We start from the raw sequence: 72,089 nt of genomic DNA on the forward strand, positions 1-72,089 counted from the left end.
AAAATTGGTTATAGTAATCTCATAATTAGATTATAGTTTCTATTATGGTGTTTTTCATTACTTGTTTCAATTTTTCAGAAAGATATCAGATACAATAGATGCCCTCATGATATTTTGGGTTTTCAAACTGAAGAAGTGAAGGTAGACCTTGAACAACCCAAAATCCATGATGAAGTGTGTAAAATATGCCATGGACTGCCACAAAAAATGTTTTGCATTGTATTTTTATATATTTGTTTCCTTGATGCATCATAGAAAATTCATAGTATTAAATTAATCATTTTCATGTTTTCATGAACATATCTGCAAAATTTCAACATCCATCTATGCTAATCTTTATTATCATTAAAATAATCATACATATAAGTTATTTATTCTTAAGATAATATTCTTAGAATGATATTCTGATTTTCTCTATTTTTGGATTTGATATCAAATTTTGAAAGAAATTAATTTTAAAAGTCAGAATATATTTTTACGGATTTATTTTAATATTTTATGGCTTTAAATGTATTGAATTATGTTTAAATCTTCTCCATCATTTGTCACTATCCAAATGCTTCATATTGTGGCCAATCAATGGGTATGGCCAAATATTAGTTTCACCAATCAAAGCATCAGTTTATTAATACTTTTGACTTTGAAAATATGCAGCCAATGAAAAATGTGGGATATAAATTTAAATGGGTGTAATCTAATGCACCCATTAGATGGCAGATAAATAGACATTGTCAATTTAATATGTAATAAATTAACCTAATGTTTTTAAATGTGTGTGCTTATATGGTGATAAGACAAATGATAACATGAATTTAATTCCAAATAATATATTTTAGTTTATTCCATTTTCAATTAAAAGAGGCAACATATGATTGGAAGCAATGTTTGTAGACATATTTTTTCCCAACCAATGGGCTTATTTGGAAACACCAAGCACACTCATCATCAGAAGAATTTATTTCACATTTTCAGATGGATTTTGATGTCGATCTTTGTCAAATCCCAGTTTTTGGTATCAAGTTAAGTTTCCATAAAGTGATTCTCTCTTTCAAAATCTCATTTGGTCCTTTATTGACCTTTAAGAATGAATAATTGGGTGAACGGTAAATCTGATTCAGATTCTTGAAGAAAAACATCAGTCAGACCATTAGGCAACTAACAATAAGCTTAGTATGATATTATATGTTTTCTATAATATTCTTTATTCTTTTATTTATGTTATATTCAGGGAGGATTACATATTATCACATTTCGGCAGGCCACCACCACCTCCGCCACTTTCTATTTTCTTCCACCATTTTGGCCATAATGAATACCACATGTCTACATCTCTCACTCCACTTTGCCACTTGCCTACACCTATCTGCTGCCTTTTATGCCACAATCAGCATTAATGCTCCACTCCTTTTATTCCTAGTACTATCAGATGTCCCCCAGCACTAACGCAGCGTCGCCTAAAGTTTTTCAATTTGAATTATTTAGTATTTCATACTACAAAATTACATACAACTATCAAAAATATTCCAGAAAATGTAGAAAATTAGGTTAAATCCTTTTATCCCCTTTTAGATTTGTTTTTATTTTTTGGAATAATTTTGTTGCATTAAAAAAAATTAGTTCCTAACAAATACCAAACTAAACAAAATTTCACTTTCTAAATACCTACTCTTAGTGGACTCGATCTTTACTATGTGCTTGTGAGAAAATTTAATAATTATTACTGGATGAATCAGAAACCTTCACTACATATTTAGCCCAAACTGTGGTTTTATCTATGAACCACCAATAACCTTAATAGGAGGGATATTAGAGTACGATCATTGATGATGCCTTCTTAGTTGAAGTTGTCGGATGATGACATATATAATGGAGGTATATTTGACTTAACACCCCTTTTAAAAATGAAAGTATATGATGTTTCAGCACCTTTTTATATGTCTAATCCTTAGTTATCCATTTGAAATACAATACTTATTAGTTGAAAACAAATGACATTGATCCTTCAATCTTATGTATCAAACATGTATTAACTCACATAAAATTTTATAAGGAAGAGGGTTAAGGAATAAATATACATATTTAGAGTCAACGAGTGAAAGTGTTAATGTGGAAAAACAAGAAGGTCAAAATTCATATGTATTCCCCCCCCCTTCCCTTCATCTTCAAATTTTTATGTTCACATATGGGCCAAAGAAATTTAATCTTATCCACGCTCCTTAATCATTTGTCTATTACCAAGGCATGAGTAATTTTATTCTTATCAGCTCAATATTTTTTGTTATAAAGGAGGATTTAATGATGTCATATATCGTTGAGTGTGATAAGGAGAAGAGTGCAAGATTTGGCAAGGATTATGTATGAATTGTTAAGGGATAAATTTCTGAATCACATTGACACTTTGAACTCATTTTCTTTTAAATGATGTTGGATATTTCAATATTTTCATTTAATTTCATTGAAATAAATAAATATATTTTCATTATTATAATGAAGTCCTTGAATAAATGCAATGACAAATTCACTTGGACATCAGCCTTTAAACATGTGTTCTAAACATTTTTATTCGAAGGATACTCTAGAATGACATAAAATATCGTGAAAGAATAACAATGTCCAATCTCACTGATATGATGAGTATGGTCAATCCGTAGCCATAGTGCGGAGACCCTAAGGGTTTTTATCAACTTGAATCCCCAAATGTGAAATAGTTTGCTGAATTTATCGACTTTAATCCCCAAATGCTGTTATACCTAACTTCAATAAGGTTGATTCATGTTACTGTTGTTTGAGTTTTCTTTAGACCTGGGACACCAAAGACATCTTGTGCATGGATGGAGATATGCTTTGACTATGAATTATGATTTTTTAATCACTTGATTCAAATTATTCTTAGCTCGTACATACAAAGAAGCACATGAAGGTGGTTGACAGTTGAAGATGGGATCATACACCCTTGATATAAGAAGTGATTGGATAGAAGAAGAAGGTGCACTGAAATCCTTTTCTAAGGTATTGTAGTTATGGGGAAGATATCATTGAATGATCTCTTTACACATTAGAGCGAAGTAGAATGACTGATTGGGGTTTGATAGTCGACCATGCCCCAAGTCATTCAAGTGTCTCACACACATGGACGATTTTTTCCTACATCAGTACTGATAAAAGCAAGTGTTTTTAAAGAGAGTAGACATACTCATATCTTTTTGAGCTCAAGGTGTACCTTGGAACCCACGGTTGGCAACTCAACCAATCAATTGGGTCAAATCAATATTCGATTACTTAATATGTATGATGATATCATGGATCAATAAGGTTAGCCAATAAAGGTAAGTGGCCCATTTGAGTTGTAGAAAATTTTACTGATTATTTCTTAATGATATTATTTCTGTTTATTATATGTGCTATATTGTGTATTTTGTGAAAAACTCTCTCTTGCACTGTGCAATAGTGATCTCAGTTCAGTTCTTGTTCCCTAAAACAACATCCTGTGAGAACACTCTCACACTTTATTTCCTTTTAAGATTCTTGCCTCTATAATCATGCTATCTATTGGTATATGGTGTTCATTCCTTGTGATCGTTCTCTGCATTACTACATGTTGATCATTCTGTATGGTCTTTCTCTGCATTATTACCTAGTGATCATTCTGTCTGATCTTTCTTTACATTACAATACATGTGTTTTTGCTTTGCACATTGTCCTCTGGTTATCTCTCTCTGATATTCTTTCTTTCACTATCTTTACAGAAAATGCATATGTGTGGTTTGAGGGTGATTTCATTTTTTATTTTTTAAATATGTGTATTTGGATATCCTGGAAGACTCCATTGATCCAATGTTTATGTTCTGCGACGGAGCGCATCCAAACGACACCAAAGATACATCATCAAAGCTGTCCTCGCCGTCGTCAGCATTATTTCCGGTCCGTGTCGAGCCCGACCGGCATGCCAAAGCGCCTGTGAAGACACCCGAGTTTAAATACCCGGGGTAAATCACGTCCACGCACGTGCTCATGTTTCAATTTTCATTTGTCCAATTTGTGCTTCGTGTTCGTCACTATGAGTTCACCGTACTTGTTGTAACACGTCCGTATCGTCGTGTTTTAACCGTCATTTTCACTTTTGAATCGTTTTAAAATTTTCCCTTTTGTTTCATTTTAAAGGGTTCCCTTGTTGGGCCCCTTGTGTGCATTGTTGTAATGGGCCCATCATGGTCTATATAAGGCCATGATGGGCACGTACTAGAGTGAGATCTGGATTTGCATTTGTGGCAGTTACAATCGTCATTCAGATCTCACCCAAAAGAGAAGAGAAGGATAAAGAAGAAGAAAGGGAAAGGAGGATCAGCAAGGAGGGAAGAAGGGTAGACGGTGATCTTCTTTGGGCCTCGTAACTGAATCCAAACGCCGCCATTGATCGTCATCGCCAGCCAAGCGCTGCTGAACGCTATCGGTCGCCGAACGATCCCCTCCAGTCAACACCTGGTGGAACAGCGTGCGACGGCGTCACTAGTCGCGTCTGTGCATGCACGTGACGCGCGACATTTTAGTCACAACCGTGACTGTTATCCAAGCCATCATCACGCCCCTTCCCTACTTGGTCGCATTTTCACTAGTCCACGCCGCAAAACAACGACGTGTTGTCCGCTACTAGACGTGATACGTTCCAGTCCTACCAGTTGTTTGGTGGACCCGCTCGATCATCTCACGATCGAACGCTGACTCCTTGTGGTTGTTGTGAGCAAACCAGTCCGCCCAGCAACCGGGATCTTCTCAGGGGCACTTTCACGCATGTGAGATGACTACCTCCGTGTCGAAGTACATTCTTGCCTCCTGCTGTCGAGCTCTCGTCCTCGACACGAAGACGATTCACCACTGCCGGCCTGCAACGCAACGTCATCCCACACCGACCCTCGCCGCGCCTGGCAGATCTTTTTGGGTGTCTGGTCATGGGATGCCCTCCATTATCGTTGCATTACGCACAGAGTTGTGCCACTCCTGCATGCTGCTGGTGCACCTACATGGTCAGATAGATGCGGCAAACCTCCTTATAGCCTATATACTGTAGGGGGCTATAAATGTGCCTACGTTGCTGTTGTACTAGCCTACCACACACTACCTGCTCAATTCGGGACCCGCTTTCATGTCGTCGACCACCGCACGCCACCGTTGTTGGTCCCACGCGCGTCGTCTATCACAACATCGCAGGCGTCGAGCACAGCCGTTCGCTTGACCCGCCTCGCTGTAGCACTTCCCCTCTCTTCAATTCCAACCTCTGACATTGCGCTCCAGAGCCGCGTCCTCGCCGTCTGGTGAGCCTTGTCGTGCCTCTCTGGCAAAACTTCTCCATCATATCTGCCCATGACGGTTACTGCACTGACAAAGATATTGACAACGAGTGTCACCACCGCCGAGGTACGTCATTTTCCCTCGTTCGCCTGTTACATTACTTTCTTCAGTATATTTTTGACTACACTCCACCGCGCTCGCGTTAGTTTAGGAGAGAGAATTTATCGAGAAAATTTTGAGTTAACTGATTTCTTAGGTATGGGTCGAGCCCGTCCGTTACATGCGAGCGTCAACGAAATTACACCGTTCGACGTCCTATTCGACATTGTCGCTCCGACAAGGGTCAGAAGGTGACCGTCACTTTCATCGGTCGTCCACCATGGAGCTTGGAACTCGGCAAACCGCACAAGTCTGACCTGCACGTACACTCCACCTACGATTCACGTCATCACATAGTTAATTCCCCCTAGTGAATTACACGTCAGACGAGGACACCGTCGACATCCGGCATCATCTTCGTATCGGAGCATCGTCTCAATACCTGTCCGGATGATGACACCATTGACGTCTTGCACCATTCTGATTATCCATACATTCAAAAAATGTTAATTCGGAAAAATATGTTTGCAAGATTAATACTTCATCAATACCATAAAAGTTTCTTCCTGAAACTTTCCTAAAGCAATAAAATATTGATAAGCAAAATCCCCTGAACTTTAACTAACACATTAAAAAATTTGACCATCGTGAACATTGAATCTCACTATGAAACTTTCCATTGTAGGAAACCTCAAACCTTTTTCTGCGAATGTATACATTAGTGAAAATTTGCTCTTATTCTGAAATATTCTACAGTCGTGAACATTAGATGCCACTTTGTGACTTTATACAGCAGTGACCATTTACTGTCAATAGGTTTAATTTAATTGAAAATTTCTTGTATTGAAAAAAATAAGCTCTACGAAAATGTCCACAATATTATCTACATATTCAGAAAACTGCAATATATTGAACTCTTCTCTTCAAAACTGTTTACAATATCAAATAACATTTTATCTCTAGATTTATACGACATAAATAAATTGAATATATTTCTCTAAAAAACTGCCTACAATATAAAATAAAATTTTATTTTCAAGTTTATATAGCTTTAATAATTAGAATATCTCTCTGTGAAGTTTCACACATTACTGAACTAGAAATTTTATTTTTAAACATTCATTAGCAATATAAACTCTTATTTAGGGTTGGTCCTTTTGTGCGACCGGTGCGAAAAGGGTCCCATGTGCGGTCCGGTTCAATTTTATGGACCGCACATCGGAAAGTTCTACAGTCTTTCGCACATCGACCATGGGCCTTTGCGGTGCAAATGTTCGATTTATTGCAATTTTTTAAGGCTTTCAAATGGACTCTCTTCCTCCCTCTCGCGCTCTTCTCTATCTCTCTCTCTCTCTCTCTCTCTCTCTCTCTCGTTCCTCTCTTTGTCATTCCTCGTTCTCTCGTCTCTCTCTCGTTCCTCTCTCTCCCTCACGGTCTTTCTCTCGTTCCTTGCTCTCCTCTCTCTCGCTCTCGTTCCCCTCTCTCCCTCTATCTCTCGCGCGCTCTTCTCTCTCTGTCGTTCCTGTTTCTTTCTCTGTCGTTCCTCTCCCTCCCTCTTTCTCTCTCATGCTCTTCTCTCTCTCTCGTTACTCATTCTATCGCTCTTCTCTTTCTCTCTGGTGCTCTTCTCTCTCTCTCTCTCGTTCCTCTCTCTATCACTCTTCTCTTTCTCTCTGGCGCTCTTCTCTCACTCTCTCGTTCCTGCCCATCAGGTCGTGGATGCACCACCGATGACTCACGTCTGGCCTTGTGTTCGTGTCCTCACCCATGCTTAAGCGCCCCCTCCATCTTCTCAAGCACCACCATTTGTGTCAGCCTCGCCAACTCGCCTTCAGACAGAACTCACGGACGTTGAAAGCTTCTTGGCCCCGGCCCGTAGGTCACACATCCATTCTTCTTATTTTCAGTATTATTATCTTCATCAATGCTGTTCTCCTCAAGGACCTAAACTCTTTGGTAATGAACATTTAGTTGACTCTATCAAGGTCCTTCTCCATATCGAGTTTGATGATGACATTTGGTTCAAGAATGTAGCAATCTAGTGACTTTGCTACTTCATGAGCTAGTGTAATATTATCATGGATATGTTGTCCCTGGATAAAACTCCACTCCTTAAGAGAAATGATTCTCTCACAAAACGTCCCAAGTTAGTTTGTAATGATTTTAGATGCAACTTTGTAGCATACAATACAAAGGTTGAAGGGTCAAAAATCTCCAAAAGAAATTAGATTCTACACTTTGGGGATAAGTGCAATGAAATTGATTTTTAGATTCATAAAAGACCTTGAATATGAATATTTCCATCATAGACTAAACTAAATCAGTGTCAATGATATTCCGAAAAACTTTAAAGAAGTACGTTGAGAACCCATTAGGCCTTATGGACTTATTCCTATCGAGCATAAGACCTCATCCTTAACCTCCAATTGCATATGAATGGTCGTCGGGGTGGTGTTTTCCTAGTATGTCACCAGGTGTGGGATCATTTATGCTTGGTTATCACTCTCATTTATGAGTTAAGAATGTTAAGGAAGTAATAAATTCCAGCCTTTGCCAACTGACTAGATCCTAATTATATGTCCATAATAAGGATGTGTAATAAGTTCTACATCCTAATTTTATGTCTATGTTAGATTGATGCTTGAAAGAAGTAGGTATTTATATTACCCTCTCTGAACCATTAGATTCATGGTTTCTAAATACAATATGACTCAGATCATTGCATGGCCTCATTGAACTGCTCTTTGATCATAGTTTTCCACTTCCGAGTTATCTTGAAGTTGGTCCAAGTGTCCTAAAGTTGGTGCTTGACTATAGTAAGCTATGTCTTTAAGGCCTCAAATTGTGTGTGCACATCCCAAATACATCCCTATTCTATTGTTTCATTTGGACTATGAGATTCCTTAAGTGATAACTGAAGTTCTCTATATGTGAACTGGAAATATGTCCATGCAAGCGACGATACTCAAAAAGCTGGTGCCTGAAATGCGAAGGACCAAAGAGTGATCAAACTACTAACAACTTATAAGCATAAATATAAGAAAGAATTACATCACGGCAATGATATAATGAAAAAAATGATCCAGATGCTCATACATACAATCATTAACTTGGTGCTGATTACCCCACGTCCAAATATTTTTAGCATTAGTCAACTCAGCTATTGTTTAAAGTCATTGCACACTTACACATTTGCACTTGAAATAGCCTATGATAAACTAGGGGAGATGGATGAGCCAAGGGTAATGGATGAGAGACATAGATGACTATGAGCATGTAAGACTATCATTTAGGGTGTCACTAATGATATCCGTATGCATTCGCCATAAGCGGATGACGCGTTATCCATACGAAGAAAAATGTCAGACGCGTATGACATTGGAATCAAATTTTGATAATGGATATTACTTTGTACTATTCAATGGATAATGGTTAGTTTGATAATGATATCAGATGTCAATATCGTTAAGGGGAAAATGATAACGATATGAAATACGATGTCGGAATGGATAACGGATGACGTGCATGGAATAGTACTTGTAATGGATAATGGATTACAGAACAGATAATGGCCGACGTGCATAAAAATATGTGTGTTGATGGACAGTGTATGTACATTGATGAAACAATGTTATGAAGTTAATGCTAAATGAATGTTCCACGTTGATGTCAAGTTGGGGAACTTAACGAAACATACACTATAAAAGTAAAGATGGTACATAAACATAACGAAAATCGTAGGCTTTCATTCCACAACAATGTGTTTCCCCCGTTGGAGCTTTTGGGTGATGCATGTTGCCTTTATAGAGGTTGGTGGAAACTTGAAACTCAACAAGGTTAATCATTGCTGGGGTGAAGTTGTAGCGGGTCCAGTAGGTATGGTCAGCCCATTGATTAGAATACGGATCACGGCTCACTAGGATGTGTGGCTAGGTGTTAGGCCCCTAACTAGGTGGCATTCCCTGCCTAGAGGCCTGCGTGCTTATTGGGAGGGCGTGTCCGTTGTATTTCGGCTCACGACATTTTAAGGACTGAGTCATAATGGGTAGCGATGCCCAATACCTGATCTTTCAGGCCCTTGCCACTGTCGATGGTGATTCATGGCAGACGATGCACGTGCTCGTCCGCGCCCAAGGCAGGACGGATCAGGTACGGTCCATGCATGCTGGGCGCGCAGGCTGAATGGTGTGTGTGCGCGCGCGCCAATGCCAAGCGCCACGCGCGGGCGCCAACGCTACCCGCCAACGTCGAGCGCTGCACGCGGGAGCGGGAAGCGCTGCGCGTGGGTGCGGGACGCGCAGGCCGGGCGGCGTGCCGCGGGTGCAGCGCGCGGAGTTGTGCGGGGTGCCGCGCAGGCAGCGCGCGCATTGCGTGTGCAGGGCGCGGGGCTGGGAGACATCCCGCCAGGAGACTAAGGCATGTGGCACACTGAGAGCGCCGAGACAGCACAGCGGGCGCGTAGTGCTCCTGCGGGTAGTGCAGGGCATACAACGCCCAGCTCGGGGGTGTCAAATGCGGCGGTGTCGTGGAGACTGCGCGCTAGAGTGTCGACACGGGTGTCGGTGGCATGTGTGATCGTCAAGGCAGGGGTGGCGTGTGTAATCGCCAAGCTCGTGGGCGCACGACGCCCGGCCCGATGCACTTGTGTAGCGGCAGAGCGGGCGCGCACGCGCGGAGCGGCGGCCCTGAGGTAGTGTGGCGACATTACCTCGGCGTAAGGTGCCTCATCTCATTTGTTGTATCACCCCTCGTCTTCCCCCATGTAACCATCCCCATTGATGATGTACTCTTTGTGATATAAATGCAATGACCCTATTCACTGACGGTGCCTAGTACCACCATCTCCTCTAACCCCTTATATGCGATCTTAAGCAATTGCAAAATCTTCCGCTGCAAGAGATCAAGGCTGCTCAGTGTTTTGCTCCAAGCACTGAGGCCGGCACACGCCAATTCCGAGTAAGAAACCTAGCTCGAGGTTTGACCGTGTGACACTAGGGTATAGGCTCGATTGGAGTGAAGTGAAGGGTTGCAAGGATTCGTATCGAACTAGTATAGATCAATTCAATTTTATCTAGTGAGAATCGAGGGGCATTGATAGTGTTGCCTCTGTAATTTATGCCAGGCCTGCCACTGTTGTCGTCATCATCTTCAGAACCAGAGCTGATGACATGCACAATTGATTCTTGTGTTTTCTTCGCCAGGTGTTGAAGGAGTAGTCGCATACTCTGACGTGGTATGTGTTGATGTTGTGTTTCTGGTTCATCAGCTAACAATATGGCATTTGTAATGATCTATATGGCTTACGTAATATTGGGTGTAATACTCAAATATAAAGTGAAAAGTATTACATGTCCAACCAGTTGCAACAATGTACTTGTATTAACAAAATAATAATAAAAGAAAATTAATTTTCGTGTTTGGAAGAAAAAGTTAGATTCGATAGCACAACGCTGCACAGACTTCATCCTAAACTCATCGTCTAGTCGTCCTATCGCTCCGAAGCTACCGCAAAATTTGAAATAAATGCCTTGTCACTTTACCATCCATATGTGTAACATAAATAAAGATAAATTAGAATCATACCTGATGGATCTAGGTCAACATCAATATCAATGTCAAGAAAAATGTCATACCATTTAGTTTTTTCTCCTCGACACCAACACTTTGCACAAACTAGTGCCTCAATACTCATCCCCTCCAAATGCAATCTCTCGTAAGTGACAACTACTCGGCTAGTAGGGAACAATCGTTCTGAGGGAGCACTTGTAACATACACTAATAGAAATTCACATGCAATTTTTGATAATGCTGGATAGACAAGAACACCCTTAGTACCCCACCAGGCATATGCAGAATCTCCCTCTCCTTGGTGTGTTATACGTAGGAATGTCTCAAATTCCTCCACAGGGAAAGTTGATGAGGTTGTTCTTGAAGACGGTTTGCTGTTAAGGGCCTAACTGACCCAAGATGGTTGTTGTTGTCGAGTCATGGTTGTGTCACGTCGGTCATGGGAAGATGTCGGCGTAGTAGGGAGAATTCCTCGAACAAAGGATACAGCCTTCGAATAGGATGTCTCGTCAAACAATGACCCTTTGCAAAATGGGCCAAGTAATGCGGCAACGAGGACGACATCGTTGTTCTACAACAACTTCTCATAGTCAGCTAGTTTTGTCTGCATGGCAACAACTACATGCATCAATGATGTTCGTTCATCTTGAAGCAATCTCTTGCCGGTGAACAACGTGAACTCACCAATCATGACGTCCTCCATGTGTCATGTTAATGCTCTCACAAGTAGGACTTCCCCAACAACAGATTCCTTTGATCTGCTAACATGATCTGTTGTGTATGCAAAAGGTTCCAATAGGAAGGCAAACTAATTAAGCAACTCCCATTCTTCACGCAAGATCTTCATCTGGCTATCCCTTGTAGTGAAGAATGCAACCCATACATCAAGCACATCTCTCTTGGCAATAGCTTCTTCTAGCATCTCATGCGTGCTACTCCATCATGTTGGGCAGTCAAGTGAGGGCAATCTCGATTTTAATTTATGTGTCCTACATAGATCAGTATAATACATTTGTCACTTTGTTGTTCGACGAATAGCTCAAACTATTGTAATCAGTTTACTCACTACGTCCTAAGCAAACCAATGTGTTGCTGCAATGAGTCATCCTCTTGGCCCTCCTCCACATCTGATTCACTGTCATATATGTCGACAATCATGCTGGCATTACTCTCCTCCTCAAATATGATTGTCGTAGTGGGTATAGAAAAACTCTTCAATGCAGCATGAACGACGATGTTCACTATGTGAGTGACACATGGAACATGTCACTTGGCACTAAACCCTACGCTCCGGTCACATAATCTTCTTCCTAATATGCCATCATTCTTTTGTTTCTTGATGCGTTATTAGTGGTAACGGCACATAAATGTAACGAAAAGTACATTAAACATTATAACCTACATTCAACAAATCCATCACGGAGCAATAGTTTTAACATTACTCAACTTTGAGAGGAGTCTAAATTCATCAAGCACCTCATCAAGAATTTCTGCCATACATTCCCCATCGTGTTTCTCACAGAGCTCGCGAATGGCGAGGACATATTCACAATACGTCTAACAATTGTCGATCCAATGAACTGTTATGCCCTGAAGTCCACAACCATTTTCAGGTGTCTAACCATCGATTGTCACCAACACAAAGTCAACATCTGACAATGTGCGCATGATCTCCACCTTCATCCTCTCAAACAACTTCATCGTCCATGCCTTGATGACTCGTGCACTAGGCAAGGGTACCTCACTCTATGTCATGAATCGCCATGTCTCCTTCGAAGCATCCATATCAATCTAATGCCATGGCAAGTCTGTGCGACAGACTAGTCGACTAATGACATCCTTGGTCTCTTCTAGTGTTTGACCCCTCAATGGTCACCTTTCGCCGAAGAGATCCGATGTCCCGTCGTCTAGTAAGTCATCTATACATCGCGTACTAGTGCTGCCCTTCAGCCCATCATGTTCTTTCGGATGAACGAAGTTGAAATGATGCCAAAAGACACTTGTACTGTCGTCTATTGGGTGCTTCAAATGGAGATGATGATGGAGAATCCATAGGAAATGTGATTTATGATGTGTTGGCCGTAGAGGATAGTACCCTTGAAGAGGAAGAGGATGAAGGAGACAGAAAGGAGTGTGCTAACATGTGTGATCACATATCTATGCCCATAGAGAAATTAGAGCTGAAACCCCTTCCTTCCAATCTTAAATATGCCTTTTTAGGTCCAAGGAAAATACCCAGTCATCATCTCATCTACACTTACGATTGAGCAAGAGACTATCTTTTAGAGGTATTTTTTGAAGCATAAAAGTTCCATTGGATGGGAAATTGAAGATATAAAGGGAATTAGTCCTGATATTTGTCAACATAGATTTTTTTATAGAAGAAGTTGCAAAGCCATCGGTACAACATCAGCGACGCCTCAACCCCTATTTGCATGATGTGTTTTCCAAAGAGATTACCAAGTGGCTCAAGCTGGCTTCAGTTACCCTATTTCAGATAGTAAGTGGGTTAGTATAGTTCATGTAGTCCCTAAAAATACAAGGATCAATGCCCAAAAAGATGGGGAGAGATCCAAACTAGGGTAGCTTCAAGTTGGAGGGTATGCATTGACTATAGAAATTAGTAAGTTGACTTAGATACCCAAGTCCCTTAAAATAGGGTAAATTAATTAGTAAGTCAATTAGTAAGTTAAATTATTAAGTGAAATTAGTAAGTTAACTTAGATACCCAAGTCCCTTAAAAGAACAAATTAACATTAAATCTCCTGCTTAACCCCTCTACTTGACTCCTTTGATTCTTTTTATTGGATCAAAGAAGTCAATTTAGAGATCCCTAATTCTTCTATTCTTCCCATATCTTCTACCCTCCTTTATAGATTCTTCATCTAATTAGGGTGATTTGATTTTTATTGAAGATGAAATCAACCCTAACCAGGGTTAAATTATTCAAGTAGATCACTAATTGGATTCCTTACTAGCTTCCCTTGGACAATACATATACTTATCACTATACATCTTAAGTTAGGGTTTTATTGTATAAGCTAAAATCAACAACGATAAGGGATTTCAAAATTATATAATTCACCCCTATTTATGGCTTATCAAAGAGCAAGTAGTGAGATGTCTCGTGGAGATTGAATATTTCTTAGTTTGACCCTCCTCGACCTTGATGCACATGTCAATGTTAATTTCATCTGATGCATCCTGGAGTGAGAATGCATTCTCTATTGAGGTAGGAAGCAAAGCCTTTTGCCCTTGCGTGATGGTGGATCAAGACGTGAAGCATCTTTACATTGAGTAGATGTTTTGGGGTGCTTTTGATTGCGCTTTTTGTCTCACTAATGATCTGTGAATGAGGGAAAGGTAGATGTTGAATCTACCCAGAGCCTAGCTAGGCTCTTGTGGGTAGGTGATGAGGTTGTGGGCTGCATTGTCAACATAAGTATCTATTGAGAAATAGTTAAAGGATGCTGAGTAGGGCAGCGACCATATGCTATTTTTTTTCCTCTACAATGTACTTATTGTAGGGAGAGATGGGAGAAAGAGAGAGAGGGAGAGGCATGGTTGCCTATGGAGTCTAGATGACCATTTGGGAACAAGTGCAAATAGTATGGCCTAGGAGTGTGTAATGTGTGGATTACTAGTATGGGTAACTTGGATGAATTCCTCCTATCCCCTAATCCGCACAAAATTAAATAATTTCAATAAAGCCTTTTCACATGCTAGTAAAGTGCCTTTTGGGTAGCCAGCCTAACCATCCCATCTGGTTTCACATGGATTCATGGAAGGTTCCTATATTGGTGCTTTTGTTATCATTCCCATACAATATTTAAATACTTTCCACAATGGGCTTTTAGCTCTTTTTAATAAATTCCAGCCATTGGATGTGTTGTGGTTCGCGCATTCGACAACCATGGAACAGCCTATTGATGAGCATAACACTACACATCCATTTGATTCGTCTGACGCATCAAATGGGTCTTGTGACATCCGCTGAAAGTGGCAGACCCCATTGGCTGCACTAGTGACATGTTTGACACTTTAAGCCCATGGCCTTGGGTTCTATTCAATGCAGGACCACATTTGATTGCAGATCAGAGAAAAAATATATTTTAAGACAAAATAACACATTAGAATCAGTATGAAATGCTAAAAATTATGAGATGAAATACATACCAAAATATATGCTTCTTGGTGATTAATAAATCAAGCTAGATAACTCAATTATGTATCATAATCTATAGAAAATTGAAAATTAAAAATCATAAATAAATTACACAGTGATAATTATTTGGGAAAAATAGATATGTGTCCTACATTTATCAATTATATCTGGAAGTATCAACATAAACTCATAGAGTCATTTGGTCTTAACAATAGATGAAGAACATGAAAAACTTGCCTTAGAACAGGACTTGTACTGGTATGTTGCGATCTTGGGTTGTTTTGAAAGAATTTGGCCTTTTGAATCCAATGAAACTGGTTTCAGCTTAATCTGAGATGAAATGGAGAAGTTACAAGCAAAAACCCCAAATCGTACAAGAGAAAGGCTCTTCTCATGGATGAAGTCCCAAGAATTTTGAAATATAAAGAGCAGGAATGAGAGATAAGGCCATCCGAGTTTGTTTTTTCAAAAGAGACTAACTGCCCACTGATAACTTGTTTAGATTGAATTTAACCTCATTTCAGTGAAGAAATATTTTTTGCAGAGCTTTAAATACTTGGCTTAAGGTTGGGTGACGTGGCATCTTTTTGACCAGTTAATTGGGAGAATATTCCCAATCATTGCGGGCGCTGACGACACGGACAATCACGTGTCAGGACGTGATCCGAGGATGGGGACAACGAGAAAAAGACATTCTGACCAATAGGAAAGCGCCATTTCCTAACTTATCGGAGGAGAGATAATTTAATCTAACGGCCTAGATTTACCCTCACAAAAACCTTGATATCTTGAGATCTAGGAGTCCGATTGGGCTGAAATTTTGAGGGTAGGTTCGTCTTTTCTCTCTCTACAATCCAGAAGGTTGGATCTTTAAATGGAGGTCTGGAAATGGGTGAAAATCACTTTTGGATGATCTCCCCCAAGCAATTGGCCAGGAAGGACACAGGAGGGATTCTTGAAGTCGACAGATCTTGCCTCTGAACTCAAATTTGTAAGTCTCTGATTTGTATTTCAATCATCTTCTTGAACGATTCTAAAACGCCAAGGCATGGGCGAAATGTACATGCCCTAGAAGTTTGTTTTGAATGAAATTAACACTTCGTTTTGATTCCGATTCAAGATCTGGTTTTTGATCCTTAAATTCTACATCAATTTAAAACATTTCTGCTTCATTAGATTTTTGATTTAGGGTTGGATTTTATTTTTTCCCTAGTTTCTTCACTTTCTCTCTCTAGGTTAATTTGTTAAATTTCTCTCGCTAGATTTTGATTTTTATTGTTTAGGAATTTAATTTAATATATAAAAAACCTAAAAATAAAATTTGAATCGAAAATTCATCTATCTTGAACTCCAATTTAAAGATCTCTTTCTTGATTATTCAATTCCCAATTTTAATTCATAAAATTGTTTTAAAATTTATAATAATGGGGAAATTAATAATCTGAATTAATCTGAGCTTAAAATTATAATATTCCTATCTGGAAATCTCTGACCGAAATATTAAAAATCAAAATTAAGTTTTACTTAATTTTGATTAATTAAAGAATATTATTAAGGATAATTAAGATTTATTAATTGCAAAATTAATTCATTCTTGAATTAATTTATTAAAATTGGATAAAAATTCTCATTTGTTGCCTCCCTGTGGTTCGACCCCTTACTTGCTCTATATTCATATTTAGCGATTAAGGGAAATTATAAATTTTATTGCATAAGTCTAAAAGCCCAAACAACGACATATTTTAAGTACATTTTTAGGCTTATCACCCACGAGTTAGACATGTCCCGTCTCTATCAAATAACAGTTATATGCAGTGAAAATTATAGGGTTAATATCACAGTGCAGCCCAAACCAGGTCGAAAGTCTGCGAGCTAACCTTAGCTTTTTTTTGGTACAGTATATCCCAAACTCACTAAGTTGTCTGCGATATAAAAAATCGCAGACGTCCTGGCAATGACGTGGAGTCCATCGTGGCTGCCAGGAGGATCTCCGGCCAGATTTTGTCCTGGCGGAACCCACCTGGCAGCCATGCTGGATTCCACATCATCACCGGGATATGTCGACCTGGCAAGGGTTTTTTGATAAGAGAGACAGGGGCATTCTAGAGAGAGAGAGAAGCGACCTAGAGAGAGAGAAGGAGATAGAGAGGTTCTAGAGAGAGAAAGAGAGGTGTTCTAGAGAGAGAGAGGCAATTTGCAGAAAGAGTAAGGGAGAGATAGGCGACCCGACCTCTCTCTCTCTAGAAAGAGAGGTGTTCTAGAGAGAGAGGCGTTCTGTCGGACTTCGGTCGGGTCTCTGTAGAGAGAGGCGCTCTAGAGAGACCCGACCTCTCTCTCTCTCTAGAAAGAGAGGTGTTCTAGAGAGAGAGGCATTTTGTAGAGAGAGAAAGGGAGAGAGAGGCGCTCTAGAGAGACCCGACCTCTCTCTCTCTCTAGAAAGAGAGGTGTTCCAGAGAGAGAGGCATTTTGTAGAGAGAGAAAGGGAGAGAGAGGCGCTCTAAAGGGACCCGACCTCTCTCTCTCTCTCTAGAAAGAGAGGTGTTCTAGAGAGAGAGGCTTTCTGCCGAACTTTGGTCGGGTCTCTGTAGAGAGAGGCGCTCTAGAGAGACCCGACCTCTCTCTCTAGAAAGAGAGGTGTTCTAGAGAGAGAGGCACTCTGCCGGACTTCAGTCGGGTCTCTCTCCCTTTCTCTCTACAAAATGCCTCTCTCTCTAGAATACCTCTCTTTCTCTCTCTAGAACCTCTCTCTCCTTCTCTCTCTCTCTAGGCCGCCTCTCTCTCTCTCTAGAATGCCCCCCTCTCTCTTATCAAAAAACCCTTGGCAGGTCGACATATCCCGGTGATGACGTGGAATCCAGCGTGGCTGCCAGGTGGGTTCCGCCAGGTCAAAATCTGGCCGGAGATCCACCTGGCAGCCACGATGGCTCCACGTCATCACCAGGATATATCGCAGACGACTTAGTGAGTTTGGGATATACCGTACCAAAAAAAAAAGCTAAGGTTAGCTCGCAGACTTTTGACCTGGTTTGGGCTGTACCGTGATATTAACCCAAAATTATAATTAGGAAGAAATAAAAGCTCAATTAAAATAGGAAAAGAATACACAAAATTTAATTTACAGATAATAAATAATACCTTTACACATTTGTGGTGAAATAGTATAATAATTAATCTTAATTTATTCCGTAATCTGAATTCATGTTAAATTACTAAGTTATATATAGCGTCGCGCATTAACTTCAAGACGATACCAGTGGCTGTCTTGAAGCAACGCTGGAGAGATACAGGGAGTAGGTTGCGACAGAGAACAGGGTTGAGAAAGAGAGAGTAATGTGGGGGCTTTGAAGGTAACAATTATTTTTATACAGCCGAACATTATTTAAAGTTTTACAGGGTCGAGCCAAACCCTAAGATTGATTCTACAGAAGAAGATATGGTTAATAAGCTAAAAAAGAGAAGATCTTTGCCCTGTCTTCAGGGCGGCAAGGGGCAACTTAACCGAGGGGAAGTTCCACGTCGTGGTGCCACTCCACAGAGCGCGTCTCTACGTAGGAAGATTTGAGCTCGTTAGGCCAGTAAGTGACCCAGACCTTGAGGCCCACGCGCCAAGTCAAAGGTCCGCTCTCCGCGTCCTTGGCCACGCGCCAGCTGACCCACTGGCCGAGCTCGTCCCCGGCGACCACGAGCCCCCCGGCCTTGGAGAAGGCGCGGTTGGGCCCGGCGTAGCGCCGCCGCATGGCGCCCCTCGGGTCCGGGCCAGCGCCGGGCCGCCACGCCGCCGCCTCGAGCCCCGTGGCCGAGTCGCAGAGCACGCCGTCGAACACGGCGAGGTTGCCCTCCGCCTCCTGCTCCCAACGCCAGCTCTTAGCCCGCCACCGCCCCGAGCTCCGCGTCACCGCCTTCATCCTCGGGAACTTAGACGACCCGTCGAACCCGCCTTCCGCCGCCTGCTCTCTCTCCACCTCCCGCTCCGGGTTCATCGTCGACCGACCGAGGCTCAGGCACGACACGCCGGCGCGGCCCAGCTCCGGCCCGACCCAGAACCGGACCCGCGACGGGAAGTGGCGCTCGTCCGGCGCCGCCGTCTCCTGCCCCCCGCCGCCGCCGAACCCCAACTTGGCGACCGCGAGCCGGAGATTGTCGAGCCGGACCGCGACGCGGCGGAACGTGCCTGGCGCCGGCGACTCGACCGTGTACTCGAGCTGGAGCACCGACTCGAGCTGCTGGTGGGCCAACGCGTACCGCAGGAGGGACTCCTTGGCCTCGGGCAGACGGCCCTCCTCGTGGTCGGTCCGGGACATGGACAGGACCGGCGCATAGGCCCGCACCACCCAGAGCCCGTTCGACTCGGCCGCGTAGGAGAAGGCGCCGAGCCCCGGGCGGCGCTTACTCTTCTCCTCCGGCTCCTCCGGCGAGGACGAGGAGAGCTCCTTCAAGATGGACCTCTTGGCGAGGAGATAGCCGAGCGACCGCATGAAGTACATCTCCCAGTCGACGCCGGCGGCGAGGAGGAAGCCCCTCATGGCGTCGCCGCAGTGGAGGCTGCTCTCCAGGCGGGCGCTCATGGCCTGGAAGAAGAGGTACCCCACCTCGGCGGGAGAGTCGCAGGCGCAGAGCCAGAAGAGCCTGCAGAGGAAGACCAGGTCGAAGAAGCTCGCGAACTGCGAACAACCGCCGGAGGACTCGAAGAACCGCCGGAGGTCCAGCTTCGGCGGGCCGACGCCGCCGCCGAGGGCGGCGGAGCACGGCGGCGCTCTGGCGATGACCTCTTGCACGAGCTGGAGTAGCAGCGGGTAGAGACCCAGCCGGCCTTCGGCGGAGAGCGGACAAGGGTCGGATACCCAGAGAGTCTTCGAGGGGGAGAATCCTTGCAGGGCGACGGAGAAGCTGGCCAAGGCTGCGGTTCTCTCCGCCTTGAGAACGATGGACTTGGTCGGCGAGCCGGCTAGCTCGAGCGTGAACCGCGGCTCGGCCTTCTCCGGCCAATCCGCCGGGTCGGGCAGCTCGGTCATCCACGCCCACACCCCCATCATTTCTGCCTCTTTCTCTCCTTCTGCCGCGGTCCTTAATATAAACTCCACGTACATGAGAGAGCCAGTGGTGTTAGAGGGACCTACTTGGAGGATACAGCGGCCGCGAGAGCTGGAAGAATCCCCGCCAGAAAGTTCAACTCGTGATCGTGTCCGCTCCAAGCCCACCAAACCTCCGCCTTAAAAAAATACAGAGAAGATTCCTTAGAAAACGACTGCGCTATCGCGAGAAGAGAAACTTGTGGTGAGGGGGAACGAGCCCAGCAAACGGAGTCTTCCGTCGAAAGTGAACACGTGGCCGCGGGTGAGCTCAACCGCCACGGCGGCGCCGCCGTGGCGGAGAATTCGCCGCCGTGTCTCCGCCGTGGACAGGAGGCGGGCCTCGCGGAGCCGGCCTTCTTTCCAGGCGACGTTGACCGTTACGCCGCCGCGGGCTTTGAGGCCGCGGGCGCTTCCGTAGGGCCACTTGTCCCGCGGCAGCGCCGGCAGGAGGCGGAGCTCGGTCTGGGTGCTCTGGACCAGCATCTCCGCGATCGCGGCGGTGAATCTGCACCGTTGATTTTTCAGCGGACGACGAGCAAGGGGAGATGATGAGAAGAAGGTTTACCCGAAGTTGCCGTCGATCTGGAATGGCGGGTGGGCGGCGAACAGATTGCTGTAGAGGCCGCCTTCGTAGCGCGACTCCTGCTCCGGGTCAACGAGGTTGACCAGCTGAAAGATCATCTTGTAAGCGTGCGCGCTGTTCTGGAGATTTGCCCACAGCGCCATCTTCCAGGCCGTTGACCAGCCGGGGCCCTCGTCCCCTGTAGATTTTCAAATTCGTCAACAACATCCGAAGGAATTTTCTGACGACTGAACTAATACAGACGACGATCGTCACGCTCCACATTAAATAATTTAAGTGAATACTGTTTTTGTCCAACGAGTTGATAGATGTCGGACCTCTTTTGAACAAGGAGTTCTCTACGGCTCGGCAACAGACCGGATTCTTCTCCAAAGAGATCGAATGTCCCGGATAAAGACCGAACAAATGCGATACATGCCGATGATGCACCTCGGGGTCCTGAAAATCCAATGCCTGCGGAAGAGGACAAAATGGAAAGAACAAGAGATTTAATCATTTAGTAATCTAGCCGTGGTTGGAGAATTTTACCAGAAAATAATATTTTATACCCATTCCATGATGGAGCCGTCCCTTGCGATCCTGATCGGAGGAAGCGCTGGAATCGCCTTCTTTACTCTCTGTACAGTGTCGTCTTCGGTTCTCCCTAGAACCTGGATTATACAGAGGAACGTGAGAAAATCAGGCCGGTGATGAGATTGCGCCATCTGTATGAGAGAGGGAGAAAGAAAATCTAGAATAACACATACCAGAGAAGCAGAAAGAAAAGCGGAAAAAAGCTCCATTGTAATGGCAATATCCATGGTTGAGGAATAGCTGACGCTCGCGGTCTTGCCATCAGGGGCAATGAAAGTATGCTCTGGGGATGTCGAAGGATTGCTTTGAAGAAAGCCTCCCCGCCCTTGGATCCACCAATCTAGGAGAAAAGATGCACAGCTTTGCAGCAGTGGGTATGCTTTCGCCTGAAGAAAACCCTGCGAATACATGAATGGAGTAGTTAGAGAGCTTTGACCGTCGTACCTTGTCCGTAGTTTTTTAAATTATTAATCTTGTTACCATTTTTTTTTCATTTTTTATATACCTTGTCCATTGTATATGCATAGTGTTCCCATAGGTGAGTGCAAAGCCATGCTCCTCCCATCGGCCACATCGCCCATACCGGATTACCACTATCTGGCGATGTTTTTGCCCACAAGTCCGACACTTGATGTGCAACCCAGCCACTACAATCATAGTTCACCTGCATGTTAATGGTCAAAATTGCCAAATTTGAATAATAAGATACAATTCTTACTTCAACGTTGGACTTTAAAGTTATCTGCCATTTTAGGTTCCGCCATCTTCAATAATGATGAATAGAGGATGATCTTAAAGGAGTGCTTGAACTGATTCTCAAGGATGAAAGAATTAACAAGAATGTAAACTTTACCCACATAGAAAACAAAACATTCTTGAGGGTAGGTCTTTTTGATAAGCATGGGGCTTTCAAGTAATTACCAGACCCAAGGATCTGGCACATACTTATCTAGCAAGGAGAAACTTAATCCTCTTTAGTCTATCTTAATGAATCCCATAATTATAATTCAGATATGACATAGCCACTACACATCAAATTTTAAGTCACCAAAATTTCTAGTAAATGACTCAATCCCATGATTTGTATAAGTAAATGAAATTAATCGATCTGTACATGATCGATTAGTCACATGCAATTATATACATATATAATTGTCCATATTTAAGAAATTAATCTAACAGATGATGCCTAATTGTCACTGTCCTTGCCCTTTGCCCGTCAGGATGCCAATGACAATGGCAAAATCGTCGTAATCATCCTCACTTGTAAGGGAATTAGACATGGATGATGACAACGGAAGGACAGATACCACGAGCTGACAGTGGACGATGATTTTTCCAGGGACGGCAATCCTCATTTTCTGAAAAGAAGAAAAAAATCTTACTTTAGCAGTTTTGGCTCCATTAACTGCCAGGGATGAGATGTAGTCAAACAGCGGTGCCTGGCATTCACTTAGATTGCAAGAAAGTGACGGCCAGTAGTTCATCTGGAGGTTGATGTTTAGGTGAGGAGCCGCACTGTACAATTATAAAATACTATTAGTCTTTGGTTAAAAGACGCTCACACATAGGATAAATAATAAAACGGCAACAGGGAACTCATACTCCCAGGGTGGTTCTAGGTCTTTGCTCCATATTCCTTGAAGGTTCGCAGGCTGAGTCCCAGGGCGGGAAGAAGATATAAGCAAGTAACGGCCGTATTGAAACAACAATTCAACAAAAGAAGGATCTTCATCAGATTTGAAGGATGTCACTCTGTCCGCAGTAGATTTTGAAGCATCATGAAGAGTAGCTCGCAAAGAATTAGATGTTTTAGACAATCTCAATGAAACTCTATGATAGAGTTCCTGATAATCGTTCAAATGACTCCCAAGTAATTCTTCAAAGGTATTTTGTTTCACAGACGTCATAGAATTGATGGAGTCGGTCGTCAGATCCTTGAAGGTTCTTGACGGGGCAGAAAAAGGTCCAGCAAAAGAAGTAGTCACCACAAAAAGCAGAACAGCCCAATTTGAGTTTTCAACTCTCAACTTTCCACCATCCTCAACTTTCACAAGGCCAGAGTCGTCGCTTATCTGTACATCAAGAAGTGCTGAGAACTTAATCCCAGTAGAATCCTTCGAATGATTAACCTTCAGCTCGACTCTCTTCCCTGGGCAACTACCTTCAAGGATGATTTGACTTCCACCGTTCACCATTGAATGATGATGGAGTTTACTATCCATAGATATTGTGAAGGACAAAGAACCCACTTTGCTTGCAGAGATCTTGGTAACCAAGGCTTTGTGTGGATTTGAGGAGAAGTATTCTCTTGTGTATTCTACGTCTCCGATATTATAGCGAACCTTGACCACTGCAGTATCAAGATCAAGCTCTCTTTGATAACTAGAATGCAAACCATGAGATTGATCAAATTCCAACTGTATATCCCCAAGCAGCTGATAGACCTTCACAGGGAAATAAATATATTGAAATCAATAAAAATCGAAAAAGGCAACATTGAGGTTTCACGATAGCGCTCTTTCAGAAGTTTCTCACAGGAGTGTTTGCAAAGCCGTTACTCAAAAAAGTTAGAAACTGTAACCAGAAGTTCAGGAGGATTGAAAAAGGAATGCCAAAGGTAAGAAACTTCCAGAATTCATCATGAATAAGCAATAGGAAACATTCAAATTGACGCATTGAGTCTTAAAGAGAGTGTCGCATATCATTTAGCACCACATGAGTATCGATACAGGACAGAAAAAAAGAACCTTCATTAATGAAAAATATATACGCATTATTTTTGGATCAAACAATGGCAAATCAAACTTCCATCAGAATCTTGAACACCACAGGGACATACATCAGAAGGATGGCCAGACAAGCCAAACGCTGCCGCTGTGGCTTCTGCGTATTTTCCATTATCAACAAGCTGCCTGACCTTCGAGAGGACAGCAGGTGCTCCTGGATTTGTATAGTCGCCAGGTTCTCCTGTCCAAAGAGTATCATCTGCACAATTCATCGAATTTCACAATCAATATGCAAGAAAACCCACCAAAAGATTTACCATGCCTTAAAATCCAAAATTGTTCATGGTTTTCGGATCAATTGATAAACCGAATCAATCAATTAAAAGAGTCCAAAAAACATATCATCAGAGAGCAGACGAGACCAATACAACGTAGAAATTCACCACGAGAAAAACTGTTTTGATCAGTCCAAATCCTAATCGGACTAAGCTGTGTTGATCGCAGGCGATGGAGACAACAAAGAAGCAGTTCGATTTTTTCAAAATTGAGAGACCAGGGAAGAAAAAATGGTGAAAACGCTCAGCAAGGGTTTCCCTTACGGTTAATCTGAATGATCTCTACGGGGACGCTCCCCCAAATCATGGCTCCTAGGCTACCATTGCCGATGGGAGTTGCGTCGGTCCAATAATTTGCAGGCGCTGCGAAAACAACCTTGAGAGGAGATCGCTCATCCATTGACCCGCCGAATTCATCCTCACCACCGGAGCTTGCCATCATCTCCGCCTCGCTCGGGCGGCGGACAATCACCCACTCATCCCTCTCCATTGCATCCATCGTCTTCGCTACTCGGCCTGCACTCTTCATAAGCGCGAGCGTCGAGTCCACGAGGTAAGATTTTCAACCCTTAACGGTAGTCTTGGGGGATTCGATCGATCGACTCTTTTTTTTTTATTGTTGGATCGTTCGATACGACGGTCGGATATCAGAACACTATTATTATATTTGAAAAATCTCAAGTATTTTATGTCCGAGTTTTTGTATAAAGCATTACGGATTTTTCAAATTTAGATCGAACGCCCTACTTACTAGTTACTACCATGCGGAAGGGAGGTACCGCGGCAGCTTCAGCAAGCATCGCAGTGGCAAGAACAGTGTGGGACGAAATCGCGTCCTCTCGCTCTGGTGTTGCATCTCTCTTCTAATCTTCCTCCGTTGCTGAAATTCCTATCTTCACGTTTTTTTCTGACTTCATCTTGGTTTGGTACGTCCGGCGGAAAGTATCCGACGATCAACTGTCTTTGTGAGTGTCTGCGCTGTTGATTGATTCATTTTTTCGTTGATTTGTTTCTCATTTTTCATTTCTCTGTAGAATTTCAGCTTAATTTTTCTGAGAGCATTGTCGAGAGGGAGGAGAAAAGGCGAAATTAGGAGTCATAATCGGTGCCTGTTGATGCAGATTGCATTTTCTTTTCGGGAAGAACTTTGAGCGCGCGACAAGAATCGTCGATCAAGGCGGTGTAAGGAGGATTCGCAGCGTGCCTAGCGGTCGATCAGTTTTCCTGGTTCGTACCTTCGGCTATGGAGCTTTGACATCGGATCCGTTTGATAATCTTTTTACGCGCGGAAAACAGGTCGTCGGAGAATCTAGGAGAAAAGAGGAGTATATCTGCGATACTGAGAATTATTGTACGTGTTATTCGTTCTTTTATGACATTGTGAACAGAGGCGAAGAGCTTTGTGTAAGTTCGCTACGCGTGTTCTTCTTTGACCGATTTTGAAGCTCCTACAAATTTACTTTCTTTGGCCCTTCTCAGTGCAAGCACCAATTAGCTGCAAGGCTTGCTGAGGCAGCTGGAGTGCATTCTGAAGTTACAGTGTCTGATGAGCAGCTAGCTTTACTTCTGTCTGGTATTTGACAAATCTTATACAGTAAAGTGCAAGATATTATTGAAGAGGTGAGCAATCATCGACTAATCTTCTCCACTGGCTTTGGAAATTCTGAAATCCATTAACGCCTTAGACCTGCCAGGTTGCTTAAAATGGATTTTAAAATCTTAAATCGTTTCATGTTGACAAAGTTGAGGTGTTAGGATTTTTATGTGGCTCCTTCAGCTGCATATGTTGCCGTGCATCTGATTAACGCATAATGTGCAAATAGATTCTCTTCCATTTCTTGGTTCTCAGTATTTTCTGTAATCCAAAGTTTCATCAGGATAAGCTGCATATCAATTTCCGCCATCTTTTTAGACTCTTGATCTCTGAAACATTTACTTCTCATAGTATGTGTCTTCGAAGTTCCTTACATTCATTCTCAGTTTTCTCGCTTAAAACATATTCAAGTGGACGTGCGCAATGGATTTGCAGTTGGAATATTTTTAAATTTGTAACTACATGAGAAAAGGTTTATCATGTTTTCTTTAGAAAACAACTACTAACATAAAGACGCATTTCTTTTTGTCATAGACAGTTCAGTAATTTAGTGGGAAGGTTTTTGCGCGTTACTGTCTCTTCCGTGCCATATTTCTCCCTGTTTTAAACTAAATGTTTGCCGTTCTTATTTCTTTTGTACCTGTTGCAGATGAAGCTGGTCAAACCAATTGATTTGTTCATGAATGTTACGAAAGTTACATCAAAGCACCAACGGCTGCTTGGGCTAGACGTCGGTAATAAATATATCGGTCTTGCAGTTTCAGATACTTTCAAAAGAATCGCATCGCCCTTAAGGTAGGAGCATAAAGGGTAAATAAATCCTATATTTTTTCCTCTTATCCCAGATCATCAGCTTGGACAGAAGTGAAATTTATTTCTGTATGGATTGTCATGGAAAATCATCATCCATACAAGAAAAAACCATAGGAAAATCTGGGAACATGTGACCTTCTTTCTCTTATGGCAATCGGTAGTTGGCCATTGATGAACAAGTCCATATCCCCACCTCCTCAATATTCCGCTGCTATTTTTTTTCCTGGTCTGGGCCCACAAATGGCTGACTCATATGAGAGAGCTTTCTAACCCATCGTCGGTCCATCATCGCCTGGAGAACCGCTGCTGGTGCAATGCTCCTCACAATTGGTGCGATTCTCCTTACAATGCTCCTCACTATGGATATTCATCTTCCCTACCATCTGGAGACACACAGTCATGCTCTTTTTAACTTGAACAAACCTGGAAGAGCGATTTAAGCTTTCAATTAATGTCACTTAATAATCACGTGGATGTTAGAGTTTTGCGTTGCAATTTGTTGCTCGTGAAGATTATTGTTCGTCATCTTCTTGAGTTATTTTCATTTCGGGGAGGCTTAATGTTAATCTGAATCCTTTTTATTGTCGCAGTGTCTTGGTTCGTAAGAAGACTAATATTGAGTTGATTGCGAGTGATTTTCAAAGATTGGTAATTACTTTCTATTACCCCCCACATTATCACGACGTTTGCATTGGAGGGCAGTTGCCATCCCTTATCCTTGTTTTGATAGCTTGATTAACAACTTTGTGCGACCTGTGTTAGACCTTAAATCATAGCCTTAACTTAGGGTTGCTGAGAATGATGACTAATTATGCCTACGTCTTAACTTCTCAGATGCCTCTCTATTCTCGCTTTTTTGAATGACTTAAACTTTACTTCTCTTGCTTGTATTTTTATCTTCTTCTTTTGTGGGCCTATCTTGAGGCCAGAAGACTGTGTTATTCATCCCACAACCTCGTTTGAACTAGCTCATTCTTTTTGCTTCCTGCTGATGATTCTGTGCAAATAACTAAAAACCTTCTGTACAGGTATCGGAACTTTCGTTGGCTGGGCTTATTGTTGGGTATCCCTTCCGAAAGCACAGCAAACTAAATCTTGAGGTTGATATCAACCGTTTTCACTTTGAATTCCGTTTTCGCCTGCTAGCTTCATCAAGCTCTGATTTTCAGAATTGCCAATTGCACGTTGAGTACTTTGTGAAGGAGCTTGGCGAAACAGGGAAGTTGAACGGTCTATTCTACACTTACTGGGATGAGCACTACACATCAAAGGTAACTTTTTATGATGAGGATAGTGACGAGCTTTGTACTAATTTCCATTTCCCTTCTTGATTTTCTGTATTTATAGTGTGTCGAGTCTCTGATACACCCATTGGACCTGCACCCGGTAGAAGCCAAAACAATTATCGACAAATTTGCAGCCGTAGGGATTTTACAGGTAAACAGCCAGCTACTTCTTCATTTTTTTGTTTTTTTGTTTCTATGGTCGATACCTCATTTTTTTCTGGTAAATTACATCGCAAAACTACGTATTTATTTTTCATTTATGTATCCCAGTGGTCATAACCATGTCCCTTGCAGGGGTACCTGGATGCAATGCAAAGAAATCAAAACTCAAGCAGTGGGAAGGAGTGTGGCTAGCACTATTTTAGTCCGGAAGATGTGATAATCTGTCATAATTATCTTCATCCATTCCGTCAACATTCTCATTCTTAGTGAACAGACCAAATAATGACCAGAAAATAGCAGTCATAAACCTTTCATTTGGCCTCGCTATCAAAAGCTGTTCACTTCTTAGAATTTAGTAAGCGGATCACCGGAAACTCATCTTTGCAAATATTGTTTTTTCTCATTCTTGTTTGTGAATATAGTACGTCCAAATACACGTGTGACTGTAATATTTGTTTTGCTTTGTTCGTTATACAGTATAATTTTAGTACAAATAACAAAAATTATATTTGACTTTCTCACTGTGCAGTTTGATCTCTATCCTCACCACCTTGTCAGTTAAATAGGTCTTATACTCATTAAATAAATTCTACATGGCAGTAGGTGAGGATATCTCGATCATGTTGGTCATAAATTTCGGAAGAGTTTGAAATTATGTAATCTTTGCTCCCTAATAAGGGCATTATCAGCCTACAGTTAATGAGCTCTTGACTAGGTCCTCAGCTCAAAAGTATCATGCTTAAATCTGAAGTGGCCATGTACTTGATAACTCTGAGAAAGTATATGTCATCGTTAATTCTTGGATTAAACAACAAATTTATAATGTTTTCTTACTATGTTTAGATTTGAGGGTCAAACTACAGAGAGCCGGAAATCAATTAGAATATTTTTCCATGTGATTATATATTTATAGTTTTTTAGATAAAAACAGAAGCTAACTATCAGAGAACCAATAGTTTTTTTAAGCCAATGCGATGAAGGAAAACATAAATAATGTTTATAATAAATTCAAAGATAAACTTTATTTTAATATTTTAATATTAAGACATCAAAGAATGGCTACTCAGCTTGACACTCAAAAAAAGTGATTCCAAGAAACACAGCTGCACTCTAGGCTGCAAAAACAGAGTTTGGGACAGAAATTTAGGGATAGTTACAATGCGTGCGAAAAAGGGTATGCTCCATGGTGGGCTTCATCGTGCTTTAGGTCCCTCTATTCTCCACCATTAATATTCCAATTACTCAAGTCTTATTCTAAATGAGCTCTAAGAAAATCATGAGAAAAACAAACCACTTGATTTTAGGGAATCAAATGGGGTTAGTTCATCAATTTAAACCCCATTAGTTCGGACCAATTATAAAATTGAGTGTTAATTTCATTTTACACATGAATAAGTGATAAGTTTTGTGAGTATTCTTGATAAAAATAGAAATATAAATTATATATACACATATTTAGATGTCATCAATAGTACACAAAACCAATAAACACTATGTGGAGATTCCTTGGTGTCAAAGATTATGATGGCTTCTCAGACTATTTTTACATTGTTTCATGGTCAATTATATTAGAATTACATTGGGTTCATCACCGGTCGGTGTCATGTCAACAGTTAGTGTCGACCACATACGTTGATGTATAGAATTTTTTCGGTGGTTGAAGATGATGTTTATATTGGCGAGGGTAACCTTAATGGCTGAAGTGATTGCATATTGAGGTTGAAATTAACCATTAATGTCTAGTGTTAGGGGAATGTCACTTAGTAAAGAGTCTTTTAGGTTCTGATTTTTCAAAATGAATTTACTCCATTTTTTATCCAAAGATAACTTCAGAACCTTAGCTGTCCATTTATTATTCTTAAATTAAACTAAAGTTGTCATTCAGAAGTCAACATCACCCTCTTGTGATGGTTGACCTATCAACATCGAATCATCAACATTCATCCATATCATGAACATGACATGCAAAGCCCTATAATTGTAGCATTGAACAATAGAGTATCATTCTGATAATGTCGAGTTGTGTCAATAATATCCTTGACAAAGTATCTGACGAGGATCAAGGATTATTCAATGTAGATCAAGAATTCGATCTGAGTAGCTCAATGCAATTCACCAAACAAAATAGGAAATCAAATTTGAAGGAGAGAGACTGCAGTAGGGGTTCTTGATTGAGTGCTCCTCCTCCTTGATTAGCAGGCTTGTCCAGTGTCCCCGGCATTGACGGTCCAGCCACTGTCAATCTTGGAGTCTTTCTGAAAGATATACTGTCCTTTCTTTCCCGTTCCCGTTATTTATTGCGATTACTCCCTCTAGTCAAAACATGTGACAGAGTGTCACTGAGCCCTCTTTCTTTTGTTCTGCCTTTGGAAGCCTTTTGAATAATATATATCATATTTCTAGTAGGTGGGCTTCTTTTTTCTCTGATTATTTGTGAGCAGTCTCTGTCAAAATATTATCTTCCCTTAGTCCACCACATGATTGTGTTCCCGATCTTTCAAATATCCTTCCTTTGTTTTTAAGAATGATTAGATAGCTTAAAGGTATTGTGGTGATCCTTGCTCATAGTTTACGTAGACAAATCTGGTTAAAATTTTCTCAGTGGCTCAACAGTTTCAGTAAGACATTATTTTTATTTCAGTTTCAAGATCCAAATTTTGCTCTTTTTCAAAGGGTTTGTCATTTCACACCAGAAATTTTACAAAAACATACTCTAAGGAAATGGTAAGGCCTAGAACTCCAACATACCTTTATTCCCCAAAACTATGGCTTGGCCTAACTTTATCAGATAACTGCTCCCAAGGCCCACAATTAGTTATTCCCCCAAACCTGAGTGTTTTATGGGTGAGTCACCAAGATCTCTCCTGCCCTCATGGTTCTGACCTCCAAGAGGTCCCATCAGGCCTCTAGGTAATATTATTATATGAATGATTAAATATCCCAAAATTAATAATGAGTAGAAAATATAGAGAACATAAAATATAACTCAGCAAATTTTGATTAGTTAAAATGATTAGTGTTTCATGATTAAATTTTAAATTTAAATACATTGATTACAATCTTCATGCCTTCAATCTCATTTCAGGTTCAAATGTTTGACAACACAGCTAGGATTTCACTTCCACTATCCTATAATATTAAATGCAACCATTTGAATACGGAGAAGAAATCCTTACCTGAGGGACGACGCGACCGGAGCGGAGTCTGGAGCCGTTGGCGACTCCGAGTCGGCGCAAAAATCTGGTAAGTATTTTGATTGTTCTAAGCATAGGAGTTTAATCGATTTATATTTTAGTATAATCAAGAAAACATCTCCTTTATCCATTTTTCTCGAAATCGAAGTGAATCGATTTCGAGCAAAAACCCAAACTATCTCAAATCGCCTTCTGAGGCAATTCTTCAAACACCTTGTGTGCAGTCTTTAAATTCAAACTTTTAATGATCTTTTAACTACTTTTCGACCTATTAAAAATCTTTAAGAAATACAATAAAATCAAGGGATATATAATTCCTAAAATATATCCATATCCCGATAAAATACTTAAAATTCCCTTTCATTCCTTCTAAAAAAAATCATAAAAATCAGAAACCTTCTTTCAAGCATTTCAACAAACACTTAATCTGCCGCATTGGACTCTTATTTTTTCTCCTAGATATTGACCTCTAAAATTCTAGAAAATTTTCCTAAAATCATTAATATTTTTCCTATACCTATATATCAAGTCTTAGGTCAAAATAAAATCGATAGGGATATTGTCCTTCAGAAATTAATGCTAAATTCTTTCCAACTCTCTCTTCGACATAATAACAAACACCTAGTGGTGTTTGTAAACTATCCCACTCATTAGTTGAAAATTTTATTCTAAGAACCAATCCCTGTGGAGATGACCTTACTCACCTCTATACATTTCTGAGTAAGTTTACTATTACAAATTTTTATTTGATTGAAGCGAAAATAACGACAATTTACACCCCATTTTCGCCTTCATCACACATTTATGCAGGGAAACTGAGAAATATTATTGACGATGTTTAAACATTAAAGACAATTGAATTCACATTAAATTAACCTATTTTAGATTTATCAAATATATTTTTTAAAAAATACCATATTTCATATCCAGGAAGCCAAGGTTTATGATACATGAGTGTTAATGTAGCACCAAACAGATGGAAGAAGTAAAGATGTGAAGGATAGCAGGAAAATAAATCATATCAAGTAAATAAACCAATCAAGCCAACCACACCACCATGTTTTTGCTTAAGTTCATTCAATGAAATATTTCTTCATTATTAATCTTGCATGATATTTATGATGAATTCAATGAATACGTGCAATGACATACTGAATTATGATAAGATCATAATAATGTGATCACTAGTCTTTAAGTATGCACGAAAAAGTCCTATTCACTGTATAGTTGAGATGGACACCGAATTATGCTGATAAAATATCATTATTTGATCCTACCTATGTACTAGGTATGTTGATAATGTGGTCGTTCATGTGGAGACACCAAGTAAACATGGTGAGTGGTCTCTGGAGAAAGAGTTCACTAAATTCACAAAGTATAAATAGGTGAGGGGCACCCATTTAAGGAACCTAGGTGAGCCAGATCTGCACCCCCCCCCCCCCCTTCATTCATACTTTCTCCATTTGTCCAATAAGACTGTCTTCATGGTGAGAAGATCTAATAGAGCTACAAGAAGAGTTGGAGAAGAAGTGGAGATCCAAGAGCAACTTGATTGCGTGGATACTTGAGGCCGGACTCATGAACGTCTTCAAAACAATCTCCAAGAGATATAGTTCAGGGTGGAACAAGTATCGTGTAATATTTTAGACAGCAATTTGTAATCATTCATCACTTCCATGACGAAGAAAATTATTTTCAAGCCTTCAATCAAAGCGCTAGAACTTGATAGTATAAACTCTAATTATACATCTGCCATATTCTATTGATTCATTTTAGAATGATTATTATTCTCAATCCAAAACTCATAAATCTTGTTCAAATATGATCCATGGATATTCATCTCATAACGTTCTAATTCCCTGATCGGCTAAGGTTTATGATAATTAATCTTAAAATACTAATAGACCTAGTCTATATCACTCTAATCATACTAATATTTCTCACAAGTAGTTTTTGAGTGAATATTTATAAGGACACATATATCCATTGTCCATATGTAATAAACCTCCGTATATGAGATGAATATCCATGAAAAAATGAAAAAAATGGTAAAATGATAACAATGAGCCTACATGAAATAATGCTTGATAAAGAATAGAAGATAACTATTGGAAAAAATATATTCAATTTCCTCTTGTCTTATTATTATCATCTGACATGAAATAACAATTAATTTTCATTTATAAAATCATAAGCATCAATTGAATATTATTCATGAGCATTTGTATCCTCACATTGAGCCATACTGTTAAGATAAAACGCATGATAAATAAATAAAGCCATATTTAAAAGTAAGTGTGTCATGTATGTGGATTCATCATATAAAAATTATAAACTCTCCATAATATTATTATTTTAGCTATATTATTTAGAGAAGATATCTAGCAGGAATATTAAATTATATTAATTATATTATCAGTAATTGGGAATATTTGTCAAAGTAACATTATTTTGTTTTGATTTTTAATTTTTAGCTCGCTAGTTGTAGTGCAGTCCGAAGGATGTCAAATAGACTGCTAATTTAACTTTTACTTCATGCTGAATTTATCCCCAAAGTATATACAAAATCAAAGAGGGGGATAAATTACGCCAATACAAGATTTGTTTTTAGTTTTGTATTTAATTCCCAGGGTATATCTGCCTATGTAGTGGAATGGAGATGAGGGATCGACACATTAATTTTTATACATGTTATGACTAGTCACTGACTCATGCCTCAAAGATATCCTAGCCCGGATTTCACTAAAACATTAACTCGAATTCAAATCTCCTCGAGAAATTATTTTACAATGGGATTATACACGGATATCAAGTAAAGGATGAGTTGTTGAAGAATATGCCACTCCTTGGTCCCTTAGCCTCTCCTGGTGTGCATCTCTTCCACTTGATTATCTTCTGATCACACGTCATTTATCTTGGGCCCTTAGCCACAGTGAAAGAGGTTGCCGAAAGCTCAACGTTGACAACACAGGTCTTTTGATCACCCCCTCAGCCTATTCTAGAAATTTCTTTCGATTCCTAAACTACTTGATATAATTAAATCATATCAAAATAGTGACAATTAGGGTAAAGAGATAATATCAGATGAGGCATTACAAAATATTTGAATTTTTCTCTAAGTTAACTTACCCCTTGCTTTATCAAATCTACTCGCTCACCAATATTCTACATGATTCTATAATGTGACTCAATAAGCTTAACTCACCATTATTCACTAAAAATTACTAACAACTACTACAGAGTATTACTTAAATTTAATGCCAATAATATTCTAAATTTCCCTTAAGGTGACCTCAGTTTTATTCCTCAAATAAATATGATAATATTTCTGCAAAATGCCCAAATAGAACCTTCGAATAATCCAATAAAAATCCTCTTTGAATTTAGCCAAAGAAGCATGCACACTATATATTAGTTTATCATAATAAAATTTCAGACAAATCCCTCAAACACATTCCTCTAATCCTTATCAAATGCACAATTTATCTTTTATTTCCTCCTTTCACGTCTTCTTGAGAATAATCCCTTTTGGTCTCTTTCTATCTCTCTACATATCGATTCCTTCTACCTCTTCTTCTCAAATCTACTTTTTTTCTTATCTCTTCCTATCTTTCTCCATGTTTTCATTTATGTAGATTATGAAATCACTTCAATTCAAACCCAATATTACCTCCTACAAGGAACTTTCAATCTAAGAATTCCTAACTTGTCTCTCTCAAATTCAATTCTTAATATTATTTCCCCACTTAGACTCAATATAAACTCAATTCAAATCCAAATAACTTATTCTCAAACTATATTAAATTTTAGGTCTATTAGTCTAAAAGTAACATCCAAAGTTCCATCAGTCTAACACCATTTTCAGTATTTCTATTCAAGGATAAGTGAAATGGAAGTGTGCGTTTTATGCATGTATTAGAGCCTTTATTCATTTATTTTACCTCCCTTTTTTATGATCGCTCTGATAGGTCCAAATTTAGGGGTTTTATGTCATTGTTTTGATCCAGACTTCAACAACAATAGTTATGAAAATTTCCATATAAATACTCTATAATTAATAGAGGGAAAGTAAGGGGTCGATCCACAGAGAGGCAGAAATTTAATTTTAGAATTTTTCTTAAGTTTGGAACAAGAGAAATGAGTTTAAAAGTGAGCAACAAAAATTTTGAGATTTTTTGGGGATTTTAAGTTAGTTTCATAATGTTATAGGATTTAAAATGAAGCATAAATGCAAAGTAAACAGAAAAAATATTTATACTAATTTTCATATTTTAATTACCACCAAAAATTAAAAAAAACTATTTTTTGGGATTAAATTTACACCAAAAACCACTAGGATTGATAAAAAAACGAGAGTTAGATATTTTAAAGAATTGTTTAAATGCTTGAATTACTAAAAAATTAATTTTAATAATTTTAGGAAATTTACGATTTTTTTATGATTATCAAAATGCAGAAAAAAATTTCTAAGGCCGGTTCAAACCGGTCGACCACCTCCTGGACTTGGTCTACAAGCGGTTAACTCCTCAGAGAGGGGCGCCGCTGTGCCCGGCAGGTGCACTGTTAAGAGCGTGTGTGAGTAGCAGGCAAATGCACACACTGGCACTTGCCCACTGCCGTGCAGCCCACACCACCACATAGTATAGGCGGTGATGGGAAAATTCAAAATTTGAAGGGTAAAAACTGATTTTTTAATGCAATTTTTTTGGAGACGAAGTGGAGAGGTGATGCAGAATCCACAGAGAGATATGATAGACATTAGAGAGAGAAATAAAATGTTCTAGAGCGATAAAGTGGTCGAAATGATGTAGGGGGACTTAGAAGTGGAATTCTAAGTTGAAAAATGGTGGTTATTTTTATGAAATTTTGGGTGAACAAGTTATAAATATGAATGAAGGTCTAGGGGGAGAGAGAGTGGATTCTAGAGAGACAAAGTGATGGAAGACCCATCGATAAGCTCTTATTCAAGGTCGTTAGCCACCGCGACATGACACACGAGCCGACGCGAAGAACTGTACCTTCAAGTACACGGCTTGACGATCGATCGGGTAATTTATGCAGTTTATTTTATTTATGCATTTATTTATGTGTAATGACATTTAATTGGCCACCTGTTTGGGCCTAGTCTTTGTTTTATGTTGTAATTTGTTTTTAGTTGGCCCATTAGGGGAAGGTCTCTCAATTGGACCATTCCCCTAATGATCCATTAAGGCACCCACCCTTATATAAAGGGGATATGCCCTAATGGAAGACCATAATTGCTTTTGGAAAATTCGAGTTGTGTTTGTTTGTTTCTTTTCCCTTCTATTTGGTGGGTCCCACCACAGATTTGCCAAAGAGGAAAGGTTACAGTCGAAAGTCATCGGCGAAGAAGGAAGTGGCCTTTGCCAAAGCTCCACTGGACTGCTTGTGAAAGTAAAAGAGAAGTGTTGTGTTATTTTTCCATCCATGTTGGGACCCAACTCTCTCTCGCTAGGAGATCCCACCTGAACGCGGGATGCAAGAATAGAGGATACGATCCAGTCTTCGGCTTATTAATCATTGGTTTGCTGTCGGAGGAAATGCATTCTCGTTCAAGATTCGGTGGGTAATCTATCCAATGTATACATTACGTTGGAAGAAACCCCTTGTCTGGATCTGCACCACCGGTTTTGATCAAAACTCGACTATTTTGCGACCTATTCCATGTGCATTTTGCAATCAACGCTGATCAAGGTATAGAAAATGACGACGTTGCGTCAGACCGCCATTGCCGTTGTCCCAAAATCTCTCTGACTTAGAATTTTCAGACTTATTGGTACGTTGATGCCGGACGACAGTAGTGTCATCGTCTGGGCAGGTATCGAGATGATGATGTGATACCGATTTGATGATGAACGTCGTTGAGGACATCATCTGGCAGGTACCGAGTATGATGGTTTGGTACCTAGATAGGTATCGAACGTCAACGGTGTCGTCATCTAATGGATAAAACCCTAACAGATTGATGTGAAACTACGATGCAATGCGTGAGATGTCCTACGTGTCGTACGTGCAGGTTCCAACTCGAGGGAGGCTCTGAGCTCCGAGCTTGAATGGGGTCGCCATGTGACGGCGACGGTGGCCTCTTGAACCTTGTCAGAGGGACGAAGATGTCTATGGCTGAACAGAATCAATTCGTAGGGCTTGCACGTAACAGACGGACTCATCTGTACCGGTAAGACGCTCAATTGTGTCATAGTTTCTCTCAATTACCTCTCTCACCTACCTAGCCTGAGCGCGGTGGAGTCAAGATGAAGGTATACTGCAACAGGTCATATAACGAGCAAGTAGGAGGACGGCGTACCTCGTTGGTATGGGCTCATCGTGCAGAGTCGTCGATTATGGCAGCAATCGGAGACAGTGTGGTGGAGAGGCACCGGAGAGCATCGGCTGCTCGAATGGCGTTACTGCGCAGGAGCGGAAGGCTGGAGGCCAGCAAAGAGGGGAGCAAGGGGTAGGGGCAAGGTGGCTCTAGCAATTCGGTGATGCTAATCACACGCAGCCGATTGGGTGTGGCGTGAGCGTGGACCCGCAGTAATTGTGAGCGGTAGCGGCATCCCAGATGTAAAACGCGGCCCCGGGCAACGGATAGTGGCACGATCGAGGGCGTTGACAGCTCAATCAACAACCCGTCATGTGGTTAGAAGTTGACAAGGGCGATCCGGCACGGTGACTCGCCCAACGCAGATCGGTATGCTCGGCTGCCGTGGCACAGACGAGAGGTTGCCTCTCGAGTGGAAGGGTACCGGTCGGTCCGATTCAGCCTTGCAGTCTGACAATCAATCTGCGGCCGGTCAGTGTCGACACTGGCTTACTAGGGTAGGTCGCTAGGCAATTCAGCGTCTTGCGGAGGGGAAATTGCTCACGATCGATAGGGGCAGACCTCCAAGAGGTGGCTGGTACACGGTGCCGTTTGGTCACGGGATGATCTCGGGCCTTGGAGAATGCACAATTTCTGGTTGAAGGTCCGATGTAGCCTGCGAGTTTCCCCAATGCTGCCAAATCTTTGTGGACCAGGGATTGGCCGCGCCCGTCGGGAAGGTCCGACGTCGTTAGGAGTTCTGGTCGGAGCGGTTTGTCTGGCGGGTTCTCGCAGATCAGAGGTCAGAATCGTCTACCATGTAGCAATACAGCAAATTCTCCCTAGGGTTCGACATTGACCCAAAGAGGAAGGAGGGGCATCCTCTTATCAAACCGTGGGGTTGACCGAGTCGGTGAATTCAGCGTCCGAGCGATCAAAGGCTCTCCCGGCGAGAGAATAGCCCCGTGTTCCCCTTTCTTCTGCCTTAGCCAGGGCGGCGATTTCTGATCGGGTTTTGCATTCTGGATTGACGGGTGAGCTGCTCATAACGCATTGGAGGAGCAAACGATTGAAGAAATCGCGCTCCGACCAAAATTGACGTTCTTCTTCCTCGTTCCTCCCCCCCCCCTCCTCTCCCTCTCCTCTTCTCTCCTTTCTCTCTTTGAGGGGGTGAGACCTGCTTAGTGAAAAATTCTACCAAATCAAGAAAAAAAGTCTGACTCCCTTAGGGCGTCCATTCTTCCCTTAAGTAGGGGAACTAATGGACCCCTAAAGGGTCAACAAAAGGGGAAATTGGGGTCCATTAGGGGGCCCTTATATAATGGGTCCCCCCATTACAAAGTAAAAGGAAAAATTAAAACATAAAAAAGAAAAGGGGGGGAAGACAAGGAGAGGGGGTCCAAATGACTAAGGACCCCTCCCCATGACGATGAAAACACGGACGTACGGGATGCGTCACAATGCGACAAAAACAAACTGACGAGTACGAAAACACAAAAATACGACTAAAGAAGACAATGAAAATCAAAATGCGATAAATGAGCATCTTCACTCAGCTATCAACGACGGTGGCGGGCGGCACGCACGACATTGTCAATGGTTCAGGATGGCGTGCGCCATCATATGTCTTGTATCTTTTCCAAGTCATGAAGAAAGACTATGTTTTGTTGTTTCTAATTGCATAAGCCCGTTCGAACGCTGACAACTTGATCCACCGGTGAACGTCGATCACACACAATTCTTGACAAGGGGATATCTTATTTTCGTCGATCATCGATGTTGGAATCTGCTCGTACGGCTGAACGTGTGATTGTTGTCGCACAGAAATTAACAGCAACGGATCAATGTCAGTTTTGATCGTCCCATCGAAGATCCATGAAATTATAGGTGGTTAAAGGACAAAAAGTTTTCATGGCTGAGTCTACCATTGGACGTGCCCCGGTTCGTCTACTGGTGTTCTGTTGAGATTGTCGTGGTTTCTTTATTCTGTGGCTCACCAAATGTGTCTTCATTTGTCTCGATCGCTGGAGGAGTCCTCTTTATTGGATATTGGCTAATCCGCTCAGTTGCTGCTTGTTTATCATTACTGCTACTTTGTGATCTTTGATTGAACAACGCTCACATGGACGGTATCAAATGTTGAAGACCCTTTATGCATCGGCTTCAATCTGATTCATCACAGGCCAACACTCATTCGATGCATTACTGAAGACCACTATTATGTCGATCAAACAGATTCTGTGCCGACTACACCGATCACACCCCCAATAACACTACGTGCTCTGCCCACGTCCCAGTCTCTTGCCTACAGATCATACCGTCTCTCTACCCCTTTGATTTAAAACTTGATTACTTGTTCTAGTGCCAGTCTCTTCGTTCATCCTCTCGAGAGTTATTTCATAAGATTAGCCACTAATTCAAACGTAGAATATTATTTTTTTTGGGATTGAATTGGATTCCCTATATGTGGGAACGCTTATGGGCAATGATTGCCTTCCTAGCTTCGTCGGTGTTGGAGCAGATCTGTAGGGTCATTGGGAACCTGTTGATCCCTAGACCCCTCGTGACACCCTTGTGTTTTTTGGTATAATTGGCAATATTTAATTACATTTCATTGTTTTAAATGTTGCATCATTCATTACCAACATTGCTGATGTAATACGACGTCGGCCGGGATCGATCGGCTCGTATTACGTCACAGAAATTATGATGCGAGGATGTGAGATGTAATTCAATGCACCGGAAAATAGCGGATGAGCAGTAGAGGGAATCGGCGGATAACGGTGTCGGCCGTGCCGGTCAACGAGAGAAGAATGATCCCTAGATCAAACTCCCAATGACCCGCGAAATCAACTAGACGTCTAGACAATGAGGGGCGTATGACGGCCCTGGAGTGTTCGGCGTCTAGGCCAAAGAATATCCGTCAACCTCAAGAATTCCTACACTCAACGACGTTCCTATCCGTGAATTGTAATGAAAATAATGGCAGAGGACGCGATAGCGGAAGACGAGATTGGAAAAGATAATAATGCTGGTAAACGGAGGGGAGACGAGACTAACCTTAAGTCCCGCTAATCCATGGCGTCAAATCTCGTTCTGGCAGGTGATGTGGTGTAGATGGTATCGTGTCGGTCGAGGACTCTGGCGAGATTGCTCGGACGTCGGACCGATGAGCGCAGGAGGTGATCAAGTCAACCGACCTTGGGACCACGGCAAAGGAAATGGCAGCAGACGGGCATGCGCGGAGGTGTTTGGTGCGCGCGCACGGGCTGGCGCGAGGAGCACGACGCGCGCAATGGCGAGCGGACGCACTGCGCGGTGGTCGCAGGCGAGGGCGCGCGGACGCCTGCAGCGGCGGGCGGAGAGGCGCGCGGAAGGGGTACCCTCTCGCGCGGACGCTGGGTGATGAACGGTGGAAGGGTGATCGAGTGGGAGGCGAGGGCGAGGGGCCAAGAATCAAGAGGAAAGAAGTGTGGGAGAATTGAGGGTTCAAGAATGGTAATGGGGAAGGGTCAAGAACGAGATGGGAAGGATCAAGAACGAGATGGGGGGGGGTTCAAGAACGTGAAGGGACGGATCAAGAACGAGATGGGTAGGTTCAAGAATGTGATGGGAAGGATCAAGAACGAGATGGGGAGGGTTCAAGGATGTGGAGGGGCGGATCAAGAACGAGATGGGGGGGGGTTCAAGAATGTAAAGGGACGGATCAAGAAGTTCAAGAAAATGGATGGGGCGTGGTAGAATCAAGAAACTGGGCGAGGGGAAGGAATCAAGAAAACGTGGGGGAGGGGAAAGGGGGGAAATTCAAGAAATGTGGGAGGATGTTCAAGAACGGTGGTGGGGTGGATCAAGAACAAAGAGAAGGGGGGGGGGGGGGGCTTATGGATCAGGAATGGTGGAAGGGTGGAAAAAGGTACCAAGAAATGGCTTTCTTGAACTGTAACAACCAAGAACCCTCCAAGAAAGAGGAGTCCTTGATGGATCTGGGGTGTGCTCCCTCGGCGGAGCAGATTTCCCCGGTTGATGATGTGTCGGCAACGCTTCTTGAATCTCCCAAGACCCCCGGAGTAATCTCGACGAAGGCCTCTTTCGATTCTTGATGGCGGCGGCTTCTTGAAACTCTTTCCTCGCACCAGAGTGATCTCGACGGTGCGCTTTAACACGTCTCCCTCGGAGTGAACGTGGGCTCTACCCACGGAGTGATCTCGACGTGGGGTGGGGCTAGCCAAACCCCCTACACTACTCTCTACGATAGGGGGGAGACAAATTGTGAATAAACTTTTCAACAATGACTCCAAGGTGTTCCTTGGGCATGCCATCCCCTTATATAGTGAGGATGGGTGCCAAGTGAACATGGGAGAGAACGAACCATCGCGAGACGTGGTTCGGCCTCTCCTTACAAATTCAAAATACAAACATAAAAAATAAAACGCTGAGGACGGGGCCCAACAAGATTGGCCCAGTCCACGAATCCGAAAATACAAACACACATGAAAATGAGCATAAGTAAAAAGATAAAAGTTCTTACGCGGGGTACTTAAACCCCGGGTGGCGAGCGTCGGCGCGAGCTGCTCGGCGTGGCTGATGACGTTCCGTCCCGTCATCCTCGAGATGGTTCTTCGTCATCGTGGCGTCGTCCTCGAGATGGTCCTCCATCAATTGCACTCGTCCACTTGCTGTGGTATAAACTAATTTGACAAAACTGTTGCATTGTGTTACATCACTAAGGAAAAATCAGTGCTTAGAAGGAGAAAGTGATAGTTTGAAAGGGGAAATGGATGGGGAATGAGGGGAAACTATAAATCTAAGTTCCTAAAACCTTAATTCAAGTTTATTGAGCCCTCCGTCAAGTCTGGATCCTTATATTTTTTGAGGATCAGCTATTTTTCAAGGCAAAGAAGACATGAGATTCAGCGAAGACTTCAACAAACTAACATCAAGCAGGTTGAACAACATGGATTCTAAAAATGGATTGTCCTACTTGTTGGGTTTGGTGCTTGGTTCGTCCATAGAAACCATGTTTCCATGGATGTGGAAGCGTGTCGATCCATTCACAATCGATCTTTAATATCAACATTGAATGTGCATTTTTGGGGAAGTTATTCCACCCTTGACATGCTCACTTTGAGATCATTCAGAAGCCGTTCACGTGTCCGGCCTCTAGAAGTATCCACGCAATCACCCGACACTTGGATCTCCACCTCTTGCTCTTTAACTCTTCTTGGAGACTCTCTCCTTGGTTGATGTAGAGAATGAAGAAAGGAAGTGCTCTCAAATCAGGCATGCATTTGTGCTTAAAATGAGACCCCTTTCCCTCTTTATATTTTACTCAAGGTTTTTCTCAAAAATATATCCACCAATGCCCTTATGACCTTGTGCATGTGACCCACTAGGCCCATGTACCATTCTAGTTGATAACTTCAGTGGTCCAATAACATTTATTGACCAACCTTATTAATTAAGTATATCAACATATAGATTTATTAAATAAGGATCGATTTAACCCAATCGATAGGTTAAGTTTCCAGTCCGTGAGGTGCCAAGCTACACCTCGTGCTCTAGAAGATACTGACTATTTTCAAACTCTCTCATGGAACCTTTACAGTCATCGGTTACCGTATATGTATAATCCATCATCTCCGCGAGACTCTCAAACAACTTAGGGTATGGTTTATCGTCAACCTGTAATTCGTCATTCGATTAGTACTGATGTGTAATGGAAATCATTGGAGAACACCTTCTACAATATCCTCACTACCCTAGCTAGGGCTTTTTCTCTATCATCTTCCTTGAGTCAATATCCTCTTATACAGAGGGTGGATGATCCCGTCTTGACCACTCAATCATCTCCGTAAGCTTCTTACTACATCTGATCTATAAGTCATAGTCAAAATATAGTCGTCGAGTCACGAGATGTCCTTGGTATCTTAGGTCAGTGGATCACTTAAACAACCATGACTTGAATCAACTTAATTCAGTGAACTCTTTCTCCAAAGATCACCCACTATATGTCCTTAGAGACGCCACACTAATAGCCACAGGATTAGTTGTACTTTATCGTATAAGTAGGATCAGCTAGTGCTATTCTATCCGGATAATTTGATGTCCATCTCGACTATCCATCGAATATGAATATTTAGAATACATGTTTAAAGACTAGTGATAACTGTATTATGATCTCATCATAATTCAATAAATCATTGCATGTATTCATGGACTTCATTATAAATATCCCATGGAATAATAATGAACACAAATATTTTATTCAATGAACTTTAATAAACACGGTAGTGTGATTTGCTTGATGGCAAGATAATATCCATCAGTACTGGCCAGTTATTTTCTAGAGTACATCCAGAATGAGGAAAAATGATGGGGAAAGAGAGTATTTATACATAGGGAGAATTACTAAAATACCTCTTTGGCATTTTCTATTCTCTTTCCTTGGCATTTGAGAGCCCAATGGGCAGGTCACGTCACAGCCCATCTCCCTATGATTTCTCTTTTGAAGTCCCACAACACCATTTGATCCCTTCAAGCCCCTTTGATGAATCACTAAGCTCCCAAGAATTCTTTAACTCCTTAAGAATTGCATCTTCTCATTCATGTAAATTTCTACATATGTGGAACTATAAAATTCTCATCAGTAATAAAACTGCTTGAACTCAAAGAAGTCAAGGAATTAGTTAAAAATAAACATAATGTGGAGAATCAGAATTTATAGCTAATGCATAAAATTCAGTTAATTCAAATAACAACATGATAAATTCCAAATTAATAATACTGAAATCATCTAAAATGTATGCAAATAACCATGCATTTATGAGGTTATCAAGGCCTCATCTTCTAATGTTATTTTTTCCCTCTCACATCCAATGCTTGGATGACCTGACCCAAATACAAAAAATATAGAAGAGGAAAGAATGCACCAAGGGGTGATTGATTTAGTTGTATTTTGTATCCTCGTTGTGCTGAATTCTTGAGAATGAACGTCTAATGACTTTAGACCGTTCTATTTAGCTTTTCAAATTCCAGTTATTGAGATTGTAGGAATGCTTGAAGATGGTTATACTGCGTCATTAAAATTTGGTGCATTTATGGAATGGATGTTCCTCCCATTTTGAAAAAAGTAGGCCAAAAAGTTTTTGAATTCAAGTAACGACCATGAGATTTTAATCTGTTCTTTTTTTACCATGCTCAAACTTATTGAGGCTAAACATCAAAATTCTGGAAAACCATATAACATCCTCATGATAATGTTAAAATGTTACGATACATTAAATCATTTATATAAACAAAATCATATGGCTGTAGACCTTTTTCTTATTTAGAACATCTACCTGCTTGAATATTTGTAATACAAGCATGAAATAAAATTTTTAAAATCATTGGCCTTCAAGCTTCAAAAATTTGTCCTCAAATTTGTATTTTTTATCTCAGCATCTTATTGATCTGTTTGAAATTCAGATATTCCAATATATTACAGATCTCGATATCAAGGGAACTTAAAATAGGATCAAAACATGGTTTCTTAACCAGCTTTGATCAGTGAGAAACTTGTTCAAGAGTATAAACTGACACTTCTATTTTGAGTGTCTTTGCAAACCTTGCACCAAAATCTAGAACTAATCCAATTTATATGTGAGGATGTTAACTTTTCTTTGTTCTTAAATCTCTGTTACAATGCGCAGGCCCATCGTGGACTTATTCAACCCACATCCCTATTCTTCCTCCATTATCTCCTCAATTTGATCTATCTCTCTCTCTTCGCCTTCTATACAAACATATGTAAACTTCCCTTTCCTTAATTAATTAAATGTTTCTTATTCATTTTCTCACCATAGTATCATAGCCATATGGCTTTCTTCTTCTGTTGTTGCCTCCTCCGTTGTACTACCTACTTTTTTTGTCACTCTCCTTGACAACCGCTTTATTCTCCACAATCGATAATATTTTGTGTGTCATCCTCTCGGTGCCCCTCGGGCTGTCTCCTGGCTCCCATTTGTGTCCCCTCCCAGTACCTCTTTGCCGCCTCTCGATGCCCTAAAAAGCAGCCTCTTGGCACTCCAACACCACCTATTGGTGTCCTATGTTGCCACATCCCGGCACCTTATGTGGTACCTTTTGGCACCACATGCGCCACCTCTTGCCCTCCCCACCCGCACCCCGCGTTTGGCGACTCTATGTGTCACCTCTCAGTGTCGCAAGCAACACCTCCAGCACCCCGCATGCTGCATTGGATGCTTCCTATGGATCCTGCTCATTCTGATCTATGGATCCAATGGGCGACTCCGCGATGTCTCAAGCACCTCCTCAAGTTCTTCAACTGAAACTCACTCATCCTTGATCCGGGTTAGCTATTCCATGACACTCTATCAGGACACAACTCACAAGACCATCGTCTGTCCTCAATGGACATAATCTACTCTAACATTTGTCAAATGATCCTCAACTGCTTACTATGCCGTCATTTACCTCTTGGTCTCAACTAGAGTCAAATAACCTTGGATTATTATTATATTTCAAACCAATACAAATTCCTTTCAAATCCGGTTATATTTTGTCTATTTCAAGGGGTTTTCATCCCATTCTGCTTTCCAGACTTTGCCCAAATTTGGCTAAGTACTAGTCTCTCAAGAGGGACCCCTCTGACCAGGTGATACCTTTGACCTAGAGCTCACCTTCATGGGTGCGCTTGAAATTATATATATACTTATATGTATATATCATATTTATTATTTCTAGTTCTTGTAGCATTAAAATAAATTATATAAAAAATATAAAGTATTATTTTCATTTTCAGTCAATATTGCATTTTAATATAATTATATAAAATTTTTAAATAATATATTCATTTTCCCTAAAATTAAATAAATTTATGACAAATCATATATAACTATTTTTTATCATTTTCTTACATTTTCTTGAAACTAAAGTCTGTAAAATCTGAAAAAATCTAAGAATATCCTTCGAGACGTGAGCTTATTTCTTTCATTTCCAAGTCTAGAAAAAATCTGAAATTTAATTAATGCTTCCCTTTGGATCAACCCCTTAATTACCCTATATTATTTATAAAGCATTAAGTGAAAAATCCTTATAAATATCATGCTTAAGTCTAAATTAAAAAATGACATAAAACCTTAAATTTGGGTTTATCAATCACTGATGGATCGCAGATCAGTGATTGGGAGCTGATAAATGGCTAACTCTTGAATAAGGGCCTGAAGACATCCAGAGTGGACCTGAAGTGGTGAACTCCCCCGCTGGCATGCAAGGAGTGCCTCAAAGATCTCCACTGTGTGGCTAATAGTCATCCGAGTAGTGTACATATTCTCCAATGTTGCCCAAAGTTGCCGATTGGGACATGGAGATGAGAGGCCCAACTTTGAATACCCTTCATTTTTTCTTCTCTTCTTCTTCTTATCTTCTTCAAATTTTCATCTTCCTTCCTTTTTCTCTTATTCCTCTTTTCATCTTTTTTCCTATTCTCTTATCTTCTTCTTTTCTTATTTCTTGTTCGTCTTAATTTGTTCATTTTTATTCTTTTCTTCTTTTTCCCCTCTTCTTTTCTGCTTCGCTTTTTCATTTTGTTCTCTTCTTCTTTTTTATTCTCTTTTCCTTCATTTTATTTCTGTTTTTCTTCTTCTTAGTTTGTTCTTTCTTTCTTATTGCCCTCTTCTCGTCTTCTTTTTCTTCTCTTTACTTATTCTTGTCTTCTTCTTCTTATATTATTATTTTCATCTTTATTTCTTCTTGTCTTCTTCTTGTCTTCTTCTTGTTTTCATCTTCATTTCTTCTTCTATGCTCTTATTCATTTTCCTTAATTATTGTTCTCTTCATCTTCATTTTATTTTCTTCTTCCTCTCTTATTCTTCTTTTTCTCTTCTTGTTCTTATTCTTCTTTTGTTCTTCCTCTCTTCTTATTATTTTCTTCTTCCTATCCTCTTCTTATTTTTTTTCCTTTTATTCTTTTTTTGGTCATCTCCCTTTCTTCTTCTTCTTCTTGTTCTCTTCTTCTTCTTTTATTCTTATAATTTGATTTTCATTTCTTCATCTTCTCTTCTTCTTTGTTTCTTGTTCTTTTCTTCTTTTTCTTTTCTTCTTCATTTTCATTTTCTTTTATTCTTCTTTAACTATTGTTGTCATCTTGATGTCTTCTAGTTTTATTATTTTTAGCTTTTTATTCCTATTCAACTTGGTTTAATTTTCATATTCTTATTTATTATTATTTCTTATTTGGTTGGTTTATAATATTGTGTTATTGCATCTTGATTAGTTTTTTTACTCTTTTAATTTTTAAGTTCCAAGTATAATTAGCATTAGATTAATGGAATTCGGTGAAGACTAATCAACATAAATATTGAAATAGTATAACCCAAAATAATAAGAAGAAAATAGTGGAATTGGGTCAAAATGAAAAAAATAATAAAAAAATAAAATAAAATGAAAATAAAGAAGAAAATAAAAATAAGACAAGAACAAGAAAGAAAGAAAAAGAAAAGATGAAGAAAGGAAAATGAAATTATAAGATTAAAGAAAAAGAAGAAGAAGAAGAAGAAGAAGAAGAATAAGAGAACAAGAAGAAGGAGAAAGGGAGATGAAAAAAATACGAATAAAAGGAAAAAAAGAAGAGGATAGGAAGAAGAAAATAATAAGATGAGGGGAAGAAAAAAATAAGAAGAAAAGAAGGCAAAAATATGAATAAGAAAGGAAGAAGAAAAGAAAATGAAGAAGAAGAGAACAAAAAGAGAGGAAGATGAATAAGAGAACAAGAAGAGAGGAAGATGAAGAAAATGATGGAAGAAGAAATGAAGATTAAAACAAGAAGAGAATAAGAAATAAAGATGAAGATAAGAATACAATAAGAAGAAGAACAATAAAAGAAGAAAAAGGAACAAGGGAAGAAGAAGAAAAAATAGGAATAAAACGAAGGAGAAGAGCATAAAAAGGAAGAAAAAACACAATGAAAAAGGGAAGAAGAAAATAAGAGGAAAAAAATAAGGAAAGAAGAAAAGAAGATAAAAATAAAAAAGGAATGAGAAGATTAGAGAAGAAGAAAAAATAATAAAAGAAGAACGAGAGAAAAAGAAAGGAATATGAAAAATAGAAGAAGATAAGAAGACGAAGAAAAGAAAAAAATGAAGGCTAATAGAAGAGAAAAGAAGAGAAGAATAAAAAGAAGATGAAAAAAGGAATAAAAGAACAAAATAAAAGATGATGAGCATAAGAGAATAAAAGAATAAGAAGAAAAGAAAAAGAGAAGGATAAGAAAGCGAGATGACAATATTATTGAATAAGAAGAGATTTATGAAGAAAAGGAAGAAGAATAAAATAGGAAAACGAAATACTGAATAAATTACTTACCAATTGTACATATGTTGACTGTGCATAGTAGGTCGAAGGCAGGGGGGTGTGTGAGAGGAGGGGAGAGCATCGAACAAGGTGGTAGAAGAAGGGGGAGTTGACTAGACGGGAAGGAGCATGACTGCATAGGGGAGACGGGAGGCAAGGAGGCGGGAGGCAAGGAGGCGGGAGCGGCAGCTCATGGGTGGGGGTTCATTGTTGCTGAAAAAAGTGGAGCAGGGAGGAGGGTTGACCAAAATATTGATCTTACAATATATTTTTAATAATCAATCAGTTTTGACAACTGGATCCAAACCATACTAACATGCCAGTCCACCTAGAAATGGCACACTGTCGATCTCGGTTCCATCCATCTGACCAATCCTTAGTCCAAAATGTCAAAATCTAATGGAACCTTTACACTATACAACAAATATTCCTCTCACCCAAGCTCTCTATGTGCCTATATTTCCGGCTAACCTTTTATTCGTCAACACAATTATCCAAGTCTTCCTTTGCTCAATTACATTTACCCCTTTTCATTGTACTTTTAGGATCTGTATACTAGGTGTAGGATTGGTTGAGTGGTCAATATGGGATCGTCCACCCTCGGTATAAGAGGCAAAAATTCAAGGAAGACGATGCAATGAAGTACTTTGCCAAGGTAGTGAAATATCGAAGAAGAGTTCTCCAATGATCTCCAAATGCATCAGTACTAACTTGGATGACCAATTAGGGTTTGACAGTTAACCATACCCTACGTCATCGTTGGAGCATTAAGTGGATTACGGACTATATGTACATGATACCCAATGATGAACATGTTCCATGAGTGAGTTGATACACACTCCTTTATATATTGTTTAGTACGAAGTGTAGCTTGGCACCCAACGGGTTGGAGGCTCAACCTATTGATTATGTTGAATCAATATGACATTAATTAATCTATATGGTGATATAGTTAATCAATATTTAAGGCCAATGAAACTTATTGGGCCGGTGGAGTTGTTAATTAGTCTGCTACATGGGCCTAGAGGGTCACATGCTAATGATATTTTAGACGTCCAAAATATATACTTCAAGTTTGGGGGTTTTATGAAACATAATTACTCTGTATAAATTAGAGAGGCCATGAACAAATTTACCCAAGACAGAAATGTTCAGGGTTCTTCACCTCCTTCCCCCCCTTCTCCCATAGCTCCACCCCATTCGTAATGTGATCAGGACAGCTGTTACGAAAAGGATTTTGATGATTTAATATAATAGATATTTAATGAAATTAATTAAGTAGTTGAATATAGTAGTAATATATAGACATTTATTAGATAAATATGTGATGGAGTATATTAGGGATAATAAGTTTATAATTAAGGTAGAAGCCCAATAAGACAAGGAAAATTGGGCCCAATAACAGTTGAAGGCTATAAATATCCAATGTAGCCTCTTTCTAAGGTATTCTTTTTGGTGCTCATTCTCTCTCTTCTCTTGAAAAATCGTGATCTCTCTCTCTCTCTCTCTCTCTCTCAACTGAAAGTTCTTGAAAGTTCTGGCTGGTGGTGAGGAAATTCAAGACTGGTGGACGTCATCATCTGCATGTTTGTGATTATTGATTCTTCAAGAAAATCCTGGTTAGATTGTTCCATATCTTGTTGAAGGTTCTTGATACCAATTTCTTGATTTCTTGAAATCAAGATACCAATTTCTTGATTTCTGTTGATATTAATTGACGTCATCACCTGCATGTTTGTGATTACTGATTCTTCAAGAAAATCCTGGTTAGATTGTTCCATATCTTGTTGAATGTTCTTGATACCGATTTCTTGATTTCTTGAAATCAAGATACCAATTTCTTGATTTCCGTTGAAATTAATTTGAGGGTTCTTGAAATTCATTGACTTTCGTAAGTTAGAATCTAAAATCGAAATTTGAACATTCATAATTTGAAAAACTGATTTTGATCTTGGATTTCTGAAATCTAAATAACAAGTTGTTTTTGGTTTCTTGATTATGTGAAATCAAATATAAAATCTAATTGAAATCTTGATTGATAAAGATTAAAGATTAAATCGCTTTTTACTACATAGTTAATTGATATAAAATTCAATTCGATTTTGATGTTTGCAATTATTTGAAATCATATAACCAACTTTCTTGGACTTCTTGATTATTGAATATATTGACAGCTTTAAATCTATTTGAATTCTTTGATTAATTCAAATTAGTTTTGAATTCGATTTCAAAATACTGGAATATTTTAGGCGCCCTAATTCTAATTGATTTTAAGTAACGTTCTTGAAATTCAGTTTTCTTCAGTTATAAGAAATTCAATTCAAAAATTATTCATTCATCTTGTAAACTTGAATTTGAATTTTAGTTTGGATGAAATTTAAATAACTATCTAAATTGATTTCTTGAATGCATTAACTCGCAAATTCAAATTCATTTGATATCTCCCATATATATATATTATATCATAATTGATATACCTATTAGATTTGAATTGATATATCTTTGTTATAACTGATCAGATTTGATACAAGTGTTTGATTTAAATTGATATCATCTAACTACATTGGATCAGAATTGATACGTGTTTGATTTAAATTGATATCATCTAACTACATTGGATCAGAATTGATATAACTATTTGATTTGAATTGATATTTTCTAAATCACATTCGATCAGGATTTACACAGTGAAATTGTTTGATTTAATTTGAGATTTCTAAATCACATTCGATCAGACTCACTATAATTACTTTATTTGAATTGATATTTGTTAAATCACATTTAACTTGAGTGAAGACAATTGATCTTTAATATTGATTGATCTGATTGTCTACTTTGAATATTTCTGATATTAGTAAACATCAATTGATCTCATTGGACTATCTTATTACAATTGAGAAGAATTATTACCAGTTGATATAAGTTTAGATTTTGACTGCATTTGATCATATCCATTGGTAGTTGACATCAATTGACATTTGATACACGATTTGTGACTTGAAAGTTGAAAAACAGAATTTAGGAGAAAACTAGGGTTAGGAGAAAAGTTGACTTAAGGTCAACAAAGATATTGTCATTATATTGCTTTTTAGGGAAGTGCACTAACAGGAGAAAGATCACATCCACTTGGACACGGGATGGTGGCCTGAGAAGTGAGGACTTCGTCAGCACAGAGTGGACTGAGGAGAGGCTCAGAACGTTGCTGGAAGCTGAGAAGGCACTCGATTGAGGTCGAGGAAGACGTCGGCACCGAGCAAGTGTTTTTAGTGTGTGATTACTTGAGATCAGTGCGAGCGATTGTACATCGCGAACAGTTTTTCTCACTTTGCATTTGCCAAAGTGATTAGTGGAGTCAGGGCGACTCCTCGGGCGAGGCGCGGCTGCAGTAAGGGCACATTAGTGCCCCGAAGCAGGGTAAAAATTTATTGTCCCTTGAGTGAAGTAAGAGAGAGTTAAAGAAGGAATCTATATAAATAAAAGAAGTAGAACTAATTCACCCTCTCTTAGTTCAAAAACAGCAAAATAATGGCAATGGAGCATGAACATAGCTCGTCAAGATGAAGGAGGAGATTGGATGTGCCCAGGATTACGCGGATGCCTCTAGAGGCTACACACATGAGAAACTCTACACGACTCACTCGAAGAATTGAAGGAATCAAGGATGCAATCTATGCCAAGCTTATTCATTTCAAATTTTAATGATGTTGTTATGATTCCCTTTAAATCTTCGACTCAAAATCACTTTGAGTTGTTCATCTAGATCAAGACCTCCAGAACCCATCAACTACTACATCCGAATTTCTTAGCAATGAAAATGCTTTAAAGTGCGTCCAAGCCTCTCTTCACACATTTTGTCTTGATTGTGGCACTATTTAATGAACAAAAATGTTATGTTGCTACATAAAAACATCACCAACTTTTTTACATTGCTCACATAGTGTTTATTGAGATAAATTCTACTAATTTATCATGATTCAATGCACTCTTGATAACCACATATCTCCAAAATAAGCTTCCTCTTTCCACTTAGTGGGCCATTCAAATGCCTTATCTTTGATAGACCCAAAATGAGGCATGCAATCATACACACTTTAAGGTCATTTTGGGATCCTTTCATGTGTATATCATCAATTTTACAAAAAATTGCATCTCGTGCACTAAATAGAGTGTTAGTTTAGGTGGCCAAGGAACAACCTAAGAGGGGGGTGAATTAGGTTCTATATTTATATTTTATTTTTATTTTAATTAGCCTATGGCTTTTCTACTTAAGAAATGAGGAAGAGGAAATAGAAGACATAGTTATTTTTTTTAGACAGCTTAGGCTAATCCTTAATGTTGTTCGGGGGTATCCGTCTCGAGGTGATGATGTGCCCTAACCACGTTTGTATGAATGTCACCCAAGAAAATCACTTGGAAATGGGGCTGAATAAGGATACCAAGAAAAAGAAAAAGTCGATGAAGCTTTGTCGTCCTCAACCCTCAAAGGCTTCCGCATAATGACATTGCTTAATCTACTTCAACTTAGCCCCCAATGCCTTCTTCTTATGGCCCCCAAAGCCTTAACCTAAGTGATCACAAAGATCTAGCAATAACAGTATATTTCTGAATAATGTATTCTCCTCAACAGCACTTAGTATTGATGGCTACTCAAAATAGTATTCAAGACAATGATCAATTTTAAGTATTTCAGCAAGAAAACTTTTATGTCAAAATTTATTAATTAACAGTTAAAGATTCATAAATCTAACTATGACTTCCCTTCAATAATACCTACTTTTTGTGGTCGTCCTTTCTCTAGTCCTTTTCTCCTCCACGTTTTTCTTTGGGTAAAATTCTCAATTCGCATCTGACGTTTGGTACTTAAAATTCCAACATCTTTTTCAATCCTAGACCAAATGCAATTGTTCTAACTGGAAAGGTTTCATAACAAAATTTCTCACAAATATTATCTCACACAAACTATTCAAAAATGAATCAGAGAAATCCACAAAGATCAATCTTTCAACATCCTTTGTTTACCGCTCGATTCCTTCGTGTCCAACTTCAACCCCCTGTAACTCTTTCAAAACTCAACCAAATGATGCAATTAATATTTCTTTAGTTTTGTATGGATGTTAGGAACAATTCATTTGTTGAACAAACGCTCAAAATCAGTATAAAAAATATGCTAAAAATTATAAACTTATCACAAGGTCGAGGATGTGCGAAGCTCAAATCCCAGCCTTCTTTTCTTTGAATCTTCAAATACCCTGCACCAAAAATCACGATTCCAAGTTCTATGAACTTGGATTGATGTTAGAAACAAATGATATCTTCAAATAATGCTCAAAGACTGCTTGAAAATTCCTCCAGGACTTGAAAGATCTCTCTAGCTTTGGACTGCGATTTTTAAAGGGCAAGGAGAAGGGTGTTTGAAATTAGGGCTCAAAACTACATATATAGATTTGGAAATCTGAAAGGGGCATAATGGTAATATTTCAAAAGTCCAACAGTCATATTCATTGATTATGATTAAGCAATATAAAATAATAATCATTTTAATTTTGATTTTTTAAATTTGCAATTTTGCCATCAATTCAAAATACCTTTCAAGAGTTAAGAGCAAAAACTAGCCATTATGCCAAGGACTTGGGATCTAAAATAATATTAAACTTTCAGATTTATTTAACACAATATTTAACTAAAGATATCACCAGTAGATAATAGTATCTTGATGTAATTAACTTTCATTAAATTATCAATAAATTCTGCTTTAAATACTCGAAGGTAGTAATTAAGATTTTGAACACATTATTCAACAAATCAAATGAGGATAAATGAATACAAATACCTGAACAGTGGTAAAAACTATGTTTATCTTCATCTCATAAAATTACAAGCCCTAAATACATGGTTTGACTTGTTTAGTGTATGGCCAAACTAAGTAACCTTTTAATCTATCTAAGGCTCTTATTTTAGTTTCACATACAATCAGTCAACTACTTGATTGAGGGCCCATTGTGCTTTGATCACAACCCATATTGAGGCATGAATCACTTTGAACATTCATCAAAACATTGTGTTAGAAATACCCTTAAAGCTTAATCTTCATAGAGCAAGTAATAAAACAATGCATTTTGAATGTAATTTTTCCATAATTTACAAGACCAAGAATTTCTAAGTAAAAATATGTTTAAAACATTGTTAATTTTTATGAGATTACTGATCTATCTAGTATGTCAGCCTATAATTTTTTTGCACGGAGGAAATCAAAGTTGAAGGAGGGAGAGACGGAGGAACAAAGTTTATAAATATATAAATAATAATTTTGTGTAGTGGCCAGCTGAAGGGGTTAAGAGCCAATGTCAGTCAAGCTAGACACCCGCCAACGAGCGCACAAGTGCTCAAGCCGGCGATCAGCTAACAAGAACCACCACACTAACAGCCCAAAAACTGGCCCACTTACAACACACACAAAGAGGCTATAAGAGGCCCAAAAGTAGGCCCACATGAGCCCGAGGGAGTTATCGCAAAGAGGGAAGTAATTTTTTTTAATCTATACTTCTTTGTGATTTTTTTATAGACTAACACTTTTTTGAATTTTCCAATATGAGATCTATATCACATAGTTTATTTTACCTCTGCATCGGGCTGGGCTGATGAGCAACAAAGTGATTGCGGCCCAGCCAGCCGCAATATGATGAAATTTGAGAAGGAATTCGTGACCAGGCTTCGAGCCTGCCTGGCTCAAAGCCCGTGTCTTTTCAGGCTATTTTAAATAGCCAGATATAATCTCATCCATCCAATCTTCTTAAAGAAGATTCGACGTTGAAATCTACTTTGGTTTTTTAATCATTTTTCTTTCTATTTTCATGGCTCTAATTGGTTGCTGCGAATAACAAGGACCACTGAGCACTGTGAAGAATGAATCGTGATTGAGGAAAGTGCTAATGGGGCAGCTGACAAGGCACTTATGTGGTGAGGACGACGATACACCATAAGAAGGATCCACGGTTGTGATTTCATCGTAGCTTTTGGACATATTATAATGGAGATCTGACGGTCAGGGTCAGATCTGTCCATCTCTGCCTTGGTCATCAACGCCATTGCTTGACGGCCTAGGAGGACCCCCAAGACCGTCCTAGTGCATCGGACGGCCTACGAGGTCCCTCCCAAGCCATTAAAGGGGCTCAAAGGCCCCTAATTCTTCATCTTCAGTCCATCCCTCTCAGCGGCGATGAAGGTCCCTCTCATGGATGGAAGCAAGCGGCGGTGTCATGAAAGCTCCAATGGCTGCGGAAGACTCATGAAGGCTTCAAGAAGAGCTGGGGGAGCTCGGATCTGCACCCGAACGAAGGAGAAGAGCGAGGGAACCCCTATACCAAAGCTAGGCAGCAACGACCAATGTCGCCACTCTCTTTCTCGAATCAGGCGGATCTAGTGAGTTCTACAGTTCTTTCTTCTAGCAATTGAGTTAAAAAACAACATAGATTTGAATCAAGTTTATTTAAGTCATTGATGAGCCTAAAAATGATGAGTAAATACATAGTTGATTGGGGTTTTAGACTTATGCAATAAAATTTATAAATACCCTTAATCACTAAATACAGTGTATAGAGCAAGCAAGGGGTCGAACCATCGGAAGGCAACAAGCCAGAATTTTTATCCAATTTTTAATAAATTAGTTCAAGAATGAATTAATTTTGCACTTAATAAACCTTAATTCTACTTAATTATGGTTTTAATTAATCAAAATTAAGTAAAAACTTAATTTTGACTTTAAATATTTTCAATCAAAACACTCAATACAGGATAATTTTAATCATAAGATCAGATTAATTCGAATTATTAATTTCCCATTTATTATAAAATTTTAAGACAAATTATATGAATTAAAATTGGGAATTAATAATCAAGAAGGGGTTTTTGAAATAGGACGTCTGGGATGAAATTTTATATTTAAGTTTTTTATACATTGAATTAAATTTCCAACCAATCAATTTTTTAATCTAGAGAGAGAAAATAGAAAAATTAACCTAGAGAGAGAAAGTGAAGAATTTGGGGAAAAAGTGAAATTCGACCCTAATTTAAAAATCTAAAAATGCAGAAATGTTCCAAATCTATTTAAAACTAAAGATTAAAATCATATCTCAAATCAGACTCAAATTGCAATGCTAATTTTATTCAAAACAACTTCTGGCGCATGTACATTTTGCCCATGCTAAGGCGTTTTAGCATCTCTCAAGAAGAAATTCAAAATACAAATAAAAAACTTACAACATTGAATGTAGAATCAAGATCTGTCGACTTCCAAAGCAACTCATGTGTCCTTCCTGGCCAAATCATTGGGGAGGGCTTCAAAAATTGAATTTTGCCTTCTTCCAGACCTCTATTTAAAGATCCAGCCGTGGATTGTAGAGGGGAAAAGACAAACATGCCCTCAAAATTTCAGCTCAATCGGACGGCTAGATCTCAAGATATCATTGTTTTACTAAGGATTAATTTAACTCTCCTCCAAGAAGGTAGAAAATGGCATTTTCTGATTGGTTGGCACATTTTTTCTCGTTTTCCCCCTTCTCAGATTGCGTTCTCACACTTCATTGTGCGCGTCCGTAGTGCGGAATCATTGGAAAATTATGTCTTCATTTGAATGGAGAAGAGAATGCCACGTCGCCTAGTTTTAATAATAAAAAAAACACAAAAGATTCCTTTTACTTTTTGTTAGAAGTAATAATGCGCAGTCGATTTCCATGTGCATTTAATGCACAAGGAAAAACGATTCACCGAAAAACGATTCGGTGACGAAGGCGCGTCGGTGCGCGATGAATGCCGGGATTCGTCGAGCACGGGAGTCCTACGATGTCGAGCTAGAATGAAGATGATCCGGAAGGGGTGTAGTACGCGCAGCTGCCGACGAACAAGAGAAGCCAACGACCGGGGTCGACGGGGTTGCCCGGAGACGGGAGGGAACCTTCCGACCCTCGTCCAGGGGGATGAGGTTACTAGTCGCTGAACGGGAATTTCCCGCCAGAGGTTGCCCGCACGCGACGAGCGAACTGACTCGTTCCCAAATCGGGAAGGACTCTCAATAATGCGTCGTTCGCTCACCTGTCTCGCTCACCTACGGCTAACCCGAGCGCGGAGGAGGCAAAGACAATGCACTACAAGAAATAAGAGACAAGGGGTGGGGAACGGCGTACCTGGATGGTGACGAGGGACTGGCCCGGCGTTAGGTAGCTCACCGGGCGCAGTGTCCGCGCTGGGATGGCGCAGTCAGCCGACAGTCCGGGAGTACGGTAGGCGTCGGTCGTGGGGGAAGAATATTGCGAGGCGGCGGTTCAGAGCTCCAAGTGATGGAGCGTAGGGCGTCCGAGTGACGCAGTTTGGTCTCCGGGAGAATATTCTCGTCGTCAGGTGAGAGGGGCAGACACTTCCTCGAGCACCGGAGGCGCAGAGAGGACCGGCTCGCGGGGTCGGGAAGACAGTGAAGAGATCGGCCGCGAGAGCCGCGGTCGAACGCCCATTGGCCGCGGGATTGCACGAGAGGCGCGGGAGCGACGTGGCGCGGGCACGACAGTGACCCGTTTGGCGTACAAGTCAACGCGCCACTCCGGGACAACCTGGAGGTGGCGGGAATGAGTCGCAGGGTGCAAGTATGTCGCCATGGGCGTGCTCTGATCGCCGCGATTCCGGACGTGCGAAACCGGGGAAGCAACGAGCGTCACTCGCCCACGTCGGGTGCAACGCGGTCGCAACACCGGTTGTTGGGGGAATGGGGAGCACGTCCTGGACGCGGCCGTTGAGAGGATGGAGGAGGAGGTTCCAGGGGAGCCGGGATCAGTCTCCAGACCTGCACGGTCCCAGCGAGGATGACCTAAAGGCGAGCAGGCTGGAAGGGGCTGCCACAGCCGAGGCGATTCTCGACGCCGCGGTCGTGCGCGCGCCGACAGCAGCGCGGGTGGCAACTCGCACTGTGGCCGCGAGAAACGCCGCTGGGAAACGCCGCGACAGCAGCAGCGTGTTTCACGACCGGGAAACGCCGCTGAGAGGCGGGGTTAGCAGCAACAGACCTGGGCGGCGGGGCGACGGGCGAGGGCCCTTCTCCAGCCCTCCTTGTTCGTCAAAGGGGTCTCCTTCCTTCTTCTTCCACAACTTCACGGGGTGTAACCCTAGGATCTCAGGAGCAAGTGCATTCTTTCAACCCAACAAGGGGAAAACTCTTCATTTCAAAAAAACAACCGACAATTTAGGGCACCCCACCTCCCTTTATATAGAGGGGGGTTGTGAGGCCCTTTGACCAAAATGACCAAGCTTTAACACAAAATAACCCTGGGACCTAAAGCATGAAGATGACTGTAAGGTGAAGAAACTAAGGGAAAATGAGGGGAAGGGAGAGGGGGATCCCGACAAGGTTATCCCCCCTCCTTACATGTGAACATGGCGAGTTTTAAAACGACGACTGACGATGGTTAAAAGCAAAAGACGAGTAAAGAAAAGACAGAAAATAATGATACGATGTCCGTTACCCGGAGTACTTGAATCCGGGTGTGCGTACCAACGCCTTAGCTTGCCGGGCGGGCTGAACGCGGGCGGCCGGCTCTGTCGAGGGCGGCGGTGACGTCTTCGAAGACGTATCCGGTGATGGAGCAGGTGCTGTCGGGGACGATGGTGACGACTCCGATGGCGTGTTCGGGGCTGCGCCATCAGCGGGCCTGTATTAAATACAGTGCAACTCCCCTTTAATTAACACACGTGTGTCGATAGCTGCGTGCATTTGATGCACGCGGCTAACCGACTGCGGTATGACGTACAAGGTATCTATTTTAATGAATCCACATGTTGATGCTTTTAAAACCATCATTCACTCATTATGGCATCGCGCATTGCGATGCCATAATGGGCCAATAATGCTTTCTCTTTCTCCTTATTATAATAATTAAAAATGTATATTGCATCCACTTATTCGCCCGAATTTTGGGCGAATGACGTGGATGCCACATGATGTGTATATAAATATATTATAAAATACATTCTAAAATGCCAAAAATTAAAAATATGTATTATTAAAATATAAAAAACTATTTCTTGGCTAAATATTGGTCAGAAAATTATAAAAAAAATATGGAAAATTCCAGAAAAATTAGGAAAGCCCTCACCAGCCTTTTGCCATGTATTTTAATCCTGTAAAAAATAATTATTCAATGCAAAGAGGTCAAATACCATGTAAAAAATACTAAAAATTCAAAATAATAATAAAATCAAGGTGTAAGTTATTTATCTCCATTTATATATGATAACATGCAAATATGGCCATGAAAACACATAAATATAATGTAATATTCATCGATGAAATATGATAATTTGCAAGTTATCAATGCCTCGATGCATGATTTCTGTTAATTGATTTTACATACCCGGTTGATGCCATACTTTGTCTTTTTCATCTTATTTCCTCCTCTTTCTTCTTATCTTATCTTCTTTCTTTTTCTTCTTCTCCTCTCCTCATTTTCCCTCTTCTCTTCTCATCTTCTCTTTCTTGTCCTTCTCTGCTCATCTTTTTTTCCTTCTCATCTTCTCTTTCTTTTTTTCTTCTTTTTATTTTTATTTTTATCCTCTCCTCTTTTTTCCTCTTCTATTCTCCTCCTCCTCTTTCTTATTCTCTTATCTTATTTCATTTTCTTCTTCTCCTTTCCTCTTTTTCCTCTTCTCTGCTCATCTTTTTCCTCTTCTCGTCTTCTCTATCTTTTTTTTCTTCTCTTCTCCTCCTCTTCCTCTTCTCTTCTCCTCCTATCCTCTTTTTCCCTCCTCTCCTCATTCTTTTATCCTCTTCTCTTCTCTTCTCTTCTTCCTCTATCTTATTCTCTTCTCTTCTTACTTTCTCTTCTCCTCTTCTCCTCTTTTTCCCTCCTCTCCACTCCTCATTCTTTTATCCTCTTGTCTTCTCTTCTTCCTCTTTCTTCTTCTATTCTCTTCTTACGTTTTCTTCATCTCTTCTCCTATTTCTTTTTCTTCTCCTCTTCTCCTCTTTTTCCCTTTTCTCCACTCCTCATTCTTTTTATCCTCTCCTCTTCTCTTCTCCTCTTTTTTCCTCTTATCTTCTCCTCCTGCTTCCCTATTCTCATCTTTTTTTTTCTTCTACTCTTCTCATCTTCTTCCTCTTCTGTTCTGATATTTATTTTTCTTCTTATCCTCTCCTCTTTTCTCCTCTTCCATTCTCCTCCTCTTTCTTATTCTCTTCTCTTCTTTTATTTTATTTTCCCTTTTCTTGACTCATCTTTTTCCTATTGTCATCTTCTCTTTCTTTTTATTCTTCTCTTCTCCTCCTTTTCCTCTTCTCTTCTCCTCCTCTTCTCATCTTTTTCTTCTTCTCTACTCCTATTTCTTTTTTGTCTCCTCTTCCCCTTTATCCTCTTACCTTCTCCTCCTCCTTTTTCTTATTCTCTTTTCATCTTTCTTTTTCTTCTTCTTCACTCCTCTTTTCCCTCCCATCTTCTCACCTTTCTTTTTCTTTTTCTCCTCTCCTTTTTTCCCTCCCCTCTTCTCATCTTTCTTTTTCTTCTTCTCCTCTCCTCTTCTTCCTCTTCTATTCTTCTCCTTCTTTTTCTTCTTATCCTCTCCTCTTTTTCCTCTAATGTTTATTAATTACTGTTTTGTTCTTTGTCTTCTCATTGTGCTTAGTCGTTTTACCATTCCAACTTACTCTTGTGTTTATCTTTGTTTTTCTGTGTATGAAGTTGCAATATTCTATTTTTTGTTTAGATTTTTAAGCATGTTGTATCATAATGTGTTCTTGTAATATAGAAGAACCAATCGTGACTTATGCTTCTCAGAAGAATGAACACATCTAGAGGTAATGCCCTGCCTCAAGATTGCTCTGGGGCAGGAGCCAACGGTCATGAAGATACCAATGCTGGAACATCTCCTGCCATACAGAGCCACCCATGATCAAACCGATCAGTCATCATAGACTACTTCGAACATATGCATGCTTATTGTGCCCTGAGAAGAACCCGCACAGTAAGAAAAAAACTATCACGCGACAAGCTGATAAGAGCACCAATGTATTTTGGAGACATTTTAAATCTTATCTTCTTGTTTGTCATGTAGGGCTAAAGGGCATCTTCGACAAGGATCAGGCGCTTATAACCAAGGCCATGGATGACCAACCACAGGGAGGGACAAGCAGATGAGGACCTATTAAAGGGCATAACCCTGATGATACGAAGAATGCCATTACGCATTCCATATGCTTAACTTATTCCCCATGGAGCATCGTTCAGAATGTCGCATTCAAGGAGTTGTGGTGCTACGCAACATAGTTGGACTTGGACCCCCCAAGTGTGAAGGGCATGAAGTAGTGGATGATCCAAAGGCATGGCCGCATGAAGGAATACTTATAGAAGCTATGGGATAGCGTCGAATGAGTGACCCTCACCATAGACGCATGGAGTGCAGAGAACGATACTGATCTTCTAGGCATCACCATTCATTGAGTAGACGAGAAGTGGGTGTCTTGGGAGTGAGTACTTGCCATCCAAGAGATCGTCGGCAAGTACGTTGGGGATACCATGGTGTCCATCATTCTCCAGGTTTTAGAAGAATTCTGCATGTGACCAAAGGTCATCATTCAACACTGAACTTGTCTTTAAAGTTAAGCATGTGAGTTTATACATGACCTATGTTTATGCAGGTTTGCGTTGGGACTACTGATAACGCCTCTGCAAATAAGAGGATGTTATAAGTGATTGCAAAGAAGATAAAGAGCGTCAACTTGACATTTAGGGCCAAAAGACAAGTCCCATGTGTTGCACACATATTTAACATTGTCGTCCAAGCGGCAATTAAAATCTTTGGCATTCCTTCAGCCCAAGTAGTCCAAAAGAAGGCGAGGTGGGCATGACAGCTGAATAGTTTGACATCGACGAAGACAACTTGCATGGAGATATATTCTTAGCGGCTGAAGACAATGACAGAGCAAGTCTCTTGTTACATTTGGGTGATGTAGTAGCAAAGCTGCTGACACTAGTGCGTGGCATTCAGAGCTCTACACCACGGCGAGATGAGTATTCGAAAGTGTGTGAAGATGATCCTAAAGTTGAATATTCTAACATGGTCATGTTGGACTATCCGACCCACTAGAACAAGACATGTTATGTTATCCGTTGCCGTGAAGAAACATAATGTGATTGATGAAGTGTCAAAGAATTTTGACAGAAAATGGAAGTCGACGAAGATGTTGAAGGATGACTGGGAGTTGGTAAAAGAATTTTGTCGCATCCTTTGGCGGTTCTCTATATCTACTGATCATGTTTTCCAGATAGACACACCGTACCTCGAGCAGATGAGACTACCCCATCCTGGCCATCCTCGCTATCCGAATCCAGCTCCACATCAGTGTACCATCGCTTGTTGTCTGCACGCAGTCAACACTTCACAGTGATTAGTGTTTCAATGCTTATTGGTGACAAACGTGCTCTCTTGTAAGTGACAATATCATTGCCCGCTGAGAACCTATGCTCAACAGGAGCGCTTGTTGCACATACAGGCAACAACTCCCTTGTAATGGAGGCAAGTAAGCTGAAGCGTTTTGCCCTTATGCTGGCCTACCAAGATAGTGGGATGAACACTCCCTCATTAGGCACGACCTCTGCTAGGTATTGGTTGAACTCGTCCAATGCCAACCTTGTTGACACAAGTGCTGGTTGAACTTTTCACATAGTGCTTTGTAGCCAAGAGTTCAACTCTCTATCTTTTGAGTGCTCAGTTTCAACGTGCCCACTCGCTGCATGCCTCGGCGAGTCACAAGGTAACGAAGACTGTACATATGAAATGGTTGCTTCTCTGACGCCCTGACGGAGCATTGACCCTTCGTGGAATGGGTCCATCAATGCTACGCCGGTGATTGCATCATTCACACACAAGATTTCTGCATACTGCGCTAGCCTGCGTTGCATTGCGTTACACGCTTGCACCATGTTAGAACGATCTCCTTCATGCAACTGCCATACGCAGGTGAAGAAAATGCCCTATACAATTTTCTGGACCACCTCCTCCATGTGGCGACTGAGGCCGTCTTTGAGAAACGATACATCACATATGGTGATGTACCTATGTTACAAATATGATTGGTGGATACAGCAACCGCCTAAGGATGCGACATAATTCTTTAACCAACTCCCACTCGTCCTTCAACATCTTAGTCGACTTCCCCTCCAACCAAAATTCTTTGACACTTCATCAATGCCATCACGTTTCTTGATGGTGGCGGATAACATAGCGTAAGTGATGTTCTAGCGGGTCAGACTGTCCAACACGACCATGTTAGAGTCCTCGACTTTGGGGTCATATTCACATGCCTTCGCATACTCCTCTGTCTGTTGCGTAGAGCTCTAAATACTATGCACTACTGTCCGCACCTTTGCAACTGCATCACCCAATTATAACATCCAAAGTGCTCTGTCATTTTCATCAGACGCTGAAAATATATCTCCATGATCGTTGTCCTTGTCGTTGTCGTACTGGTTTGCTGTCCTGCTCACATCCCCTTCATCAGGCTCTACTACGTAGGGCAAAGGAATGCCGTAGCTTTTCATTGACACTCATACGACAATGCTAAAAATGTGTGCAATGCATGGGACGTGCCTTCTGGCGCTAAACGTCGGGTTGACGCTCTTTATCTTCTTTGCAATCACTGACAACATCCTTTTATTCGTATAGGCATTGTTAGTCGTCACATTGTAAACCTGCATGAACACATGTCACGTATAAAATCACACATTTTATTACAAAGATAAGTTTTATGTTGAATGATGACCTTTAGGTGTAAACAGAATTCTTCCAAGACCTGGAGAATGATGAACACCATTGTGTCCCCATCGTGCTTGCCGACAATCTCTCAGAAGACAAGTACATGCTCTCGGTACACCCATTTCTCGTCCACCGAATGAACGATGATGCCTAGAGTCCAGTACCATTCTCCGCAGTCCACGCGCCTACAATGAGGGACACTCTGTCCACGTTTTCCCACAGCTTCTTCACCTCTTCCTTCATGCGTCCATGCATTTGGATCATCCACTGCTTCATGTCCTTCACACTGTGGGGATCCAAGTTCAACTGTGTCGCGTTGTGCCACAGCTCCTTGAATGCAACATTCTGAATAATACTCCATGATGAATCAGTCAAATATATAAATTATGCGATGACATTCTTCATCTCATCTGGCATATGCCATCTTATCGATCCTCATAGGCTTGGCTCTCCTTATTGTTTGGTTTGCATTGCCTCCGTAATACGCGGTTGATCATGGTCGTCCACCACCAAGCCCTTAAGCTTTGCATGATGAGAATGATAACAAGCTTGGAAATATCTCAAAAATACGTTGGTGCTCTTGTCGGCCTGCCACTTGATCGCTTTTCTCTTACTATGTGGGTTCTTCTCACTGCATAGTAAGCATTCATAGTACCCATCACGAATGTGTTCAAAGTAGTCAATGATGACTGAACGGTTCGAAGGAGGGTGACTCTATACGACACGAGGAGTTCCCGCGTCTGTACCTTCAACACAAATTGGTCCTGCCCCAGAGCAGTCTTAGGGCGGGACACTACCTCTAGGTGGGTTCATGGCTTCAGAAGCATAATTTGGTTAGCAACGATTGGTTCATACATCAACGCATGTTGATGAGCTATGCTTAAAACTCTAAAGAAGGTATAGCAATTTGCAACTATGTATACAGAAAAATGAGATACAATGAAGATAATGCAATGAAAAAACTGAACCATATAAAAAAATTAAAAAATCTATAAAACAACGCGGCAACTTAGCGACTTTGTGGAAAAACATACAAGAAAAAAAGTTATGCAATGATGAGAAGAGAATAAAATAGCAGGAATGAGGAAAGAAGAAGAGAATTGGAAAAAAGACAGAGGAGGAGAAGGTAGAAGTAAGTAAAAAAACAGCACCAGGAGGGCAAATTACTGGAAAAAGATAGAACAGAAAATTAAAGAAACCATGAGAAGAGAAAAGGAGACGAAGGGAAGAGATTTGAGAGAAGATAGAGGCGTGGAGGAGAGGGCAGAAGAGAAGAGGAGGGGAAGAAGATGCACTTAAACAGAATTGAAGAGTACGAAGGAAGAGGAAAGAAGAAGAGAATTGGAAAAAAGACAGAGGAGGAGAAGGTAGAAGTAAGTAAAAAAACAGTACCAGGAGGGCAAATTACTGGAAAAAGATAGAACAGAAAATTAAAGAAACCATGAGAAGAGAAAAGGAGACGAAGGGAAGAGATTTGAGAGAAGATAGAGGCGTGGAGGAGAGGGCAGAAGAGAAGAGGACGGGAAGAAGATGCACTTAAACAGAATTGAAGAGTACGAAGGAAGAGGAAAGAAGAAGAGAATTGGAAAAAAGACAAAGGAGGAGAAGGTAGAAGTAAGAAAGAAAACAGCACCAGGAGGGCAAATTTCTGGAAAAAACATAGAACTGAAAATTTGAGAAACCATGAGAAGAGAAAAGGAGAAGAAGGGAAGAGATTTGAGAGAAGATAGAGGCGTGGAGGAGAGGGTCGAAGAGAAGAGGAGGGGAAGAAGATGCACTTAAACAGAATTGAAGAGTAGGAAGGAAGAGGAAAGAAGAAGCGAATTGAAAAAAAAGACAGAGGACGAGAAGGTCGAAAGTAAAAAAACAGCACCTGGAGGGCAAATTTCTGGAAAAAACATAGAACTGAAAATTAAAGAAACCATGAGAAGAAAAAAGGAGAAGAAGGGAAGAGATTTGAGAGAAGATAGAGGCATGGCGGATAGGGCAGAAGAGAAGAGGAGTGGAAGAATATGCACTTAAACAGAATTGAAGAGTAGGAAGGAGGAGGAAGGAAGAGGAAAGAAGAAGAGAATCGGAAAAAAGACAGAGGAGAAGGTAGAAGTAAATAAAAGACAAAAGACAGAGAGAATGAGTGAGAAGGAGAGACTTAGTAAGTGATTGAAAATAAGACTGGAAGACACAGAGATAGAGAGGATGAGTGAGAAAGAGAGACGAAGTAAGCGAGTGACTGAGAGAGATAGACAAAGAGAGAGGAGTAAGAGGGATAGACTAAAAGGCACAGAGAAAGACTGAGAGAGAATAAGAGAGACAAAGAGTGAAAGAGTGAGAGAGAGGGAGGATGAGAGTGACCAAGCAAGAATGAGTCACAGAGTGAGAGAGTGACAAACGCAAAGAGAGAAAGAGTAAGAAACAGAAAGCAAGAAAGACAAAGAGAGAAAAAGTAAGAGACAGATAGTAAGGCAAACAAAGAGAGAGTAAGGGAGATTGAAAAATAAAGACAAAGAACGAGAGAGAAACAAAAATGGAGATAACGACTGATAGAGTCAGAGAGATAAAGAGTGAGAGACACATAAAGGGAGAAAGAGTAAAAGATAATGATAGAGAAGAAGAAAAAATAAGAGAGATAGGGGGACATATAGAGAATGAGTGATGGAATATGTTTGGGTCCAGATCTAGTCAGAGAGAGGGACACACGCACACACTTAGAGAGATAAAGATACTGACGACAGAGATATATGAAGAGTGAGAAGGACAGAGAGTGAGACACATTAGGAAATAGAGTAAGAGAGAGACTGAAAGACACAGAGACAACGAGATTGAGACATTGAGACAGAAAGAGTTAAAGAGACAGAGATAGAGAGAGTAAGAGAGAGAAAAATAGTGAGACAGAGCAAGAAACAGTGAGAGTAGGGTTCGCCCGCCCGATATCCGTCCGATATCCCGGAAAAAATGGGACGGTTCCTGATATCGGATATCGGATATCGGGCGATATCCATCTAGCAGGGGTTAGATGGATATCGGTACCGGATATCGAAGGGGGAGGGACGAGGCGGATATCGGATGCCGGATACCGGTTTTCGATATCCGGATATCAGTTTTTGATATCCGGATATCAAAAACTGGTATCCGGATATTTTTTTCAGTTGTCTGCAATCCCATATGGAAAAATTCCAATTTTTTTAGGACTTTATATTTGCGTAGCCATCTTATCATTGAATCTCATCGTCGCCGGCTCGCCGCCCACAGATGCTACTTATTGAAAAAATAAGGTTGGCCTTTTCTCATAATGTTGTCCTATGTCGAATTTCATATGTGGAAAATGCAACAGTTATGTGGGCCTGAAGCCCTGAACTATTCTTGGACCAAAATTAATTTAATATAATCTAAAAAATCTAAAACTTCATAATAACGAGGGTAAAATTGCATATTGTAGAATTGTTTATTTTAACTTACAACTAATGTTATAATGAAATTAATATATTTTTATTTTAAGAAAATAAAATTGCTTAATATATTTAATAAATTTAATAATAAATATGAGGATAATAAGTGTACTAGGGTAGAGTGTAATATATTAGTGAAATGGTTATGAGAATGACTGACAAGTGACAACTAATGTTTTAACGAAATTAGTACACTGTAATTTTATGAGAATAAAATTGCAAATAATATGTAATACTTTTACTAGATAGTAGTAGTCAGTAAGAGGAATAATGAATATGATGATTTAATAATAAGGGTAGAGCATAAGATATTAGTGGGGTGGTTATTTTAGACTTACAACAAATTTTTGAAAGAATTTAATAGAATTTAATTTTAAGAAAATAAAATTACATAATATATTTAACACCTTTAATAGATAAGTGATATAGTTAGTAAGAGGAATAATAAATATGAGGGTTTAATAATAAGGGTAGGGCGTAAGATATTAGTGGGATGGTTATTTCAGACTTGCAACAATTTTTTGTACGAATTTGATATAAAATAATTTGAAGAAAATAAAATTACTTAATATATTGAACACCTTTAATAGGTAAGTGAAATAGTTATAAAGAGGAATAGCAAAACTGACGATTTAATCATAAGGGTAGAGTGTAAGATATTAGTGGAATGGTTATTTTAGAATTACAAATAATTTTTGAACGAAGTTAATATAACTTATTTTTAAGAAAAAAATTTTACATAATATATTGAACATCTTGAATAGATAAGTGAAACAGTTAGTAAGAGGAATAATAAAACTGCTTATTTAATAATAAGGGTAGAGTGTAAGATACTAGTGGAATTTTTAATCTGAGTCTTTATAGTAATGTAAGGTTTGAATAGAATTAAAAATATATGAGAGGATGAAATGCATAACATGGCAAAAGTATAGGTGAATAAAGGTGCATGATATAATTTATATTAGCTATATATACTCGAAATAGTTAGCAATAGGAGTAATAGAGGAGTAAGTGTACTTCTTGGCATGATATTTAATTATAGGGATTAATTTTTTTGATTGATACTAAGATTATTTATTGGATAGTTGGAGGAATATAGTAATGCCGGATATAAATAAATAACAAGAATTGAAAGGGTCTATTTAATTTGATATAAATTTTTATATTTTACTTTCATTTGGATCTTCGTATTAAATTAGGGATACTCAAAGGAAATTTTGGAAAATGTATCAAAATTTAGGGATATTCAAAAGAATATATACACAGCGTTAACTCGACATTTGTAGCAAAATTCACTAACTACATATCACTGTGGCTCTGTCAAAAACACGCAATTCTCGTAGAAATCTCCCAACGGCTCTGTTAGAGATTTGTGCTTGATCATCATCTGCGTTGCAGAAGATAAGAAATAAGTAACGATCATTACATAAAAATAAGAAAATGTAGTTCATTTATGTGATGTATACCTCGAGCACATGCGACCACACCATCTTCTCCGTCTCCATCGTCAGCATCTAGATCTAGGTCAACGCCATTGTACCAACGTTTGTTGTCCGCACAGAGCCAAAATTTGACAGTGATTAGTGTTTTGATGCTTATTGGCGACAGACACGTTCGCTTGTACATGACAATAGTATTGCCAACCGAGAACATGCGCTCGGCAGGGGCGCTCGTCGCACATACGGATAATAGGTCCCTCGCAACGGCCGCAAGTAAGGGGAAACGCTTCGCCCCCGTGCTGGCCCACCAAGATAGTGGAGTGAACACACCCTCATTAGGCACAATCTCCGCAAGGAATTGGTTGAATTCATCCCACGCCGACCTCGTTGTCACAGGTGCCGGTTGCACGTGCCGCATAGTGCACTTAAGCCAAGCATCCAACTCTTTACCTCTTGTCTGCCCTCCTTAGCGGCCCCTCTCGGTCCACGGCTCGACGAGTCACCTAGTAACAACGACCGTACGTATGCGATGGTTGCTTCTCGGATGCCCGAGCAGAGCATTGACCCTGTGTGGAATGGATCCATCAATGCCACGGTAGTGATCACCTCATTCGCCCACAATATCTCAGCATATTGTGCAAGCTTGTAATGCATCGCTTTGCACGCTTGCGCCATGTTCAAATGATCTCCTTCGTGCAACCGTCATACGGATGTGAAGAATGTGCCATCTTCGATCTACTGGACCACTTCCTCCATGTGAAACTTAAGGCCGTCTATGAGATACAGGACATCGCAAATTGCCGGCATCACTGTCTTGCAAACATGATCAGTTGATACGGCGAAATGGCCAAGGATGCGGCATAACTCTTTTACCAACTCCCACTCGTCCTTCGACAACTTCGGCGATGTCGCCTTCTGGCCAAAAGCCTTCGACACTTCGTCAATTACATCACGCTTCTTCATGACGGCCGCCAACATAGTGTACGTGATGTTCCATCGGGTTGGATAGTCTAAGATGACCATGTTGGAGTCCTCGACTTCGGGGTCATCTTCACATGCCTTTGTATAAATCTCTCTCCACTGCGTAGAGCTCCGAATACTCCGCACTAGTGTGCGCACCTTTGCAACTGTATCACCCAAACATAACGGCTTGCATGGTCCCTCATTGTCATCAGATGCCGAGAATATATCACCGAGTTCATTGTCGTGGTCGCTGTCGTAGTGCCCTGATGTCCTTGTCACGTCGCCTTCTTTGGGTTGCACAGCTTGGGCCGAAGGAATACCGAAGCTTTTTATTGCCACTTGCACGACAATGTTCAGAATGTGTGCCACACATGGGACGTGCCTCCTGGCGCTAAACGCCGGGTTAACGCTCTTCATCTTTCTCGCCATCAATGCCAACATCCTCTTATTCGCAATGGCATTGTCAATAGTCACGGCGTAGACCTGCATAATTACATTCCACATTTAAGGGCACAAGTTCAACTAATAAAAGGAGATAGACGCTGAGCGTTGACCTTCGTCCGCAGACAGAATTCGTCTAGTGCTTGGAGAACAATGGACACCATGTTCTCCCCATCATGCTTGCCGACGATTTCTCGGATGGCAAGTACCCGCTCTCTGTACGCCCATGTGTCGTCCATCTAGTGGACAGTGATGTCTAGTAATCCAGTTCCGTTCTCCGTAGTCCATGCATCTACGGTGAGTGACACTCAGGCCACATTCTCCCAAAGCTTCCTCACATCATGTTTCATTCGGCCGTGCATTCGGATGGTCCACTTCTTTATGACCTTCGCGCTTGGAGGATCCAAGTCGATAAGGGTCGCGTAACGCCACATATCCTTGAAGGCAACATTGTCAACAATGCTCCAGGGTGAATCAGTCAGGCATACGAATGGTGCAATGAAATTCTTTGTCTCATCTGGAGTGTGCCCTCTAATCAGCCCCCGTCGGCTAGGCTCTCCCTGTTGTTTGCTCTACATTCTGTTAGTGATGCGTGGCTGATCAGGGGCTGCCGGGGCTTCGCCCTTCAATTCCGCATGACGAGCTAGATGGCAAGATTTGAAGTGTCACCAAAATACGTTGGTGCTTTTGTCGGCTTACCTCTTTATTGGTTTCCTCTTACTGTGCTGGTTCAACTCCCGGCACAGTAAGCATGCATAGTATCCATATTCCATCTGTTCGAAGTAGTCAATGATGACTGAACGATTCGAATGAGGCTGACTCTATACGGCACGAGAAGTTCCCGCGTCCGTACGTTGAGGGCCTACAGTTCTTGACCCAAA

The 72,089-nt window shown here is 40.5% G+C and overlaps 4 protein-coding genes and 1 long non-coding RNA gene across 5 annotated transcripts; 2 read left to right on the forward strand and 3 right to left on the reverse strand.

The window, feature by feature from the left end:
• Window positions 1-18,458: 18,458 nt before the first annotated feature.
• LOC144702213 (uncharacterized) lies at window positions 18,459-20,359 on the reverse strand. The gene is made up of 2 exons (XM_078574165.1): window positions 20,236-20,359; window positions 18,459-20,171 (listed from the first exon to the last, which is right to left on the reverse strand). Exon 2 carries the CDS (start codon window positions 20,149-20,151, stop codon window positions 18,613-18,615), a length of 1,539 nt encoding a protein of 512 aa, XP_078430291.1. The 5' UTR covers window positions 20,152-20,171; window positions 20,236-20,359; the 3' UTR covers window positions 18,459-18,612.
• On the reverse strand, window positions 20,301-24,978 carry FUC95A (1,2-alpha-L-fucosidase). Its single transcript, XM_078574164.1, has 10 exons — window positions 24,675-24,978; window positions 24,189-24,334; window positions 22,952-23,793; window positions 22,732-22,864; window positions 21,852-22,010; window positions 21,520-21,744; window positions 21,322-21,423; window positions 21,091-21,226; window positions 20,756-20,951; window positions 20,301-20,695 (listed from the first exon to the last, which is right to left on the reverse strand). Exons 1-10 carry the CDS (start codon window positions 24,937-24,939, stop codon window positions 20,353-20,355), a joined length of 2,547 nt encoding a protein of 848 aa, XP_078430290.1. The 5' UTR covers window positions 24,940-24,978; the 3' UTR covers window positions 20,301-20,352.
• Window positions 24,979-25,155: 177 nt separating this feature from the next.
• On the forward strand, window positions 25,156-26,030 carry LOC144702215 (uncharacterized). Its single transcript, XM_078574167.1, has 5 exons — window positions 25,156-25,257; window positions 25,354-25,375; window positions 25,532-25,637; window positions 25,707-25,814; window positions 25,890-26,030. Exons 1-5 carry the CDS (start codon window positions 25,173-25,175, stop codon window positions 25,989-25,991), a joined length of 423 nt encoding a protein of 140 aa, XP_078430293.1. The 5' UTR covers window positions 25,156-25,172; the 3' UTR covers window positions 25,992-26,030.
• Window positions 26,031-26,653: 623 nt separating this feature from the next.
• Window positions 26,654-28,701, forward strand: LOC144702214 (Polynucleotidyl transferase, ribonuclease H-like superfamily protein). The gene is made up of 6 exons (XM_078574166.1): window positions 26,654-26,799; window positions 27,408-27,465; window positions 27,846-27,917; window positions 27,987-28,088; window positions 28,165-28,254; window positions 28,398-28,701. The coding sequence occupies exons 1-6, from the start codon at window positions 26,654-26,656 to the stop codon at window positions 28,455-28,457; spliced, it is 528 nt and encodes a 175-aa protein (XP_078430292.1). The 3' UTR covers window positions 28,458-28,701.
• A 28,572-nt stretch (window positions 28,702-57,273) lies between these two features.
• LOC144702654 (uncharacterized) lies at window positions 57,274-59,325 on the reverse strand. The gene is made up of 2 exons (XR_013581314.1): window positions 58,313-59,325; window positions 57,274-57,445 (listed from the first exon to the last, which is right to left on the reverse strand). It is a non-coding gene; the product is annotated as an uncharacterized LOC144702654 (long non-coding RNA).
• Window positions 59,326-72,089: the final 12,764 nt, after the last annotated feature.

Source organism: Wolffia australiana, chromosome 4 (genome assembly GCF_029677425.1).
Source record: "Wolffia australiana isolate 7733 chromosome 4, ASM2967742v1".
NCBI lineage: Eukaryota > Viridiplantae > Streptophyta > Magnoliopsida > Alismatales > Araceae > Wolffia > Wolffia australiana.

Excerpts from the sequence above, each read along its gene's own strand:
- LOC144702215 (XM_078574167.1), top strand. The coding sequence starts at position 25,173 with ATGCGGAAGGGAGGTACCGCGGCAGCTTCAGCAAGCATCGCAGTGGCA. Across the intron at positions 25,258-25,353 it reads AATCGCGTCCTCTCGCTCTG|TATCCGACGATCAACTGTCT; the intron begins GTGTTGCATCTC and ends TCCGGCGGAAAG. Across the intron at positions 25,376-25,531 it reads TCCGACGATCAACTGTCTTT|ATTGCATTTTCTTTTCGGGA; the intron begins GTGAGTGTCTGC and ends CTGTTGATGCAG.
- FUC95A (XM_078574164.1), bottom strand. The coding sequence starts at position 24,939 with ATGAAGAGTGCAGGCCGAGTAGCGAAGACGATGGATGCAATGGAGAGG. Across the intron at positions 22,865-22,951 it reads GACCTAGAACCACCCTGGGA|TGCGGCTCCTCACCTAAACA; the intron begins GTATGAGTTCCC and ends ATAATTGTACAG. Across the intron at positions 21,745-21,851 it reads ATGCATATACAATGGACAAG|GGTTTTCTTCAGGCGAAAGC; the intron begins GTATATAAAAAA and ends ATGTATTCGCAG.
- LOC144702214 (XM_078574166.1), top strand. The coding sequence starts at position 26,654 with ATGAAGCTGGTCAAACCAATTGATTTGTTCATGAATGTTACGAAAGTT. Across the intron at positions 26,800-27,407 it reads AGAATCGCATCGCCCTTAAG|TGTCTTGGTTCGTAAGAAGA; the intron begins GTAGGAGCATAA and ends TTATTGTCGCAG. Across the intron at positions 28,089-28,164 it reads ATGAGCACTACACATCAAAG|TGTGTCGAGTCTCTGATACA; the intron begins GTAACTTTTTAT and ends CTGTATTTATAG.
- LOC144702213 (XM_078574165.1), bottom strand. The coding sequence starts at position 20,151 with ATGATGGGGGTGTGGGCGTGGATGACCGAGCTGCCCGACCCGGCGGAT.